The sequence below is a fragment of the Hemitrygon akajei genome, chromosome 13 (assembly GCF_048418815.1).
Source record: "Hemitrygon akajei chromosome 13, sHemAka1.3, whole genome shotgun sequence".
Lineage (NCBI taxonomy): Eukaryota > Metazoa > Chordata > Chondrichthyes > Myliobatiformes > Dasyatidae > Hemitrygon > Hemitrygon akajei.
Genome location: NC_133136.1, coordinates 23,168,684 through 23,240,772, shown reverse-complemented (window position 1 = coordinate 23,240,772; position 72,089 = coordinate 23,168,684). Strand labels below are relative to the sequence as shown.

At 41.4% G+C, this 72,089-nt stretch overlaps 2 protein-coding genes across 2 annotated transcripts; one reads left to right on the top strand and one right to left on the bottom strand.

Moving 5' to 3' along the window:
• Positions 1 to 43,760: 43,760 nt before the first annotated feature.
• dctn3 (dynactin 3 (p22)) lies at positions 43,761 to 62,022 on the bottom strand. The gene is made up of 7 exons (XM_073064245.1): positions 61,886 to 62,022; positions 54,315 to 54,399; positions 51,568 to 51,654; positions 48,183 to 48,266; positions 46,794 to 46,852; positions 46,053 to 46,112; positions 43,761 to 44,294 (listed from the first exon to the last, which is right to left on the bottom strand). Exons 1-7 carry the CDS (start codon positions 61,967 to 61,969, stop codon positions 44,205 to 44,207), a joined length of 549 nt encoding a protein of 182 aa, XP_072920346.1. The 5' UTR covers positions 61,970 to 62,022; the 3' UTR covers positions 43,761 to 44,204.
• Positions 62,023 to 67,424: 5,402 nt separating this feature from the next.
• LOC140737470 (ribonuclease P protein subunit p25-like protein) lies at positions 67,425 to 68,085 on the top strand. The gene has a single exon (XM_073063926.1). It carries the CDS (start codon positions 67,447 to 67,449, stop codon positions 67,999 to 68,001), a length of 555 nt encoding a protein of 184 aa, XP_072920027.1. The 5' UTR covers positions 67,425 to 67,446; the 3' UTR covers positions 68,002 to 68,085.
• Positions 68,086 to 72,089: the final 4,004 nt, after the last annotated feature.

Genomic DNA, 72,089 nt, shown 5'->3' with positions numbered 1-72,089 from the left:
ACTGTAAACATCAGGAATTGTTTATTGTAAACAAACTGTGCAAATGCAGATATAAATAATGAGCATGAAATAATGATATAATGGAGTCCTTAAATGACTGTAGTTATTCCCCTTTGCTCATGAGCCTAAGGGGTAGTAACTATTCTTGAAACTGGTGGTGTGAGTCCTGAGTCACCTGTACCTTCTACCTGATGGCAGCAATGAGAAAAGAGCATGGCCTGGGTGGTGAGGATCTTAGATGATGGATGGTGCTTTTCATGGCAACATTTCCTGTAGATGTGCTGAATGGTTGGGAGGGTTTTACCCATGTTGTACTGGGACGAATCCACTACCTTTTGTAGGATTTTCCGCTCGAAGGCGTTGGTGTTCCCGTACCAGTCTGTAATGCAGCCAGTCAGCACACCTTCTGCTGCACATTTATAGAAATTTGCCAAGATTTTCGATGACAAGATTTTAGAGCTCTTATAGATAGCGGGGTCAAGGGATATGGGGAGAGGGCAGGAACGGGGTACTGATTGTGTATGATCAGCCATGATCACAGTGAATGGCGGTGCTGGCTAGAAGGGCTGAATGGCCTACTCCTGCACCTATTGTCTATTGTCTATTGTCTATTGACATGCTGAACTTCCGTAGACTCCTGAGGAAGTAGAAGCTCTGTCATGCTTTCTTCACAATAATATTTATATGATGGGTCCAGGACAGGTCCTCTGAGATAGTGACACCCAGAAATTTAAGTTACTGACCCTCTCCACCTCTGATCCTCTGGCTGGCTCATAGATCTCTGATTTCCTGCTCCTGAAGTCTACAATCAGTCCTTGGTCTTCGTGGCATTGAATGAGAGGTTGTTGTTATTACACCACTCAGCTGAGTTTTCAATCTCCCCCTGTCTGGGAGCAGCGGTACACTTTGCCGTCTCATCTGGGGTCTTTGTTGGTTGCAGTGGATGACCATGACTGCTTTTTTGCCTTGGCAAGCCCTTCACTAATTTCATTCAATATTGACAGACCACATTAATTACTAATATTTATTTAGAGACACAGTATGGAATAGGTCCTTCCGCCCCTTCAAGCTACACGGCCCAGCAACCCCGGATTTAACTGTAGCCTGATCATGGGACAAGTTACAATGACCAATTAACCTAGTAATCATCCAGTACATCTTTGGACTGTGGGAGGAAACCAGAGCGCTCGGGAAAACCCACACATTCCACAGCGAAGACATACGAACTTCTTATAGAGGACACCAGCAGTGAACTCTGAACTCCTATGCCCCGAGCTGTAATAGCATCGCTCTAACCACTACCTACCGTGGCACTAACGTAGCTACGTTCCATACAGAGGATGTTTCCTATCATGTGGGAATCTAGGACCAGAGAGCACAGCCTCAGAATAGAAGGACATCCCTTTATAACAGAGATAAGGAGGAATTTCTTGAGTCAGATCCTGGTGAATCTGTGGAATTCATTGCCACAGATGGCTGTGGAGGCCAAGTCACTGGGTATACTTAAAGCAAATGTTGATAAGTTCCTGATTAATCAGGGTGTCAAAGGTTATGGGGAGAAGGCAGGAGAATGGGGTTGAGAGGAATAATAGATCAATCATGATGGAATAGCAGGCAGACTCGATACGCTGAATGGCCTAATTCTGCTCCTATGTCTATATCTAGGTCTGATATCTTACAGTTCAATTTGAAATCTCTGATATTTTTTGGTCTCATTTCTCTGGAAATGCATCCCATTGCTTCCAATAGTGCCTGTTTTGATAGCTTTCACTGACTGTTGAAAATATAACTTCATATTATTTTAAGCCCTAACTTTTTATGCAAGTTTCTTATAAATCATTATTATTTATTTTTTGTTCATTCAGTCTTGGGATTTATTTTCACCACTGTCAGGACTTAAAACTAATCACATCAAAATCTTAGTTGCATTGAATTCCAGCTTCCTTGGCTTCATAACTTCAAATTCAGATAACCAGAATAATCAACATTGCTTATCTTCACACAAGCAACAGTATCCATCTTATGATAAGGGAATAAGAATTGTAAGGAATCCTTAGGGCAGGAGTTGAACCCTTGTAAAACAACAATAAAACCTTGTTAGATTTGTACCTGTGTTCCTCTGTTAATAAAACTTGTACTAGCCAATAAACCAATGGTTTTATTGATTTATAAGGAGAAGCACTGTCGACATTTCGGGCCGAGACCCTTCGTCAGGACTAACTGAAAGGAAAGATAGTAAGAGATTTGAAAGTAGTGGGGGGGAGGGGAAAATGCAAAATGATAGGAGAAGACTGGAGGGGGTGTCAGAAATCTCCTCCCTCCCCTTTCTTGATCTTTCTGTCTCCATCTCTGGAGACGGCTTATCTACTGATATCTACTATAAGCCTACTGACTCTCACAGCTACCTGGACTATTCCTCTTCCCACCCTGTCTCTTGCAAAAATGCTATCCCCTTCTCACAGTTCCTCTGTCTCCGCCGCATCTGCTCTCAGGATGAGGCTTTTCATTCCAGGATGAAGGAGATGTCTTCCTTTTTTAAACAAAGGGGCTCCCCTTCTTCCACCATCAACTCTGCTCTCAAACACATCTCTCCCATTTCCCGCACATCTGCCCTCACCCCATCCGCCCGCCACCCCACTCGGGATAGGGTTCCCCTTGTCCTCACCTACCACCACACTAGCCTCCAGATCCAACGTATAATTCTCCGTAACTTCCGCCACCTCCAACGGGATCCCACTACCCAGCACATCTTTCCCTCCCCCCCCTTTCTGCTTTCCGCAGGGATCGCTCCCTACGTGACTCCCTTGTCCAATCGTCCCCCCCATCCCTTCCCACCGATCTCCCTCCTGGCACTTATCCTTGTAAATGGAACAAGTGCTACACCTGCCCTTACACTTCCTCCCTCACCACCATTCAGGGTCCCAGACAGTCCTTCCAGGTGAGGCGACACTTCACCTGTGAGTCGGCTGGTGTGGTATACTGTGTCCGGTGCTCCCGGTGTGGCCTTTTATATATTGGTGAGACCTGACGCAGACTAGGAGACCGTTTCGCTGAACACCTACGCTCGGTCCGCCAGAAAAAGCAGGATCTCCCAGTGGCCACACATTTTAATTCCACGTCCCATTCCCATTCTGATATGTCTATCCATGGCCTCCTCTACTGTCAAGACGAAGCCACATTCAGTTTGGAGGAACAACACCTTATATACTGGCTGGGTAGCCTCCAACCTGCTGGTATGAACATTGACTTCTCTAATTTCCGTTAATGCCCCTCCTCCCCTTCTTACCCCATCCCTGACATATTTAGTTGTTTTTTTTCTCTCTCTCTCTGCCCATCACTCTGCCTGTTCTCCATCTCCCTCTGGTGCTTCCCCCCCCCCTCCCCCTTTCTTTCTCCCGAGGCCTCCCGTCCCATGATCCTTTCCCTTCTCCAGCTCTGTATCACTTTCGCCAATCACCTTTCCAGCCCTTAGCTTCATCCCACCCCCTCCGCTCTTCTCCTATCATTTCACATTTCCCCCTCCCCCCACTACTTTCAAATCTCTTAGTATCTCTCCTTTCAGTTAGTCCTGACGAAGGGTCTCGGCCCGAAACGTCGACAGTGCTTCTCCTTATAGATGCTGCCTGGCCTGCTGTGTTCCACCAGCATTTTGTGTGTGTTGTTTGAATTTCCAGCATCTTCAGATTTCCTCGTGTTTGCAGTTTTATTAATTTCATCACATTAATTTCTATGTAGTATAGGCATTACTCTTTCAGTATTAAGTATACACATAGCCATGCTGAAGTGCAACCAAGGCTTGTTGAATGGTTGCATCACTGTCTGGTATGGAGAGGCCACTGCACTGGATCAGAAAAGACTGCAGAGAGTTGCACTCTCGGCCAGCTCTGTCATGGGCACTAGCCTCCCCAGCATCTAAGACATCTTCAAAGGTTGATGCCTCAAAAAGGCGGCATCCATTATTAAGGACTGCCATCATTCAGGAGATCCCCTATTCTTTTTACTACTTTCAAAGAGAAGGTACAGGAGCGTGAAGACACACGATCAGCACTTTAGGAACGGTTTCTTCCCCTCTGCCATCAGATTTCTGAATGTACAATATATTAACCAATGAACACTACCTCACTATTTTTCCCTCTTTTGAGACAATACTAATTTATTTTTATATCTATACTTATTGTAATTTATAGTGTTTTAATATATATTGCAGTGTTCTGCTGCTACAAAACAACATATTTCATGAACAAAACCTCAAGTAATGATATTGTCAAGCTGGCCGATAACACGACAGTGGCGGGAATCATCACCACAATGACAGGATGGATTACAGAAAGGAGATAAAAGAGTTTAAGGCCTGGTACCAAGAAAATAACCACTTCCTCAATGTCAACAAGACAAAGGAGATTATTAGAAAAATAGGCAAAGAAATGGCAGATGGAATACAGTGTTGGGCAGTGTATGGTCATGCACTTTGGTAACATAATTTAAAGTATTGACTATTTTCTAAACGGAGAGAAAATACAAAAATCTGAGGTACAAAGGGACTTGGGAGAGCTCATGCACCATTCCCTAAAGGTTAATTTGCAGATTGAGCTGGTGGTGAGAAAGGCATATGCAATGCAGCATTCATTTTGGGAGAATTAGACTATAAAAGCAAGGATATAGTGTTGAGGCTTTATAAGGCACTGGTGAGGCCTCATGGAGTATTGTGAGCAGTTTTGGGCCCCTTTTCCAAGGAAATATATGCTCATATAGGAGAGGGTTCAAAGGAAGTTCATGAAAATGATCACGTACAAACAAGCTGGATGAACTCAGCAGGTCGGGCAGCATCCGTTGAAATGAGCAGTCAACGTTTCAGGCCAAGACCCTTCGTCAGGACTTTCATGAAAATGATTCTGGATTCTGGAATTGAAAGGCTTGTCATATGAGGAGCACTTGATAGCTCTGGGCCTGTACTCACTGGAATACAGAACAATGAGGGGGATCTCATTGAAACCTACCAAATGTTGAAAGTTCTTGATAGGATATATTTGGAATGGATATTTCCTTTGCTGGGGGAGTCAAAGACCAGAGGACACAGCCTCAGAATAGAGGTATGTCCATTTTTCTAAATGGAGATGAGGAGGAATTTCTTTTGCCAGAAAGTGGTGAATCTGTGGAATTTGTTGCCATTGGTTGATAGATTCTTGATTAATCAGGGCATGAAGGGATATGGGGAGAAGGTGGGAGTTAGGGGCTGAGAGGGGATAGATCAGCCATGATGAAATGGCAGAGCAGCCTCGATGGGCCAAGTGGCCTAATTCTGCTCCTATATCTTATGGTCTCATGGTCTTATGACTTCAGGAGAACAACACCTCTACTTTCTGAGGAGGCTAGGGCATCCTAACAAACTGTATCACTGTGTGGTGCGGAAATTGCACTGCGGTGCAAAGGAAGGCTCTACAACAGGAAGTCAAAACCGCCAGATGCATTAGCACCATACGCACCACCAAGGACATTTGGCACAGAAAGGTACCGGAAAAGTGCCAGTAACATCATGAAGGATCCCAGCCATTGTTAGTCCCACTCCCATCAGGGAGTTTACATAGACTCGAAAACAGTTACTAATAGAATCAAAAACTGTTACTTTCCCATGTAGTAAAGCTGATCAACACCTCCACCCACTAACTCACCCCTCGATACCCCCCCAACACTACTTTATCATTTCCTGTCGGTCACCTTATGTACAGATAATCCTGTGCCTAATGTCAACACAACATTCAATCAATCTACAAATAGAAGTTTTCTCAAGTATTTATATTTATTTATTTTTCTTTTTTTATTATTATGTTCCTCATCTTACTGTTTTTATTTGTGCTGTATTGGATCCAGAGTAACAATTATTTTGTTCTCCTTTACACTTATGTACTGGAAATGACATTAAACAATCTTGAATCTTGGAATCTAGAATATTGCCATCTGCCGGTGATATTAAACTTGATTCGGATTCTGATTTTGAATGAGTTTTGTAAGGGATTAACTTCTCCAAGTAAAAATGCATTATTCTTCATTAATTCAGTTGTAGACTTCTTAGGCAACAACTATAAGTCTTGAACTATGAGTCCTGAAGAAGGGTTTCGGCCCAAAATGTTGACTGTTTATTCATTTCTGTAGATACTGCTTGACCTGCTGAGTTCCTCCAGGGTTCTGTGTGTGTTACTTTGGAATTCCAGCATTTGCAGACATTTTGTAACTATAAGTCCTGAGAATTTCTCTTTTCTAATCCAGGACAATGACATGGATAAAAAATAATCTCTGCCCAACTTGATTTTTTTTTAACTGTTGCCACATACCACTCAATGCCATTATTTAACTTCTATGGTTTCCACATATGTCTTTTGACCTTTTTAATTTATGGGGTATGTCAATCACTTTCAACTCTTTTTTACCTTTTTTGGTAAATAAAACTTAACTATATTTAAACACTGTCTCCATTAATTCATTTGTGTTCAAGTTATTTGAACTAGGTATTGTTTATTTAATCTTCTCACAGTACTTTTTGTTACTTAAAAACTGCCTATATTAGTATTAGGAGTATATTATGCTAATACTAACATTGGTATATTAGCATTAAGAGAAATCTGGTAATTTAACATGAAAACAACCCCCTATTCTTGAGCCAAAGCGGATGTGAAAAGGTAACTATTTATGAATTTGACTAAACTTTTGTCTTTGTATGTCAATTGCTTCTCTCCCTCTTTGTTTACGCATTTATATTTGAAAACCCTTTTTGTCATGTGAGATGGTCCCAGCATTCATATATATTTAATCTTTTTTTCCTTCTCCTATTACATTCTTCACCTGTTTCTGCTTGTCTGTGTACTTTACCCAATCCCCCTGCTGGCTGGATTCTTTGTAAATTTTGAAAGCCTTCTGCTTATCACTGCCATTACCTGTAAAAGACTGGGGAAGTCCAAAGGGATTGCTTTTTGTTGAACATTCCTCCCCCTTTTATTAAAGAAGATAATAGGAATAATGGAATCATCTTAAATTTCCCTTGATTTTGTTTTAAGAAACATAAATTCTCATGCATACATAAAGGTGTTCAAATAAAGGTTCCTGCCAGCTGGTCATTCCAGTACAATAATTTAAATGCAACAGATTAGTATGGCTCCATTGCAAACAGCTGAATGGGGGGAGGCTGTTGAAATATTTTGCTGGGGCGGTTGAGAGCCAATCTAGAGTTGTCTGAGCACAGGAAATCACACCAAAAACTGGAAATAAAAGATCCTATCCCTCGTTCAATAGATCACCATCTCTCGATCATTTTTTTTTTGTTTTTGTGAATGAAATAGCTTGAATTTGATTCAAAACACTTCTTTTTAAGGTCATCTACAGGAATCTATGTACTTTCAAGACCAACCTGCAAGCCATTTCTCTCACCAAGCATCAGCACTCATTAGAAATGCATCATGGGAAATTTTAGGAATCTGTTCTAGTGAATGAACAGAAAATAAGGGACTGTGAACCAATAGTTCCCCATAAAGCATTGTGTTTGAAGTCTACTGGGACTGCTGGATCACATAGTCGGTATTCCAAATATGATCTTATCAATAATTGATATAAGATTAGACTAATTTTCTTCATTCGTTGTCAAATGTTTAGTTCAAGACTTACAATTATTCAGTCTATTTTTTCAATACAATTCACTAAAGCATCCGTATGTGGCAAAAGGGGGATTTAAAATATAATATAAAGGGGGATGTTAATATAATTTTGCATTCAAGGCCACAGTTTTTGTCTATTTTGAGTGGAACGTGTCAGTGTAAAAATGGACGCAAACTCAATCAGAAGAGAAAAAAGTAAATATTTATTATAAACAGAATATTTTCTGTAGATGCTGGAAATCCAAAATAACACATACAAATGGAGGAACACAGCAGGTCAGGATGCATCTTTAGAAAGAAATGAACAGTCAACGATTCAGGCCAAGAATCTTCATCAGGGCAGGAAAGGAAGGGGGAAGAAGCCAGAATAAGAAGGGGGGAGAGGAAGGAGTACAGGCTGGGGGATGATAGGTAAAGCCAGGTGAGTGGGTGGGAGGTGTGGGGGACAGATGAAGTGAGAAACTGGGAGGTGATAAGATGGAAACGGTAAAGGCTGAAGACAAAGGAATCTGATTGGAGAGGAGAATGTACCATGTGGAGAAAAGGAAGAAAGACGGGCTCCAGAGGGAGGTGATAGGTAGGTGAGGAGGAGAGGTAAGAGGAGAGCCAGAATGGGGAATGGGAAAAGAGAGAAGGGGAAGGGGTAGAAATTACCAGAAGTTAGAGAAATTGATGTTCATACTGTCAGGTTGAAGGCTATCCAGATGGAGTATGATGTGATGTTCCTTCAACCAAACTATTTACTGTACAAGGCCACCATACAGCTCTAGCACATCAAATTGGTGAACAATACACTGATATAAATTCTCTTCTTGCTGACTGAGTATTAACATTTCTCTGGATGAATGACAAAGAGAAAAATCTGGCATGGGGAATCATTTAATACTTCGGCAAGGAAACCAGAATTCTATCCTGTTCTACTGTGTTTACATCAAAAACAGCATTTTTGGTGCAAGGTTGATCATTTCATATGCAAAATTTGGCATTAAGTCTGACTTAAGTTGTTTAGTTTCAATCCAGAGAGAGATCTCGACTTGATGGAAACTTCTGTAATTTATTTCAAATTTTGTTTCAGAAAAAAAATCACTAAAACGGACTTAAAATATCCAACGAATAGTTAACCCATGTAAGAAAGATATTAACTGAATGGTATTTTAATCCTCCATAGACCAATTCTTTTTTATTGCCTATATATATTATACTTCTAATATCTAACCATGTCGTCCTGGTTCTTGTATTATCTACCCACAAATAAAACAGAAAAACTAGAGAGAATCTGAAGATGCTGGAAATCCAGGCAACACACACAAAATGCCGGAGGAACTCAGCAGGCCAGGCAGCATCTATGGAAAAGTGTACAGTTGATGTTTCAGGCTGAGACCCTTCAGCAAGACTGGAGCAAAAAAAGATGAGTAGATTTAAAAGGTAGGGGAAGGGAGAGAGAGAAACACAAAGTGATAATTGAAGCTGGGAGGGGGAGGGATGAAGTAAAGAGCTGGGGAGTGGATTGGTGAAAGAGATATAGGGCGGCAGAAGGTGGAATCCAATCAGAGAGGACAGAAGGTCATGGAAGAAAGAAAAGTGGGAGGAACACCAGAGGGAGGTGATGAGCAGGCAAGGAGATAAGGTGAGAGATGGAAAAGGGGATGGGGAATAGTGAAGGAGAGGGGTGTCATTAGCGGAAGTTCGAGAAGTCACTGTTCATGCCATCAGTTTGGAGGTACCCAGACAGAATACAAGGTGTTGTTCCTCCAACCTGAGTGTGATCTCATCCTGGCAGTACTGGAGGCTATTGATTGAATGGGAATAGGAAGTGGAAATAAAATGGGTGGCCACTCAGAGCTCTTGCTTTTTCTGGCAGACAGAGCGTAGATGCTCAACAAAGCAGTCTCCCAATCTATATCAGGTCCCACTGATACACAGGGGACCACACTGTGAGCAACGGACACAGTATATGAACCCAACAGACTCACAGGTGAAGTCTCACCTCAACTGGAAGGAATATTTGGGGCCTTGAATAGTAGTGAGGGAGGAGATACAGGAGTTAAGTGTAGCACTTGTTCCGCTTGCAAGGATAAATGCCAGGAAGAAGATCAGTGGGGAGGGACAAATAGACAAGGGGATCATATGGGGAGTGAGTCCTGTGGAAAGCAGAAAGTGGTGGGGGGGAGGGTGTAAGATGTGCTTGGTGGTGGGATCCTGTTGGAGATGGTAGAAGTTATGGAGAATTATCCACTGGACATGGAGGCTGGGTGGGTGGTAGGTGAGGACAAGAGGAACCCTATCCCTGGTAGGGAATTTCCCTACAATTATATTTTTATAATTATAGAATTTTATTTTGTCTTTATGTATTGATCTAATGTGATAATATGTTGCTCTTTTGGAGGAATCAGATAAACAAAATTATTCCAAGGGTGAATACAAAACTGGGATATAATTGTTAATCCTAAGAATGTTGAATCAGGCAGAACACATGTAAAGTGTTGCAAGTGAATTAATGACAACTCAGTCTATAAATGCTTTGAGTTTTCTGAATGAGTACAAGAGAGAAACACAAGGAGAATGCTGGAACAGTATAATATCAGGCTGACATAATGACATGGTAGTTAGTCTGTTTCCAGCTTGGGTTTGATCCTAATCTGTAGCATTGTTTATATGGAGTTATAGAGTCACAGCCCCCCTCGCACAGAAACAGATCCTTCAGTCCATCTAGTCCATGCCAAACTGTTGTTCTGCCTAGTCCCATCATTCCATACCTGGACCATTATGCCCCTCCCATTCAATAACATCAAAAATTCTCTTAAATATGAAATTGAACACACATCCACCATCAGCTCTTGCACGGCCCTCAGGTTCCCATTAAATATTTCAACTTTCACCCCTAACTATAAGATATAGGAGCAGAATTAGGCCATTGGGCCCATCGAATCTGTTCTGCCATTTCATCATGGCTGATCCAATGTTCCTCTGAGCCTCAGTCTCCCGCCTTCTCCCTGCATCCCTTCATGCCCTGACCAGTAAAGTATCTGTCAACCTTTGCCCTAATTATACAAAAATGCTTGGCCTCCAGAGCTGCCTGTGGCAAAGAATTCCACAGATTCACCACTTTCTGCTGGAAGAAATTCCTCCTCATCTTTGTTCTTAAAGGACACCCGTCTATCTGAGGCTTGTGTCCTTTGGTCTTAGACCTTCCTACCAGAGGAAACATCCTCTCCACATTCACTCTATCAAGGTCTTTCACCATTCAATAGGTTTCAAAGAGGTCAGCCCTCATCCTTCTGAATTCCAGTGAACCCTCTGCAGTTTCAGCACATCCTTTCTAAGTTAAGGGGCCCCAAACTGCTCAAAATACTCCAATTGTGGCCTCGCCAGTGCTTTATAAAGTTTCAACATTACATCCTTGCTTTTTTTTATTCTAGTCCTCTTGACACGAATGCTAAGATTGCATTTGCCTTCCTCACTACAGACATAACCTGCAAATTAACTTTTAGGGAATCCTGCACAGGGACCCCAAGTCCCCTTTCACTTCAGTTTTTTTGTATTTTCTCTCCATTTAGGAAATAGTCAACACTTTCACTTCTTCTACCAAAGTGCATGACCATACAATTCCTGACACTTTATTCTATCTGCCATTTCATTGCCCATTCTGCTAATCTGTCTAAGTCCTCTGAAGCCTCTCCTCTTCCTCAAAACTACCTGTGCCTCCCCCTATCTTCATATCATCTGCAAACTTTGCAAAAAAGCATCAATTCCATCATCCAAAACACTGACATAATACAAAAAGAACCAATCCCAACACAGACCCCTGTAGACACCACTAGCCACCGGCAGCCAGTCAGAAAAGGCTCCCTTTATTCCCAGACTTCACTTCCTGACAATCAGCCACTGCTTTCTCCATGCTCGAATCTTTCCTGTAATACCATGGGTTCATAGCTTGTTAAGCAGCCTCATGTGTGGCACTTTGTCAAAGGCCTTCTAAAAATCTAAGTACTCAATATTAGCTGATACATCTTTGTCTATCCTGCTTGTTAATTCTTCAGAGAATTCCAACAGATTTGTCAGGCAAGATTTTCCCTTGAAGAAACCATGCTGACTACGGCCAATATTATCATGTGCCCCCCAGTGACCTGAGACCTTATCCTTAGTACTCAACTCCAATATCTTCCCAACCACTGAGATCAGACTAACTGGCGCATAGTTTCCTTTCTTCTGCCTCTCTCCCTTCTTGAAGAGTGGAGTGACATTTACAATTTTCCAGTCTTTCCGAACTATTCCAGATTATGGTGATTCTTGAAAGAGCATTCCTAATGAATCCACAATCACTTCACCACCTCTTTCAGAACCCTGGGATGTGCACCATCTGGCCCAGGTGACTTATCCACCTTCAGACCTTTTTGTTTCCCAAGAACCTTCTCTCTAGCTATGGTAGCTTCACACACTTCATGCCCCCTGAAGCAAGATACTGATTTAATTTGTCTGCTATTTTATTATCCCCTATTACTACCTCTCCAGCATCATTTTCCAGCTGTCCGATATCCACTCTCATTTCTCTTTTACACTTTTTTTATCTGAAGAAACTTCTGGTATCCTCTTTAATATTATTGACTAACTTATTTCCATATTTCAACATTACCTTCTTAAATACTTTTTTAGTTGCCTTCTGTTGATTTTTAAAAGCTTCCCCATTCTCTAACTTCCCACCAAGTTTTGCTCTATTATGTGCCCTCTCTGTGGCTTTTATGTTGGTATTGACTTCTCTTCTTAGCCATGGTAGTGTTATCTTTCTTTTAGAATACTTCTTCCTCTTTGGGATGCATATATCCTGTGCCTTCCAAATTGCTTCCAGAAATTCCAGCCATTGCTGATCTGCCATCATTCCTGCCAGTGTTCTTTTCCAATCAATTCTGGCCAGCTTCTCTCTCTCAAGCCTCTGTAATTCCTTGTTCTCCACTGTAACACTGATACATCTTACTTTAGTTTCTCCTCAAATTTCAGTGTGAATTTGATCATATTATGATCACTTGCCTCAAAGGGTTCTTTTACGTTAAACTCTCTAATCAATTCTGGTTCATTACACAACACACAATCCAGAATAGCTGATCCACTTATGGGCTAAAAAGACATCTGGTAGGCACTGCAGAAATTCCCCCTCCTGTAATCCAGTATCATCCAGTATCCCATTCTATGTGCAGATTGAATTCCTCCATGACTATTTTAACATTGCCCTTTTGGCATGCATTGCCTAGGTCCTGTTGTAATTTGTAGGCCACATCCTTACTACTGTTTGGAGGACTGTATACAACTCCCATCAGGGTCTTTTAACCCTTGCAGTTCCTTAGCTCTATCCAGAATGATTCAACACCTTCCAACCCCATGTCAGCTCTTTCTAATGATTTCATTTCATTTTTTACCAAGAGAACAACACAGCCCCCTCTGCCTTCCTGACTATCTTTTCGATACAATGTGTATCATTGGACATTAAGTTCCCAGCTATAATCTTTCAGTCATGATTCAGTGATGCCTACATCATACCTTCCAATCTGCAACTGTGGTGCAAGTTCATCTATCTTATTCAGTATATTGCATGTATTCAGATACAACACCTTCAGTCCTGCATTCACCCTTTTCAATTTTGTCCATCTTTTACATTGCAGCTCATCCTGTTGACTACAATTTTGCCCTATCATCAGCCTCTCCGGACGACACATTGCCCCTGTTTGTAAACCAGCTATCTCCTCTTCAGCACTGATATCCGTCTTTCCTACGATACTTCTTAAATTGAAATATACACAGCTCAGGACACCATGCTCAACCTTTTGATTCCTAACTTTCTCTGAGATCTGACCAACATCTGCCTCCACAAACTCTCCAAGAGCTGTTCTGGCACGCTGGTTCCCATCGCCCTGCAACTCTAGTTTAAACCCCACTGTGCAGCATTAATAAACCTTCCTGCTAGGATATTAGTCCCCCTCCCTTTCAGGTGCAAACAGTTCCTTCTGTACAGGTCTCACCTTCACTGGAAGAGAGCCCAATGATCAAAAAATCTATGCCCTTCCTCCTAAAACCAAATCCTCAGCCATGTATTAAACTGTATAATCTTCTTAGTTTTGGCCTCACAAGCACGTGACACGGGTAGCAATCCTGAGGTCATAACCTTGGAGGTCCTGCCCTTTAAACTTAACACCTAACTCCCTGAACTCCCTATGCAGAACCTCGTCACTTGTCCTACCCCTGTCATTGGTACCTACATGGACCGCAATTTCTGGATGTTCACTCTCCCACTTAAAAATACTGAGGACTCGATCCAAGATATCCTGGATCCTGGTCCCTGGCACCTGGGAGTTAACATCCCACCTGGGAATCTTATTCTTGCCCACAAACCTGTCCATTGCCCTGACTAGTTCCTCTCTAGCTCTTGTCTCCTCTAAGAAAAAGCCAGCTTGCATTTATCCCGTTTCTACCCCTCATAATTTTGAATACCTCTGAGCGAAGCTCAGGTAGCTGAGCGAAGGGCGCTGAGTAGGCTACGGTCAATTATGGAAAACCCTGAACATCCTCTACATAGCACCATCCAGAGACAGAGAAGCAGTTTCAGCGACAGGTTACTGTCAATGCAATGCTCCTCAGACAGGATGAAGAGGTCAATACTCCCCAATGCCATTAGGCTTTACAATTCAACTGCCAGGACTTAAGAACTTTTTTTTAAAGCTATTATTAATGCTTTTGAGTTAGTGATTTAGATGCATATCATATTATTACTGAGTCAAGTATTGTATGTAATGAGTTTTTGCTACAACAAGTGTATGGGACATTGGAAAAATGTTGAATTTCCCAATGGGGATGAATAAAGTATCTATCTATCTATCTATCTATCTATCTATCTAAATCTCCCCTCATTCTCCTATGCTCCAGGGAGTTTGAACATTCTCCTTGTGACCTTTGAGGCTTTCCCCAAGTATCTTGCTTTCCTCCCACGCCTCAAGGATGTACCAAGGGATTAATTGGCTCAGCAAAGCAACACAGAACACCAACAAAACAGAACACAATCATTGTGCATTTAATACATCAGTAGTACTTGAGTAATCTTGTAAATATATTGTTTGATCAAGCATTTTTTGTTTAAATAATTCATTACGGTTAAATAGACGAAGTAAGTGAATGGCATTCGTCATCACGCCACTGTGTCACAAGTGCATGCCTCACTTAAAGTAAAAGCGAATTTGGACTCGTATTCCCAGCTCCGTGTCTCCTTTCTAGTCATTTTATTGTTTTGGCACTACAAAATATAAGAACATCCAGCCACCCACAACACACCCACATAGACAGCTCTGTAACCCCAGGACAGGCCTCAACAGCTTGAATAGCCTCCTCCTACAGTATATTGTAAGAAAATATGAAAATATAAGAATTTTTTGCTCTTATATATTGACAAAACACAAAATTTATCAGGTATAATATTAAGACACTGAGGTTTCTTTCAATAATATATTTGTTTCATGTTTCAGAATTATTGCTTGGGATTTTGCAAGTAGCTGCTGATACTCCCAAGGGTATGTCATGAACTTTCTGACGCTATTGGGAAAGATTAGAACTGGTGAATCTGAATGCAGAGAAAACACTAGTATGATCTTGTGTCCTTGGCCATTGTTTATAGTGTTCTTAAGCCTGGAAACAGGCAATTTGTCCCTCCACATCCATTCTAACAGCTATGTATCTATACCAATTAATCTCATCTTCCAGACTTGGCCTACAGCTTCTAAATTTGAGCAAGTTAAATGTTTCTCAAAACTTATTAAATGTTGTCAGTGACTATGTTTCCAACATTCTAGTGATGTTAGACATCCTAACACAGGTATTCTCTGTTATGTCTAGGCACAGCAACCTCAATCACAGAATATTTTATGACATGAATTTCTGTCCTAACATTGGCGTGGTGTGGAAGGAATATATATATAAACAGTCTTACCAATGCTGGGTTGGAGATGGCATATCCTGCAGTAGTCAAGGAACTTTGCAGCTTCGTCACCCAGTGTTGTTATAAGCTCAGGCAACATTAGGTGTTATGTTGAAGTTGTATAAGATGTTGGTGAGGCCAAATTTGGAGAATTGTATGCAGTTATGGTCACCTACCTACAGGAAAGATATCGTCAAGATTGGAAGTGTATAGAGAAAATTTACAAGGATTCTGCCAGGATTTGAGGATCTGAGTAACAGGGAAAGGTTCAATAAGTTAGGACGTTATTGGAGCATGGGAGAATGAGCGGAGATTTGATGGAGATATGCAAACACATGCCAACAGAAATGAAGGATACAGGTTTGATTGCAACATTTAAGAGAAATTTGGATAGGCACATGGGTATGGAGGGCTATAGTCCAGGTGCAGGTGAATAACAGATCAGCATGGACTAGATGAACCAAAGGACCTGTTTCTGTGCGCAGCTCTCTGTAACTATGATTTCTCAAGACAATCAGTGAGAAACCATTGTTTAACAAGTTAAACAAGTGTAGGAATCACACACATCTTTGAAGCAGCCCACACTTATGAGAGATGATCCCTATATACAACCTGACTGCAGACTTCCTACTCCAACAATACTCTACAGCAGCCTCAGAACTAGTAAGAATAAGGTCAGTGAAAAAATAGAAAGCTGGATGGAGAACTATTTTATAAACACAATAAAATCTGCAGATGCTGGAATTCCAAAGCAACACACACAAAATGCTAGAAGAATTCAGCAAGTCAGGCAGCATCTGTGGAAGTGAATAAACAGTCAATGTTTTGGGCCAAGACCCTTCTTCAGGACTGGAAAGGAAGAGAGAAGATCCAGAATAAAAAGGTGGGGGAGGGAGAAGTAGGATAGCTTGAAGGGGATATGTGAAGCCAGGTGGGTGGGAAAGGTCAAAGGCTGCAGAAGAAGGAATCTGATAGGAGAGGAGAGTGGATCATTGGAGAAACGGAAGGAGAAGAGGACCCAGGTGGAGGTGATAGACATGAGAGAAGAGGTAAGAGGCCAGAGAGGGGAATAGAAGAGGCTGGGGCATGGGGGAAGAAACCTTTTTTTTACCATCAGGTTAGAGGACACCCAGACAACAAAATATAAGGTGTTGCTCATCCACTCTCATCTTGGCACAAGATGAGGGCGCATGACTAATAATAATTAGCATAACTATTTAGTGCTAATTATTACTGTGATCAAGGCTGATTGGAGAGACTTAGATACAGGGTTCTGATTAAAATATGCACATTTTTTGGATGGTAATCTGATTGAGGACCTTGCGAAGAAAAGTCTGGATTTAATGGAGTGACTGTGATGAGTTGGCTTCCCACAAAGATCAAAGATGCCGTAATTTAGCCTGAGAAGTGACTGAATATTGTAAATGAAGGGGCTCCTTTCAAATTTAATCACTCATCGATTGTCGCTACCACATAGGCAAATACATGCAGTTAATTTTGAGTCATCCTTCGAATGAGCTATGCCATTTCTTGGGAGCATGTAGAATTAATTATATAATGGAGAGTTAAAGCCATTGAAAAGCCAGACCAGGTAAGGGAGGCAGATTCTTTCCCTGAAGGACAAAAGTGAACTGGGAAGATTTATCAACGATCTGGTAGTTTCATTGCAATCATTACAGATACCTTTTCTTTTATTCTTTCAGACTTATTTAATTATTTGCTTGGGAATGAAGATTGGGTCTACACCTCGGACTTCAGCTACAATACAGAGTCTTGCCATCTTCAGAAGTTTTCTGATGACTCTGCCATAGTTGGATGCATCAGCAAGGGAGATGAGGCTGAGTACAGGGCTACGGTGGGAAACTTTGTCACATGGTGCGAGCAGACTCATCTGCAGCTTAATGTGAAAAAGACTAAGGAGCTGGTGGTGGACCTGAGGAGGGCTAAGGCACTGGTGACCCCTGTTTCCATCCAAGGGGTCAGTGTGGACATGGTGGAAGATTACAAATACCTGGGGATACGAATGGACAATAAACTGAACTGGTCAAAGAATACTGAGGCTGTCTACAAGAAGGGTCAGAGCCGTCTCTATTTCCTGAGGAGACTGAGGTCCTTTAACATCTGCCGGATGATGCTGAGGATGCTCTACGAGGCTCTGGTGGCCAGTGCTATCATGTTTGCTGTTGTGTGCTGGGGCAGCAGGCTGAGGGTAGCAGACACCAACAGAATCAACAAACTTATTCATAAGGCCAGTGATGTTGTGGGGGTGGAACTGGACTCTCTGACGGTGGTGTCTGAAAAGAGGATGCTGTCCAAGTTGCATGCCATCTTGAACAATGTCTCCCATCCACTCCATAATGTACTGGTTAGGCACAGGGGTACATTCAGCCAGAGACTCATTCCACCGAGATGTAACACTGAGTGCGTCATAGGAAGTCATTCCTACCTGTGGCCATCAAACTTTACAACTCCTCCCTCGGAGTGTCAGACACCCTGTGCCAATAGGCTGGTCCTGGATTTATTTCCACTTGACATAATTTAATTATTATTTAATTATTTATGGTTTTATATTGCTATATTTCTTCACTATTCTTGGTTGGTGTGGCTGTAATGAAACCCAATGTCCCTCGGGATCAATACAGTATGTCTGTCTGTCTGTCCCAGAGTTATCCATCATAGGCCCCTAGACACCAGTGAAATTACTTTCTTGAATGCGAGACCCTGTAGATGCTGGAAATCTTCAGTGACACACACAAAGTGCTGGAGGGACTCAGGAAGACAGGCAGCATCTATGGAGGGGAAAAAACATATTGTGTCACTTGGGGGGGGGGGGGGGGGCATGGTCGACATCTCACCCCAGCATTCCTGGCACCCATTGCTATTTACTGTTTTTGTTTTAAGATGCGGTTGTGCAATTATAGTGGGATGTACAATTATTCACTGGTGTGTTTGTGTGTTACCCTGACTGTAACTGTGGTGTGTGATAATCACTTCCCCCGTCTGTATGAATCTGAGCAGTTTTTTCCCCGGGTCATCACGCCTAGTCTGTGTTTGTGCTTATCGCAATAAAAACAGTTGCTGAGTAAAAGAAGCTTTTCTCATCTGTCATCATGAACAATATTACAGGTTAGCTTTATTTGTCACCTGTGCAGCAAAGCACAATGAAATGCATCATTTGCATCAATGACCTACAGAGTTGGAGGAGGTACTGTGTGCAGCCCGCAAATGTCGCCACATTTCCGTGCCTATATAGCACGCCCACAACTTACTAACCCTAACCCAGAAGACTTTGGAATGTGGGAAGACAAGAAGGAAACCCACACAATCATTGGGAGAAAGTACAAACTCCTTACAGACAGCTTTCTTACAGGGACATGCCCTAAAATGTCGATTGTTTATTCCCTCCCAAAGTTACTTGTTCCTTCCTCATCCTTGTTAACTTGCATGTTTTCAGTTAATGTTTCAGATTTCCGACATTCCCAGAGTCTGATGTACCATGCATGTTTCCGGATTACAACACCACAATACAAAACGTGGAATGGTAATAAAAATCCATTAACCTTTATTCTTTAAAATGTCAGTTGGTTTACAAGGCAACCTTGTAACACGACTGCAGTCTCTCCTCTGACTCTCGGGTTACAGGCATTCAAAAATACTGTGAATGGATGGTGATGTACTGGTTGCCTTATGTGGAAAAGCATTCTGCATTCAGTAGCAAAAATGTTCCTCTGTTACAGCCACCACCTCCAACAACGTCCTTCACCAACCCCCCACCACCTTCTCCTAAAGACCGGCTTGGCTTCATTCCTCTGAGCAGGAACTGCAGCCACAGCACTGATCTTTCAGGGACTAAAAGTGGTTCCCCTTTGACCTGGCAGGCACCGATTTCATACAGGCTGTCAGCATGATTGATTGATTTGAGGTTAGATCAAAGCCGGCAGATTCCAGAAAGCTTGTCGATAGCGAAGCATGAAAAAAATATATACTTGATGACAAGGTCCATAATCGCTGGAAACTACTGATTACACACTTAAAGGAAAGAGAAGTGGAAATTTGTTTTATTTAATTTATTATCTTACATTGATAATAGCCCTTTACCTCATTTAGTCCACATACCTCTAACTAGCCTAAGCAGTATACCTAGGGCTTTATTAGATACAGATTAAGTGGCATTGATTCAGTTCCTCATTAAAGGTGGTGCCTCAGGGCCACAGGCTGCATGGCCTTGTGGTCTTCACTAATCCACTGAGGCATTAAGTAGTTTGCTGTACTCAATCGATAAATATGGCAGTTTCAGTCGAGCTTATTCAATAGGAAGATCCCATCAAATGAAGAAAGACTATCTGACAGATCTAGTTTAAATCTATACACAAAGCTAATTTTCCTCAATGCGCCTCATGTTAGGATCCTGGGCGAAGACAGCGCAGTTGCATAATAGTTAGCACGGCACTGTACAGCGCCAGCGACCCCGGGTTCAATTTCACCACTACCTGTAAGGAGTTTGCACGCTCTCCCAGTGACTGTGAGGATATTCCCCAGGTGTTCCAGTTTGCTTCCACATTCCAAATACGTACAGTGAGGGTTAGTGAGTTGTGGGCATTTCTATATTGGCACCAGAAGCATGGGCATGCTATGTTGACACCGGAAACGTGGCAACATTTACAGGCTGCTCAGCATAATTCTCATTGATTTGATTTGACACAAATGACACATTTACGGTAACTATGTTTAGATGTACAGTACTGTGCAAAAGTCTTGGACACATATAGCTACTGTGCCTAAGACATTTGGACAGAGGTGTCGCAATTTTATTTATTGCACTGTACCGCTGGTACAAATTGAACAAATTTCATGACATATGTGAGTGATGATAAACCTGATTCTGATATGCATCTCTATTGTGGTCTGAGAGCGGGAAGGGGGGCAGGGAGAGGGGAATTATGGTTGGGAAAAGGGGAAGAGAGCGGAAAACAACAGAGAGACATGTTTTACACCAGAGTGTAACGCTTTACAGCACCTGCGATCCAGGTTCAATTCCCACTGTCTCTCCCCTGGATCATGTGACATTTTCTACAAGTGCTCCAGTTTCCTCCCACATTCCAAAGACATACAGGTTAGGGTTAATGAGTTGTGGCTGTGCTATGTTGGGGCTGGAAGCCTGAGGACACTTGTGGCTGCCCTCATCACGTCTTCAAACTGCATTGGTCATTGACACAAACAACACATTTCACTGTATAAAATGTGTTTGAAACATACAGGTACTAAAAGCGTATGTTACAAAAAAACATTCCTAAAGCTGTATATTTCGACGTTTCAACATACATGTGACAAATAGAACTAACGTTTAATATTTAATCTTGTATTTACACTGGCACGGGTGGAGTTCTGAGAATATAAGAAATAGGAGCAGGAGTAGGTCATCCGGCCCATCTAGCCTGCTCTGCCATTCAATAAAACCTCGGCTGATCTGGCCATAGACCTGCCTCCACCTACCTGCCTTTTCCCATAACTGTTAATTCCCCTACTATGCAAAAATATATCCAACCTTGTCTTAAATATATTTACCAAGGTAGCCTCCAATGCTTCATTGAGCAGAGAATTCCACAGATTCACCACTCTCTGGGAAAAGCGGTTCCTCCTCATCTCCATCCTGAATCCACTCCCCTGAATCTTGAGTCTATGTCCCCTAGTTCTAGTCTCACCTACGAGTGGAAACAATTTTCCTGCCTCTATCTTATCTATCCCTTTCATAATTTTATATGTTTCTGTAAGATCTCCTCTCATTCTTCTGAATTCCAGCGAGTACAGTCCCAGGCAACTCTATCTCTCAAATCTTTCATGTGTAAGGACACTTGGAATGATCTGTAATCTCTACTGTCTCCAGTTCAATATTGAGATGCATAGCAGGTATCCCTGCTAGGTTGTCCATGTTACAGGAGATGTCTAACCAGCAAATTCAAGAATTGTCTTTATCTGCTATTTCCATTCATATGTATTAGCGATTTGCTGTGGTGTGTTGGTTGGGACACAACATGCTACAACAAAGCATTTATCAATAATAAAGAATAAAGAATTGTATAAAAAAAGATAAAGGTTAAAGTACAGATATGGAATAAAATGTGCATAAATACATACAGCAGTTACCAAATTTATATTGGGGCTCATTCAAAAACTTTGATCTCTAGTGCATTTGTATTTGTGTGTATCGTCTTTCCTTCAGTTTTATTGTCCAAATCCTTCCTGCAGTAAGAGAAGCTGGAATTCCAAACAAGATCCTTGCTGCCTTCTCATAAACACGCAACTCGGCACTATCTGAAACTCAGCGACAGTGGAGCAAATGGAACAAAATTTGTTTCATGAAATCTATGTGCTGCCCTTGGGGCATGAGACTCAAAGCAAATATCATACCAGAGATTATCTGGTAGCAAATAAAAGTGGGCTGGGATGAATATTTCCCCATTGACTCTCTACTAACAACACTAAATCTTGTCTGAAACTCAAGAAAAACAAACGGAATAACCAACTGCATATTAATAAAACAACTCCAAAAATACATGATGTGGGAACTGAAATGCTAGTCTGTTCTATATTACATTGAAACTTCCATACGATTCACATTTTCATATAAATCCCTTGTGAAACAACATTCCTTTTTCAACTTTTAGTACCTGTTTCTTTTCTCTGTTGTACTGACTGAGATGCAGGAATTTCTATTAATGCACTTAGGAAGACCCCTAGTGGTCAATATTGTCCATTCATAGACAATGCTTTCAGTAAGTTTAGTATTCTCACTCATCTATATTAAAGGCTAAATTCAAAGCACTGTTAATGATTGTAGGGCACTTTGATACAGAATTTATATTATCTGCACACCAGAGACACAAGAGATTTCACAGATGCTGGAAATCTTGAGCAACACCCACAAAATGAAGAAGGAACTTTGCAGGGTAGGCAGCATTTATGGAGGGAAACTAGCAGTCGATGTATTGAGCTGAGACCCTGCATCCGGCAGCTCTGAGAAGGGTCTCATCCTAAAAAAGGTTGACTGTTTATTTCCCTCGCTAGTTGTTGCCTGACCTGCTGAATCTATCCAGCAATTTACATGCGTTTAATTAGCTGCAATATCAGGATCCAGTAACATTAACATAGAACACTCCAGCACAGTACAGGCTCTCTGGCTCACGAATCTACTCTAAGGTCAATCTAACCCTTCCCTCCTACATAGCCCTACATTTTTCTATCATCCATGTGCCTATCTAAGAGTTTCTTAAATGATCCTAATGTCTCTGGCTCTGTGTGTAGAGCCTCCGTTAGTCTTGATAGACCATGGATTTGCGCCTTGGAAAGTTTCCAGAAGACCGGCAGTTGGCCAGGCTGCTAGTCTCCCCACGCCACCAACGTTGTCCAAGGGAAGAACATTAGGACCCATACAGCTTGGCACTGGTGTCATCGCAGAGCAATGTGTGGACACGCACGCAGCCTCAGCCAAGGTTCGAACTAGCAACCTTCAGATCACTAGACGAACACCTTAACCACTTGGCCACACGACAACACCTCCACCCCGGCAGCGCATTCAACACACTCACCACTCTCTGTGTAAAAATTAATCACAATACTTCCTCCAACCACTTTAAAATTATGCCCCCTTGTCTTAGCCATTTCCTCCCTGGGAATAAGTCTCTGGCTATCTATTTGATCTATGCCTATCATCAGAATTAGAATCAGATTTTATATCACTGGCATATGTGGTTATGTGCCAGCAGTTTGTTGCAATACATACTAATAAAAACTGTAAATTACAGTAAGAACTATATATACTAAAAAGTTAAGTAAGTATCGCAAAAAGAGAAGAAAAGGTTCTGAAAGTTGTGGACTTCAGAAAGAGTAAGATGAGGGAAGATGCATTATGTAACTCACAATTTTTTTTACTATATATTGCAATGTACTGCTGCCACGAAACAACAACTTTCATGATTGTGTGAGTGATATTAAACCTGATTGTGATTCTGATAGGGAGTGGTGTGTGTTCCCTCGTCTTACCCTTCCTGATGTCCACAATTCTTTGGTGTTACTGACGTTGAGTGCAGGGTTGTTGCTACGACAGCACTCAACCAGCTGATCTATCTTGCTCCTGTATGCCTTCTCCTTGCACAGGAGTTGGGCCAACAGTTGTGCTGTCAGCAAATTTATAGATGGTGTTTGAACAAATGACATTAGTTTTATCATTGAAATGGGATGAATATTTGCAGGATATTATATGGAATGATAATATTTGTAAATATTTATTTTTACAAAGGGAAAAATTGAAGATTTAGGAAATGTTAAGGCCTGGGCTGATAAGTAACAAGTAACCTCTGTGTCACAAGAGTGTAAGCATTGGCCATTTTCCAAAAAGGAGAGTTTAACCTCCGACCAGTCACATTCAATCCCATTACATGATCATATACTCCACCATCAAAATCACGTTGGATACCATATTCCAGAAAGTCAAATGAATCGTTACTTAAATTGGACTTCAGAGTTCAATTCGGGCACCCTCTTTGCAAAAGTTTGTATGTTCTTTTCGTGTGCGCATGGGTTTCCTCACACAATTCAAAGACCGACTGGTTAGTAGGCTAATTATAAATTGTCCTATGGTTAGCTTAGGGTTAAATCGGTGGAATGCTGTGCAGTGCAGTAAATAAATAAATAAATAAACAAACAAACAAAATATTGTTTTAAATTATCTACCAGGCAGAATCCAGGATAGAGATGGAATACTCTTTACTTGCTCTTTACAATTCCAACAATACTGGAGAAGCTGGACAAAGTGGTCCACTTGATTGGAATCCCATTACTCACTCTGGATATTCATTCACCCCATCATCAGTGCACAGTGGCTGCAGTGCACTCCACCTACAAACGCACAGCAGTTACTTGCCTAGGCTAATCTGACAGCAACTTCCAACTCTGTCAACTCTGTCAGCAGCGAGGAAATACATATCAGATGCATAGCAATACCACCACCTGCAGGTTTCCTTCCAGGTTGCATGGCAATCTGACTTGGAAATATATTTCTGACCTTCATAGTCGCTGCATCTAAGTTCAGAACCTCAATCTCAGTAGCACTAAAGGAATACTTTTTGTAGGTGGTCTTATGGTCTCGTATCTCAGTGCCTCAGTAAAGCAAACAGCATAATCTAAGACCCCAGCAAATCCACCAAGAGAACATTTTCTCTTCTCCCCTCTCCTGTCAGGTAGAAGATACAAAAAGCAGGCTCAAGGAAAATTTGTATCCCACTGTTATCAGACTCTTGAATCGACTGTTAGTATCATAATCTACCTCATTATGATCTTGCATTTTATCGTTTAGCTGCACTGTATTTATTGGGTAGTTTTTTCACTGTATTCTCAATATGTTATTGTTTTACGTTATTATAGCTGAACGCACAGTGTAATAGACCATTGATACAGGAGCAGAATTAGGCTACTTGGCCCATAGAGTCTGCTCCACCATTTCCTCATAGCTGATCCATTTTCCCTCTCAGCCCCAATCTCCTGTCTTCTCCCTGTATCCCTTCATGCCTTTAAGAATCAAGAATCTATTAATCTCTGCTTTAAATATATATTAAGACTTGGCCTCCACAGCTGACTGTGGTAATGAATTCCACAGATTCACCACTCCCTGGCTAAAGAAATTCCTCTTCATCTTCATTCGAAAAGGATGCCCCCTATTCTGAGATTGTGGTCCTAGATTTTTCCAGCATAGGAAACATCCTCTCCACATCCATTCCAGCAAGGCCTTTCACCATTCGATAGGTTTCAATTAGATCACCCCTCTTTCTTCTGAATTCTAGTGAATACAGGCCTAGAGCCATCAAACACTCTTCATATGACAAGTTGGTCAATCCTGGAATCATTTTCATGAATCTCCTTTGAACCCTCTTCAGTGTCAGCACTACCTTTCTATGATAAAGAGCACAAAACTACCAACAATACCCCAAGTGAGGCCTTACCTGTGCTTCATAAAGTCTCAACATTATGTCTTGGCTTTTATATTCTAGTCCTCCAAAATGAATGCCAACATTACATTTGCTTTCCTCACCACAGACTCAACCTGCAAATTAACTTTTAGGGAATCCTGCGCAAGGACTACCAAATCCCTTTGTACCTCAGATTTTTGAATATTCTTCCCATTTAGAAAATAGCCTACCCTTATATTTCTTCTAACAAAGTGCATGACAATACACTTCCTGACTGTATTCCATCTGCCGTTTCTTTGCCCATTCTCCTAATCTGTTTAAGTCCTTCTGTAGTCTCTCTACTACCATAAAAGCACCTGCCCCTCCACCTATCATTCACAAACTTTGCAACAAAACCATAAATTCTGCCATCCAATTCTGCCATTGACATGTAACATAAAAAGAACAGGTCCCAACGCAGATTCCAGTGGAAAATCACTAGTCACCGGAAGTGAACCAGAAAAGGCTCCCTTTATACGCAAGGCAAGTTTCACTGTATCTTGGTACATGTGGCAATAATAAACCAAAATTAATAATAGTACACATGATTTAATTAAAAACAACTTTCATGTTGAAACTAAAATTCAAATAAATTATTATTCTTTCTTTGCATTTCTCACTAAAATGCAATCTTCTTTGACACATAGGATCATCACACTGTAGGTCCCTGAGGATCTTGAGGTGCAAGTCTCTGAAAGTGACAACACAGGTAGATAAGGTGATAAAGAGGTGTCTGGTTTACTTGTCTTCACTGTTTGTGGTACTGAGTATAACACTTGAGAAGTCATGTTGCAGATGTATTAAAGATTGGTTGGGCCACATATGGAGAATTGCTTGCAATTTTCATCACTGCATTATAGGAAGGATGTGGAAGCTTTGGAGAGGATGCAGAAGCAGGACTTGCCTGGATTAGAGAGTATTAGCTACAAGGACAAGTTCAACAAACTTGGTTTGTTTTCTCTGGAGCAATAGAGGTTGAGGAGGCCTGATAGAATTTATAAATTATCAGAAGCATACAAAGTCTAAGATTAATTAAGATGAGCTTTATTTATCACATGTATGTCAAAACATACAATGTCGTTTGTGTCAAATCAAATCAGTGTGGATTATGCAAAGCTGCCCACAAGTATTGCCATGGTTCCTACAGCAACATAGCTTGCCCACAAGTTAGTAACCATAACCATACGTTTTTTTGAGATGTTGGAGGACACCGGAGCATTTGGAGGAAACCCATGCGGTCGCTGAGAGAACTTACAAACTCCTTACAGACAGTGGTGGGAATCAAACTCCTATCTTACAGATGGCACTGGAAAGCATTGCACTACTCACTTCCCAGGGTGTAAGTGTCAATTCAAGATGGCATTGCTCCAAGGAGAGACTGGGAATGTTTAAAGACAAAGTCAAAGTCAAGTTTATTGTCACATGCACATGTGCAATTGAAAACTACTTGCAGCAGCTTCACATAAATCATATAAGCAGCATTCACAAGAAAAAACATAAATTAAACATAATTCAAACAAAAATCAAAATCCATTTTGGTGCTAAGTGGTCAAAGGCTTCAGCAAGTGTTTTTTTACACAGTGAGTGGTAGGTCTTGGAATCTGCTGCCAGGGAAGGTTTGGAAGCAGATACAATTATCAACATCGAGGAAGCATTTAAATATTGCTAATTAAATTCAGTGTCCACTTTATTAGGTTACCTGTACACCTTCTCATTAATGCAAATATTTAATCACCCAATCAAGTGGCAGCAATTTAATGTATAAAAGCATGCAGACATGGCCAAGAGGTTCAGTTGTTGTTCAGACCAAACATCAGAATGGGGAAGAAATGTGATCTAAGTGACTTTGACCATGGAATAATTGTTGGTGCAGATGGGGTGATCTGAGTAATTCAGAAGCTGTTAATCTCCCGGGATTTTCACACACAACAGTCTCTAGAGTTTACAGAGAATGGTGTAATAAAACCAAAAAAAATCCCATGAGTGGCAGTTCTATGAGTGAAAACGCTTTGTTAGTGTCAGAGAAAGAATGGCCAGACGGATTCAAGCTGATCGGAAGGCAACAGTAACTCAGATAATCATGTGTTACAACAGTGGTGTGCAGAAGAGTGCCTCTGAACACACAGCACATTGATCCTTGAAGTGGATGGGCTACAGCAATGAAAGACCACACCAGGATCCACACCTGTACCTAATAAAGAGGTCACAAAGTGTATAACTGCTTCCACCAGTTTCATTGGCAGCATGTTCCAAGCAAATGGCACATGGACAGGCAAGGTCTGGGGTGACACAGACTATGAGCAGGCAAATGATTTTGGTTTGGATCAATATTATGTGCAGCACAGACATTGTAGGCCAAAGGGCTTTTCCTGTGCTGTACTGTTGTATCTCAGTACTATTATCAGACTATCAACAACTGGAGCCTTAAATTTATGAACTTAAAAATCAAGCTTATTCAGGCGACGTGATCTCTCAGGATATATTTGCCTGTTTCATTTCCTGCAAAACCAACTTCAGAAGGATTGCTTGGAATAGGAAATCCCATATATTGTTGCTTTATACCAGTTGAAAATAATCCTTTCGAAAAAAATTAAAGGAATATGTTGGTGTAGTCCTAAAACCAAAAATATTCACAGCCTGTTCAATGTCAGGGTCAGTGTGCATGTGTCAGAGAAAAATTGGTATTATGCATATTTATAAGTAATCCAGAAACTCTGTTCTACAAACTAATACTACCAGCTTACGGGGAGAAAATGAGGCTGAAAATGGGGAGGAAGAGATAGAGGTAGGAAGGAAATTCCAGAACTTAAGACCTACACAGCTGCTTGTCAATAGTATGAAACTACTCTGTTCTGACAAATTCAAAAATGTAAGCTAATTGAAAACAGAACATATAAAATCCAGAAAAATGAGTCATAAAAATGTTCCAAGTCCATAAAGAAATACTCCACATGGTTAACTTTCTTTTTTGTCCATGGACAGAAGATGTTGAGCTTTTTGTCATTGGCTTTGGCAAGTACTGAGTATATGAGATCTTCATATGCAGCCCAACCCTGGAAATTTTTCAAAGCACTTTTCAGATTGCACGGACAGATTAACTCTGAATAGAGGGGAGGACTGGAATCAGAATCAGGTTTAACATTACTGGCATATGTCATGAAATGTGTTAACTATATGGCAGGAGTACAATGAAATACATGATAAATACATATAGAGAAATAAAACTGAATTAAATATGTCCATTAAACATTTAAGTTAATATAAGTAGTAAAAAAAAACAGAAGTAAAAAAAAGTAGTGAGGTAGTGCTCATGGGTTCAATGCCCATTTAGAAATCGAATGGCGGAGGGGAAGAAGCTGTTCCTGAATCACTGAGTCTGCACCTTTAGGCTTCTAAGCCTGCTTCCAAAGGTAGCAATGAGAAGAGGACATGTCCTGGGTGGTGAGGGTGCTTCATGATGGACACCGCCTTCCTATGGCACCACTTCTTGAACACATCTTGGAAGTAACAGAGGCTGGTACTCATGATGGAGTTAACTAATCTTACATGTTTCTGAAACTTACTTCAGTCTTGTGCAGTAGCATCACCGCGCCCACCCCATTACCAGCTGGTGATGCAACGAATCAGGATGCTCTCCATGGTACATTTGTAGAAGCTTTTGAGTGTATTAGTTGACAGACCAAATTTCCTCAAACTCCCAATGAAATATTGCTGCTGTCTTGCCTTCTTTATAGCAGCAGCAATACATTGTGCCCAGGTCACACCCTCAGAGATAGTAACACCCAGGAACTTGAAATTGCTTACTTTCTCCACTTCTGATTCCTCTATGAGGTTTGGTTTGTGTTCCTCATCTTACCCTTTTTGAAGTCCACAATCAGCTCTTTTCATCTTTGGTGCTGATGTTGCAATTCATCTGCTGAGCTTTATCCCTAAATCTCACACAGAATCAGGTGACATGGTAGCATAGTGGCTATTGCAAGAGTAGCCATCGGGTTCAATTCCCACTGCTGTCCGGCAGGAGTTTCTACATTGTTCCTGTGATCGAGTGTGTTTCTTCCCACATTCCCAAAAGGTACAGGTTAGTAAATTGTGGGCAAGCTATATTGGCACTGGAAGAATGGCGACACTTGTAGTCTCCCCCAGTACAAACCCTGGACTGTGTTGGCCATTGACACAAACAATGTATTTCCTTGTATATTTCAGTGTACACGTGACAAATAATCTTAGAATTAAACCCCTTAATGAAGTAGCAAAAGAGAATTGAACCTAGGATACAGCACTGTTCAACACCAGGAGCAATATCTAATAATGCTGCTATTATTGGACGTTGACCAATAGTAACAGTAGTAGTGAGGATGGGGATGGCATTAAACAGGAAATTAGAAATGTGTGCAATAAAGGACAGTAGTTATAATGGATGACTTCAATCTACATATCGATTGGGTGAACCAAATTGGTAAGGGTGCTGAGGAAGAGGATTTCTTGGAATGTATGTGGGATGGTTTTCTGAACCAACATGTCGGGGAACCAACTAGAGAGCAGGCCATTCTAGATTGGGTATTGAGCAATGAGGAAGGGTTAGTTAGCAATCTTGTCATGCGAGGCCCCTTGGGTAAGAGTGACCATAATATGGTGGAATTCTTCATTAAGATGGAGAGTGACATAGTTAATTCAGAAACAAAGGTTCTGAACTTAAAGAAGGGTAACTTTGAAGGTATGAGACGTGAATTAACTAAGATAGACTGGCAAATGATACTTAAAGGATTGACAGTGGATATGCAATGGCAAGCATTTAAAGATCACATGGATGAACTACAACAATTGTTCATCCCAGTTTGGCAAAAGAATAAACCAGGGAACGTAATGCACCCATGGCTGACAAGGGAAATTAGGGATAGTATCAACTCCAAAGAAGAAACATATAAATTAGCAAAAAAGCGGCACACCTGAGGACTGGGAGAAATTCAGACACCAGCAGAGGAGGACAAAGGGCTTAATTAGGAAAGGGAAAAAAGATTATGAGAGAAAGCTGGCAGGGAACATAAAAACTGACTGTAAAAGCTTTTATAGATACCTGAAAAGAAAAAGATTGGTGAAGACAAATGTAGGTCCTTTACAGTCAGAAACAGGTGAATTGATCATAGGGAACAAAGACATGGCAGACCAATTGAATAACTACTTTGGTTCTGTCTTCACTAAGGAGGACATAAATAATCTTCCGGAAATAGTAAGGGACCGAGGGTCTAGTGAGATGGAGGAACTGAGGGAAATACATGTTAGTAGGGAAGTGGTGTTAGGTAAATTGAAGGGATTAAAGGCAGATAAATCCCCAGGACCAGATGGTCTGCATCCCAGAGTGCTTAAGGAAGTAGCCCAAGAAATAGTGGATGCATTAGTGATAATTTTTCAAAACTCCTTAGGTTCTGGATTAGTTCCTGAGGATTGGAGGGTGGCTAGTGTAACCCCACTTTTTAAAAAAGGAGGGAGAGAGAAACCGGGGAATTATAGACCGGTTAGTCTGACATTGGTGGTGGGGAAAATGCTAGAGTCGGTTATCAAAGATGTGATAACAGCACATTTGGAAAGAGGTGAAATCATCAGACAAAGTCAGCATGGATTTGTGAAAGGAAAATCATGTCTGACGAATCTTATAGAATTTTTTGAAGATGTAACTAGTAGAGTGGATAGGGGAGAGCCAGTGGATGTGATATATTTAGATTTTCAAAAGGCTTTTGACAAGGTCCCACACAGGAGATTAGTGTGCAGACTTAAAGCACATGGTATTGGGGGTATGGTATTGATGTGGATAGAGAATTGGTTGGCAGACAGGAAGCAAAGAGTGGGAGTAAATGGGACCTTTTCAGAATGGCAGGCAGTGACTAGTGGGGTACCGCAAGGCTCAGTGCTGGGACCCCAGTTGTTTACAATATATATTAATGATTTAGACGAGGGAATTAAATGCAGCATCTCCAAGTTTGCGGGATGACACGAAGCTGGGCAGCGGTGTTAGCTGTGAGGAGGATGCTAAGAGGATGCAGGGTGACTTGGATAGGTTAGGTGAGTGGGCAAATTCATGGCAGATGCAATTTAATGTGGATAAATGTGAGGTTATCCACTTTGGTTGCAAGAACAGGAAAACAGATTATTATCTGAACGGTGGCCAATTAGGAAAAGGGGAGATGCAATGAGAGCTGGGTGTCATTGTACACCAGTCATTGAAGGTGGACATGCAGGTACAGCAGGCGGTGAAAAAGGCAAATGGTATGTTGGCATTCATAGCAAAAGAATTTGAGTACTGCAGTTGTACAAGGCCTTTTTGAGACCGCACCTAGAATATTGTGTGCAGTTTTGGTCCCCTAATCTGAGGAAAGACATTCTTGCCATAGAGGGAGTACAGAGAAGGCTCACCAGATTGATTCCTGGGATGGCAGGACTTCCATATGAAGAAAGACTGGATCGACTAGGCTTATACTCATTGGAATTTAGAAGATTGAGGGGGGATCTTATTGAAACGTATAAAATTCTAAAGGGATTGGACAGGCTAGATTGTTTCCGATGTTGGGGAAGTCCAGAATGAGGGGTCACAGTTTAAGGATAAAGGGGAAGCCTTTTAGGACCGAGATGAGGAAAAACTTCTTCACAGAGAGAGTGGTGAATCTGTGGAATTCTCTGCCACAGGAAACAGTTGAGGCTGGTTCATTGGCTATATTTAAGAGGAAGTTAGATATGGCCCTTGTGGCTAAAGGGATCAGGGGTATGGAGAGAAAGCAGGTACAGGGTTCTGAGTTGGATGATCAGCCATGATCATACTGAATGGCGGTGCAGGCTCGAAGGGCCGAATGGCCTACTCCTGCACCTATTTTCTATTGTTTCTAATAGAACCAATTCTTTCCATTTCATGTACACCTGTAAGTTCTGGAGGATTTTCTTATTAAACCTGCATAAAAATCGGCACTATCTGGTTTCAGTGGAACACCTTGATGTTGAAGACTCTCCTTAAGTGTTCTGGTCTCGAGTGGGAGAAGTCTGTAAAACGTTTCTGAACTATTTCTGAGCTATTGTTGGCGCGGCATTGTGTGAATGGACAGTGTTTGGCGCAGCAGAACAGGCTTGGACAAGCACAGGCACAGGCTCTAAGTAAATTTCCATTAAGTTTATTTTTCTTTTCACACATAGCTACTGTGCTGAGAATGAGTCTAGAGTTGGTGTTATGTTCTTTGTATGTGGTAACTTTCAGAGACACCAAGTGCACAGAGCTGTTTCTTCTTAGAGATCGTGTTAAGGAACTGGAGCTGTAATTCAATGGCCTTTGGCTCACATTGGAGAACGAGGAGGTAGGTACCTGGTTGCAGGAGGTAGGTACCTGGTTGCAGGAGGTAGGTACCTGGTCTTGAGGCAAATTAAGGTCCTGATAAGGTATTCCCTCAGATCCTGTCAGAGGCTGGTGCAGAAACCGCAGGGGCCCTAACAAAGATTTTTAAACATCCTAAGCACGGCTGAGGTGCTGGCAGATTGAAGCTTATCTAATGTTGTTCCATTGTTTAAGAAAGGCTGTAAGAATAAGCCAGGAAGTTATAGGCTGCTGAACTGGACATCAATAATAGGAAAGTTATTAGAAGGTATTATAAGGGACCAGATATTTAAGTATTTGGACAGACAAAGACTGATTAAGGATGGTTAACATGGTTTGGTGTGGTAAGGCATGGTCAACTAATCTTATAGAGTTTGAGGAAGTTAACAGGAAAGTTGATGAAGTCAAGGCAGTGGATGTTGTGTACATGGACTTTAACAAGGCCTTCAACAGGGTCCTGCATGGGAAGTTGGTCAAGAAGATTCACTCACTCGGTATTCAAGATCAGGTAGTAAATTAGATTAGACATTGCCTTTGTGAAGAAGCTGGAGAGTGGTAGTAGATGGTTGCTTCTCTGACTGAAGGCCTAAAACTAGTGGTGTGCTGCAAGGGTTGGAGCTAGGTCCAATGATGTTTGATACCTACTTCAACAATCTGGATGATAGTGTGGTAAACTGGATCAGCAAGTTTGCAAGTGACACCAAAATTGGGGGTGTAGTGAACAGTAATGAAGGCTATCAAAACACAGCAGGATCTAGACCAATGGGCAGGAATATGGCAGACGGGACCATTGTTTCATATTGCACTGTACTGCAGCCAGAAAACAACAATTTTTAAGTCATATGTCAGTGGTAATAAACACGATTCTGATTCTGAATTCTTAACATGGAAAATTGCAATAATTGATCTTACAACTAATAAATGTCCTGTATATCTGTCATTTAATATGTCCTTAGGATTTCCATACTACTTGATATTTGATTTCACTATCATTTTTGACTTATTAAAACTAAGATGTTTAATTTCCGATGATGAATACTTACCACTGTAGTGTAACTCTCTGCAGATTATCTGGAATAATCTTTCAAGAAATATTTTTACTCAAAAGGCAAAACCAGTTTGTGTTTGATCTCTCCATCAGACGCTGCTAGGAAGTGTGACTCCATCCTGGATGAGGTCAAGAAGCAGATGGAGCTGATTCAAAGATTACATGAAAGAAACAGAAAGAACAATGCTTCTGAAACTATTTCCTTCTGAAATGCTTGACGTTCTTTGAAAAATGTTGTGAGAGGTTACTTATTCAGCTTTTACATTTGACCTTTTAACACATAGGGGCAGCCAACACAGAATCGCATTCAACTTCCAGAAGTTCAGATACCTAAAGATTTCCATCAGATTGCAGTACTGGCAGTATGAGATTTCTTTAGATACTATTCATCTATGTAAAATTATTTCCTAATAAAATATACTTCAAAAGTTCTGTTTAAGTCTTGCACAAACTTTTCCCTTGAACAACTAAGCTTCAGGGTTTAGCTTTAAACAATTATATGAATATTGTCTACATACTATATGATTATCTTTACATTTCTTTCTTCAGCTCATGAAAATATTAACTCTGGGATGAGTTGTAGTTCCTCAGAAATTGAAATTATCCGGTGATTCACCAAAATCATAATGTTACTTATCAGTCTGGAATGTGAATAACAGCAGCTCCTGACTCACTAGACAAAACTAACTTCTCACTTCACTTGATGCCCACATACATATAAAGTGCATTTATCCAACATTAACTGATGTGAAATTTTATGATTCAAATCCATTGGGAATTTCCAATCCCATCATGATCTGAACTGCAGTTGCTAATTAATAAATAAAATATATAACTGTAATGTCATCTTTCTTTATCCTTCTTGATATCCTTGCACAATTTACCATAGTACCCTTTTCTAAAAAGTTTCCTGTGTTCCACCTCTGCATGAGTCATACCTTGTCTAGTTGCATTTGTTTAGGTTCACAGAGTTATACAACATAGAAACAGACCCTTCAGCCCACTCATCCATGCTAACCAAGATGCCTGTCTATGCCAACCCTATTTTTCACTCCAAACACAGCTTGGAGAGGCAAGATACCATCTCTAGGACACCTCCTCCTACTCTTCCCTGAACCAGGACCATCAGGCCACTGTCTTCCATACCACCCCAGACACCAGTCTCAAAGACAGCTCTACTCCACTGTTATAAGACTACTAAATAGTTCCCTAGTACAATAAATTTGACTCCTGACTTCATATCTGCCTAGATATGATCACACACCATATTGTTTACCTGCACTGCATTGTTTTATCTTGTTCTACCTCAATTCACTGTGGAATGATTTGATCTGTATGGACAGTATGCAAGACAAACTTTCCATTGTATCTTGGTACATATAACAACAATTAACTAGTTCAAATTCCAAATCCAATTCTGGAGATCTTCCCTCTACAGCCTCCAACCCGATTGTTCCCCAAGCCTGTAATGACCGTTTCTTCCTTCCACCTGAGATTCCCAAACTAGACTTTGCAGGTAGGCCCATTGTGTCTGCCTACTCCTGCCCTACTAACATCATCTCTTTGTATCTCAACTCCATCTTGTATCCCCTTGTCCAGTCCCTTTCCAACAACATCCATGACACCTCAAATGCTCATCTCCACTTCAACAACATTCAGTTCACTGGCCCCCATCACCTCATTGTCACCATGGACATCCAGTTTCTGTACACATCCATCCCACATCAGGAAGGCCTCAGGGTTCTCCATTTCTTTCTGGAGCACATACCCAATCAGCTATCCTCTTCCACCTGGCAGAATGACTTCTCTTCTGTCTCCTTCCCCTTTTTCCATATAAAATGTGCAGCCATGAGCACTTACAGGCTATGCCTGCCTGCTATGCCTGCCTTTACATTCACTATATGGTGAAGCTGTGTTCCAAATCTACCGCTGCATTGCTCCCCAAATCTTGCTTCACTGTATCCATAACTGCATTGATGCCACTCCCTGCACCGGAGTGGAATTTATCAACTCTATGAACCTAGCAACCAACCTCCATCCCAGATTCTTGATCTCTCTGTTATCATCCCAGGAAGCAGATCTTCTACCGACATCCACTATCAACCCTCTGACAAGCACAGCAACTTTGACTACACTTCCTCCAACCCTGTCACTTGTAAAGATGTCATTTCTCCTTTTTATACTTCCTCCATCTTGCTGCATTTGTTTAAATGTATCTTGAGATGAGGTCTTCCACTCCAGGACATCTGAGATGTCATCCATTTTTCAGAAAATGGGGCCGCCCCTCACTCTTAATAATGTAGCCCTGACCTTCATAGAACATAGTACAGCACATTACTGGCCCTTTGGCCCACAATGTTGTGCCAACCCTCAAACCCGGCCTCACAAATAACCCCCCACCTTAAATTCCTCCATATACCTGTCTAGTAGTCTCTTAAACTTCACTAGTGAATCTGCCTTCACCACTGACTCAGGCAGTGCACTCCACACACCAACCACTCTCTGAATGAAAAACCTTCCTCTAATATCCCCCTTGAACTTCCCTCCCCTTACCTTAAAGCCAAGTCCTCTTGTACTGAGCAGTGGTGTCCTGGGGAAGAGGCACTGGCTGTCCACTCTATCTATTCCTCTTAATATCTTGTACACCTCTATCAGGTCTCCTCTCATCCTCCTTCTCTCCAAAGAGTAAAGCCCTAGCTCCCTTAATCTCTGATCATAATTCATACTCTAAACCAGCCAGCATCCTGGTAAATCTCCTCTGTACCCTTTCCAATGCTTCATCTCCTCTATTTCTTGTACTTCTGCTCTCAAGCCATCCCCACCACCTCCAACTACAATAGGGATAGCGTTTCCCTGGTCCTCACATATTAACCCATCAGCCTATGTATCCAGCATACCATTCTTCACAACTTCTGCCAGCTACAACATGATCCAACCACCAACCCACATTTTCCCCTTCCCACACCTTCATGTCTTCATGTTTCCTTAATCCACTCATCCCTCCTCTCTCCCCTGTAACCTCAGGAGGAGTTACACTGTTCCTGCAACTCCTTCCTCACTATCATCTAGGGACAAATACAGCCCCTCCAGGTAAGCCAGTCTTTCACATGCTTATTTCCTGGTGTTACTTATTGTATCCAGTGCTCCCATTGTTGCCTCTCTACACTGGTGAGACTAGAAGCAGGACTGGTGACCACTTTGTTGAGCATGTGTACTCTGTCCACCATGAACATCTGAAGTTCCCAATTGCACGCTATTTCAATTTACAGCTCCCACCCCCACTATAATGCCCTTGTCCTCCTCTGCTGCCAAGTTGAGCTCAACACAAATCAGAGATATTTTTCCTGGGTCACCTATGACCTGGCAGCATTTATATGAAATTGTCCAGCTCTTGGTAACTACACCCTCTCTGTCACTGTTTCCCTCTCCTGATCAGCTGACCCCCATCACTATGTCTCCTCCCCTCCTTGGCCCTCATCATCTGCCACCAGTTTGGCTCCAAGTCTATCCATTCTCTACTTATAAGTGAAGCCCACCAATTCAGTAACATTCCTTTCTACACCCTAACTTAATCATGTACTTCCTGAAAGCGTGGCGAGCAGAACTGTGTACAATACTCCAGGTTCTGCCTGACCAACAATTCGTGCATTGTATCACAACGTTCCAACTCCCATATTCAGTATGTCAGCTAACAAAGGTAAGCAGACAATATGCCTTGCTCACTGTTCTGTCAACTTGTGTCATTTCTTTCAGGGAGGCGCCAAGATCTTGTTATTCCCCAGAACCCTGCATTTCACATTATACTATGCCCTGACCTGACCCAACTTCCAAAATGCATTTGACTGAGTTAAATTCCATCAGACATTTTTTTTGTCTATTTCCCCAATTGAGCTAGAAATCATTGTAACCTTAGACACCCTTCTTTACTGTTCAATAAAAGTGCCAGGTTCTGTGCACCTGCAAGTTTAGCATTCATGCCACTGACATTCTCTTATAAACCATCATTATTATTTGCTTGAGTAACAATAAAGAATACAGTTCCAGCTCTCCACTGGTTACAGGTCTATCATTTGAAAGCAACCTTTTGCTTCCTACCACTGCCAGTTTTAGAGGACTCTTCAGTTTACCTTTCTCTGAGCTGATCCTCCTTCCCTTTCCTCTTTGGTGCATCGTCCCCTCCCACTAGATTCTCATCTTCAGTCCTTTATTTCCTCCACATATTATTTCCCAGTCTCTTACTTCATCCACTCTCCAACTTTTCCACACTTGATTTCACCTATCACCTGCTGGCATGTGCTCCTTCTACACCCCGCCCCACCCACATTCTTATTCTGGCTTCTGCCCCCTTTCTTTCTGGTTCTGATGAAGTTCTCAGCCTGAAACATTCACTGTTTATTCCTCTCCATAGATGCTTGCTAACCTTCTGAGTTCCTCCAGCACTTGAGTGTGTTGTTCGTCAATATCCTAGATGGAAGTTAAGGCTGCAAGATCTGTACGTGAACAAATCTAAGCAGAGAAATTTAGGATTTCTGGTCATGATGTGATTAATGATCTTGACATAAAATTAATTCTGCACTCAGAAACAGTAGAGTTTTATTCATAATTTCCCAATGGTATAAATGTATTGAATTGAATCGACTTTATTTCTTATGAGGAGTAAAAATGTTTATGTTATGTCTGTCTAAATGTGCAATGTACAATCATAGTAATTTATAATAAATAGAACAGTCAATGGTGCATAGAAAAACATCCAAATCACTGTGAGTTAATCAGTCTGATGGCCTGGTGGAAGGAGCCTGTTGGTGCTAGCTTTTATGCTGCAGTACCATTTCCTGGATGGTAGCAGCTGGAATAGATTGTAGTTGGGGTGACTTGGGTCCCCAATGATCCTTTGAGTCCTTTTTTCACACCTGTCTTTGTAAATGTCCTGAATCATGGGAAGTTCTCAACTACAGATGCGCTGGGCTGTCCGCACCACTCTCTGCAGAATGCTGTGATTAAGGGAGGCAGTGATGCAGCCAGTAAGGATGCCCTCAATTGTGCCCCTGTGGAAAGTTCTTAGGATTTGGGGGCTCATATCAAACTTCCTCAACCGTCTGAGGTGAAAAAGGTGCTGTTTGCGTTTTTCATCACACAGCTGGTGTGTCATACTATTAGCTTACACTATCATTAATTTAATGCACTTAAAGTATACCCTTGAGTGGTGGGGTGGAGATACTTCTCTACCAAAGGAAGTGTAAAGCACTTCTTCCCCTTGCTAGCCTACAAGTCACCCGGGCAAGGTATAACACCTGCTTAGTCCCTCTGATCAGGGTCACGTGAGCAGGTGGTGGATGGTCATATGCGAAGCTGGTGCAAATCACATGTCTTGGTTATAAGACCACTGTCATCAGGCAGTGGACAATCTCTGGAGAGTGTTTATAATGGCTGAGATTAGCTGTCTTGTAAAGACACTGCCCAGAAGATGGCAATAGCAAACCACTTCTGTGGAAAGATTTGCCAAGAACAATCATGGTCATGAAACCATTATCACATATGCCATACGACATGGCACATATAAATTATAATTATTCATTATCATTATTATGTGCAAAAACATAGTGATTTGGGCAGTGACTGTTAAACTGTAGTCACGCAATGAGGAAAAACCTAGTTGCAGAGCTAGATTAGGATTTCTACGGACACTAAGCAATCTTGTGCACCACTTGACTAGTCTCTTTTAAAACTGCAGTTTGTCCTCGCCTACCACCCCACCAGCCTCCAGGTCCAACGTATAATTCTCCGTAACTTCCGCCACCTCCAATGGGATCCCACTACCAAGCACATTTTTCTCTCCCCCCCCCCCCCCTTTCTGCTTTCCGCAGGGATCGCTCCCTACACAACTCCCTTGTCCACTCATCACCCCCATCCCTTCCCACTGATCTCCCTCCTGGCACTTATCCTTGTAAGCGGAACAAGTGCTACACCTGCCCTTACACTTCCTCCCTCACAACCATTCAGGGCCCCAGACAGTCCTTCCAGGTGAGGCCACACTTCACCTGTAAGTCGGCTGGTGTGGTATACTGCGTCCGGTGCTCCCAGTGTGGCCTTTTATATATTGGTGAGACCCGACACAGACTGGGAGACCGTTTCGCTGAACGCCTACGCTCGGTCTGCCAGAGAAAGCAGGATCTCCCAGTGGCCACACATTTTAATTCCACGTCCCATTCCCATTCTGATATGTCTATCCATGGCCTCCTCTACTGTCAAGATGAAACCACGCTCAGGTTGGAGGAACAACACCTTATATACTGGCTGGGTAACCTCCAACCTGATGGCATGAACATTGACTTCTCGAACTTCCATTAATGCCCCTCCTCCCCTTCTTACCCCATCCCTGACAATATTTAGTTGCTTTTTTTCTCTTTCTCTGCCTGTTCTCCATCTCCCTCTGGTGCTCCTCCCTTCCTCTTTCTTTCTCTCGAGGCCTCCCATCCCATGATCCTTTCCCTTCTCCAGTTCTGTATCCTTTTTGCCGATCACCTTTCCAGCTCTTAGCTTCATCCCACCCCTTCCGGTCTTCTCCTATCATTTTGCATTTCCCACTCCCCCCACTACTTTCAAATCTTAGTATCTTTCCTTTCAGTTAGTCCTGACGAAGGGTCTCGGCCCAAAACGTCGACAGTGCTTCTCCCTATAGATGCTGCCTGGCCAGCTGTGTTCCACCAGCATTTTGTGTGTGTTGTTTGAGATCTTTATCATTGTTTCCATTCTGAGAGAATTTTCATTAGAGTTATTCATATGAGCATTTCTTCATGGGTTACATTCTTAGAGAAGTACAGCACAGAAACAGGCCATTCAGCCCATCTAATCCATGACAAAACCATTTAAACTGCCTACTTCCATCAACCTGCACCAGGACCATAGCCCTCCATACCCCTACCATCCATGACAAGAGTCATAACATTCTTAGACTACAGGAATAATAATAAAGTTGTTGCCTCTGCCTTACCTCCAACATTTCTTTAAATATTTTAATGATACACTATAGTAGTTGTGTATTTATGATGATCTTTAGCTGGGGGTCGTTAAGCTTGTCTGTCAATAAGTCTGTGTGTCAATCTTGGCAGAGACCATTTTTCTGAGAGGGAAATCTTAGGTGAGGAACTTTGCTATATCACTATTTTGTCCTGATGATACTTATGGAAGCTACAGGTCTGGGCAGTAGGCTGCCTATGGCTTGCCACCTTTTTGCAGTTATGTTAGTCATTTTCAGGACTGTTCCAGCTCATGGTCGAATGCCCGCAGTAAACCTACTAACGCTGAGTCCCAGTAGTTTGCTTCCAAGGTGCTTCATTCAATTAATCTTTTCATAGGTAACTTACATTTACTGGTTCTCCTTACTGTCCACCTCAAATATTGTGACTATCAGTGAGTCTGCTGGGGAAGTCGATGGCACAGTGTCAGTGAGTCAGACTCATAAAAAGCTGGAGGCCAAAATCAGCCTATCCAGGGGTTGGAGGACAATCTATGTGTGGGTGGGAGGTAAGGGGCTTGCTTTTGCTATTATTGCTGATTTACTGCTGTTCCATTGTTGCTTGCGTGTTCTGCAAATACGGTGGGCACGCTATAATGGCGCAGGAATATGTGGCGACATTTACAGGTTACCCCCAGCACATCCTTTGTGTTGGTTGTTAATGCAACTTACACATTTGATGTACATGATAAGTATATTAATCTGAATATTCAGTGGACCAAGTCTAAAAGTTTAAATATTGTCACGATTGCAACAAATCTGTAAAAGCTCTTCAACATTTTATTTTTGTATGTCTTGCTTTGGATTTCCAGCATCTGCAGATTTCTTGTGTTTGCTATTTTACAATATTCTTAGACAATGACACAATCTGTAGGCTTTCATCCACTGCACTCATAGATACTGTTTTACAGTAGCATTCTCTAGTAGGCTGTAAAAATTAGTGGTAACTTCAGGGTAGTCAAAGAGATATGCACCCCTGTATAAGAATCCAAGACATAATCTACAAAAAGTCACAATATTTGCTACAGTATAAATCGCAGAAACTGTCCTTAAAGAACACATTTGCACTCAGTTACACTCAGCCATTCCCTTGCCTTCATAAATGCAGTCGACCCCAGCAATTCAAATTTTGAAATCCCTATGTTCTGGTCAATCACACATATCAACCCACACTTTGGTTACCAGTCAAGTTACCATGAAAACCTCCTGATTAATACTGGTAAATTATGAGTGTATGAGTGCTACCCGAGAAGATGTACAGCCTTATTTATAAGTTCCTTCTCATTGCTCTGCCTGGTTAAGATCTGGACCTCTATTGTGGCTCTTGTATCCAGTATGGCCGATTGCGTGATCATAACTGGAGGCCTTTCAATGTTACAAAATTGAGCTTCAGCAGAAAAGCAGGAAAAGTGGAATAACTAAGAGATATACTCAGTGAAAAACTGGATAGATTTTAACAATCTAAACCACAAGGCCATAACTGCTTTGTAGAGGAAAAAATTAGGGCCCAATCATGTCCCTTTGTAAAGAAATTGGGCAACCTGCTGCAAAAAATTATGCCTTCAAAACCACAGGGGAACCTTAAAGACGCCAGTTTTACAAGAATTACTTGTGCTTTGTGGCAACTGAGCAGGCAAGTACTGCAGATACTGGGACTACTGCAGCTAAACACTGCTTCAGTAAAGCAGCCAAGACCCCACCTACCTTGGACGTTCCCGTCTCCCCTCCCTCACTGGGTTGAAAGGTTGAAAGCACGTACCACCAGGCTCAAGAACAGCTTCTACCCCACTGTTATAAAGTTAGCTCATACAATAAGGTGGTTTCTTGATTTCGCAATTCACCTCATTATGATCTTCTACCTTATTTCTTACCTGCACTGCACTCTCTGTACAGCTGTTACTTTAATTCTGCATTCTGGTAATATTTTACCTTGTCTTACCTCATGCACTATGTAACAATTTGCTCTGTATGAGCAGTATGCAAGACAAGCTTTGTACTCTCAGTGCGTGACAATAATAAACCAATGGAAATTAATTTAAAGTATTGGAATTCCAAAAAATGGCATTGCATAGTCCAAAATAGCAGAGTGCAGTTATGAGAATGATCATATGATGGTTCCATGGACACAAGCCAGTAACACTGTGGGACTCCCGTGGCAAAATACACTTGGAAAGAGTGTCCATGGAATGAATACTCTGGAGAACTGGGAATCAATCAAGCAATGATGAAGCATCAAGCATTTTTCCAAGAAATGACAACATTTACAAAGAATTGCAATAACAAAAAAGCCACGCAGCTGAACTTTCAAATCAGGTCTTGACGGGTTTAGGGGTTTTGATAATTCTATATTACAACTACAGTTTTGCTTTGCTTTCTCATTACACCACTAAGAAATGCTGAAAATGATTTCCTCATTGAAAAATCAGATTTGTTCAATGATTGACAAAGATTATCTCGGAATCACAAGGCTGACATGTAATTTTTTGCTTTTCTATCACCTTGAGTGGCTGGTAAAACCAGGGGCTTTGCCAGCTTGTCCATCCACTTGAAAGTGAGATAAACAGATAGACCTTGTATGGGTTGACCTGAAATGCCCTAAAAGCATCTTCTCATTGTAAAACTAACGCTGTGTTTACATTTGGTGAAAAGCAGAATTTTATCATTCAGGACATAATTGTTAGACATTCATTCACATGTGAATTATGGTAGAAGTGCAGCTTAATGTATAATTACCACAATGATGCAAAACACAGGCAAGGATTAAGTTTATGTTAGTTTGTGCATATATATATACAATTCCCTAGATAATTAATTCAAGAGTAAACTGAAGAATTCCTAAATCACACACAGGTTTACAAAACAAAAATTGCACTCTAGACTTAAATATTACAAAAGGAAAGCAACAGTCATCAGTTCTTTTATCAATTTTAAATAAAGAAACATTTTATCATTAGTTTTAAATATTGTAATGTAAACTTGCAGATGTGACCACTAAGGTATTCATCTGTCATTCTAATTACTATCACATTTAATGCCAATTATATTACTGCAAAAGATTTCAAAATGCTTTAAAGGGAACACATTGTAAAACAGTCTATGTTTTAAATTACTCATTACATATACAAGGTTATGTGAATATTAAGAATTGTTTGCTCTTCTTCCACATTTCTTTTTCATCCAAACTACATAATGTCAATCAGTGGGTGGCTTTATTTGTTTTGCAGCTTCAAGCTTGGTTAGCATGTCTTCCCACTGAACAAACTGTTTTGAAAGGAGCAGAATCTGAGCAACACAGTTAAGATAAATTGACAGGTATTTGCGTCATCCTCAAAAGGAGATTATTGGATTATAATGTTCAGGTGGTAACTCAAAGATGAAATCCCCTACAAAAGCAACATATGATAAATGCAGAGCATTTGAAATATTAAAAAAGAGAAAGTGGAAATACTGAGCAGCTTAGGCCCCATCCATAAAGAGAATTAATCTGTCAAGCTCATACTTATTAATCTATCACAAGCAGAAAACATTAAAACAAGTTTTAAAGTACAGAAAGTGGAAGAAAGATTATAAAAGGAATAATTGTGAAAGGATGCAAGGCAAAGAAAATCAATGACAAAAGGAATTAAACTACATTCATTAAATCACAATTAAAGAAAGATTCCTTGGTTATTCTCCATGTGCCTCACCACAACAAAACAGTCACCTGCAGCTGTTCCTCGCATTATGGCCGTTCGAGCCAACAGAAATTCCCTCTTCAAGAATTCACAAATCCTTACACAAAAATTTGAGATGTGGAATAAAATGAACCCTTACAGAATTTGTGGGAAAAGAAGTAGTATATAAACACGAGGTATTTCATATCAAGTTGCATTTCTTAATGCACTGCAGATGACATGGCTTCACATTACAGAAAAGCACGTTACTGATGGTTTCTAGTCGTTCAACTACATCCACTGCTCCCCCACCCCCACTCAGTGACATGCACACCTTGATTTCAAAGCTTATCTTTAAAATGTATCTTTAATGAAATGACATTAGATCAAAAGATATGATGGATAACGCTAAGGAAGCACCTTTCATTTTGCCTTTGTTGCTGAACTATCAGAGATACATGATCATTTCACTCCAGAAAGAACGAGAATTTCCCAATTTGCTTTAAAACATAAAACATACCAGGTTCACCAAGCTATAAATACATCCCTGATTGTACTTGCTTTGTAAATTAATCCCGAAGTCAATTATTTTTTTATCTGTCTGACAGATAAATGCCCAATCATCTTCCTGACCATCTTCCATCCATCCTTCTCTCTATTCTCTGGTACTTCTCACCCATCTCTGCACATTCACACCCCACCCCCCTCCACTGCACTGTATTTTTCTCTACTGAGCCTCAACAATTGCCATTCAGAGCCAAAGGCACAAGTATCCGAATTTGGGATCCTTCAGCCTAGATTCTTTGTAGCTAGTTATCTTAAGGAACACTTTGCCCATACAGTCACAAGGCAAAATTGGAAGTTCTTTTTTCCCCATTTCTGCTCATCATTTCCCATTAGATGTACCTATATAAATCCAAACTTTCCTTTGATAAACCAGCTGGAAATACAGATGAAACTCAGTTTCATTTAGAAATTCATTGCTCAAATTGCATAGGGGTTAAAACACTGAAAGTTCAAATGGCAGATGCAGGATGTAATGTTTAGTCATGGGGAAAGGTATTGTGGAATGAACTTAAGGAAAAAGTGCTTACTAAAAATGGTACAACAACATGCTGAATCTTCTACCAACTAATGTTAATTCAAAATGGAAAAAAACAGAATCAGCCTCAACTAAAATTTAAGGGTCTAACTGACAACTCGAGTTCAAGACTATGCAATTTCCCTCCACCACCCACAGTCTACACGAGGCAACTTGAAAAGAAGCAGCCAAGTCTACTTCAAGCTGTACACTGCAGTGCTAATAGTATTGTACTAAATTCTCCACAAGCAACATAATCTGAGGAACTGTATAAAAGAATTATGAATGTTATCAATTAAAGGATACCATTTTGTTATATTCATCTAGCATCTTGGTTACATCTTCTGTGATTGCATTACATTGATCCTGCATAAAACAGAAGTCAGAAATGTAAAACAATGGATTTAAGAACATCTAAACTGATTATAGCTCAATACAGATCCAGTTTGGAGGGTTGCGTGCCTCAATGAGTTATGTTGGTTGGGGTCAGGGCTTTATGCTTTAGCTCTTGGTAGGGTCACCCTTGCCAAAAAGGTCAAAGGGTACAGAGGACAGATTAAGAGTGGTCCACCACTCCAAGTAGGGGGGGGTCCAGCTCAGGGCTAACAACCCTGACTGGTAAAACAAAACTGTTACGGAAACAGCAATGAAGAATTCTTCTACAGCTGAATGCGACGGTATTCCTGAGTCTCCACCAAGGACCTGCATGACCGACAGTAGAGAAAACCAAGAGGAAACTACTAACATGATAAAGGAAACCCTGAACACCGTCAGAGATAGCGGACCTTCACTACTGCCCAAACCCCAGTGGCGTACAGGCATCACTGCACTAACTTGCATGCTAATATAGATAACAAAAAAGGCAGATTTTGCACTTATAATTTGTTTGTACTTGTATCATTCCTTTAAAAATGTACAAATAACACTTCAAATAAAGTAAATAAATTGGATTAGTGAGCTTACTGCACTACAATTTTTAGACTTGATTGTGAACTAGAATTTAATCTATGAAAAAAAACTCAGAGAAATGTGGTGAAAATAAAATACCTGCTCCTGAATTTGAACCTGGGTCAGCGCTTGCACCCTTGAAGAATAATTAGGAACAGCTGAAGAGATAAGCAACAAGTTAGTTTTTTTTTATTTGTGTATTCAATACGGAGCAATATTACATTCTGCAATATTCCTATATACAAAATAAAGGGACCCATCAGAAGGAAAAAGTTAAAACATGTTTCAAAGTAGAGAGAGAGCAGAGCAAAAAGGGGGAAAAGCCTGAAAAGGCAGGGAAAGGAAAGATGGCAGAGAGAAACAGGACTCAGCGAAAATGGTGTCAGTAAGGAAAGGGGTAAGACTTTCTTCACTTCAGGTTTCCTTCGTGTTCTTTGTGTTTTTGAGAGCAAACTTGTGCACAAGAGGAAGTAAAAAGACCCTCTGCTTACTGCAGACCAGGATAATCTGTGCCAGTGTATACTCAAGCCAAACAAGTGAGGTATCTGTATGGAGAATTTTCCAGAGAAGTCGTCCTAAAGCATAGTGATGATGATAATAATAATAATAAATGTCTTCCTTTACAAAAAGGGGATACCAGAGACAGACGAGATAACATAAGGATGCAAAACATACCCAACAACTAAGGCTCTGTTGTCTTTCGCTCATTCGTAATGTACAATGTCGTGTGACGTGGGTGATAATGGTCTTCCCATGACTGTGATTGTTCTTGGCAAATTTTTCTACAGAAGTGGCTTGTCATTGCCTTCTTCTGGGCAGTGTCTCTACAAGACGGCTGACCCCAGCCAATGTCAATATTCTTCAGAGATTGTCTGCCTGACATCAGTGGTCGCATAAACAGAACTTGTGATACACACCAGCTGCTCATGACCATTCATCACTTGCAACCATGGCGACCTGCAGGCTAGCAAAGGGAACAAGCACCTTGCACCTCCTTTTGCAGAGACATATCTTCACCCTGCCACCTACTGTCATTACTAACTGTTTGCTTGAAGTTTTGATTGATTTTGGCTCCTCCATTATGAATGGCAATTGACTTTGCAAGTAAGGAATTCAAACATATACAATTTACAATAATGAATATTTGTAACTGAGTAGCCAATTCTGTTCAAAACTTACATGCTGGAAATCTGAGCAACACACGAAGGGTCCGAAACATCAGCTGTACTCTTTTCCACAGGTGCTGCCTGGCCTGCTGAGTTCCTCCAGCATTTTGTGTGTGTTGCTCGAATTTCCTGCATCTGCAGATTTTCTCTTGTCTGTATAAAAATAGCAGTTTACTGTTCAACTTCAGAATAGTGTGGGTAACAGAAGCCATGCTGTTCTCTTTGTGCACAAGTAAAATTTTTAAAAAAGAATGCTTTGAGTTGAAAGAGACCATGTGTTCTGGGCACAGTTACTTTGACAAAGATACTTGCTCACATTTACCTTTAATATGTTCGCTCTCAAGATAAGGCTGATGTTTCTTCACCAATTCTAGAAGACGCACTTGGGAATGGATAAACTGTTCCTCTGCAATGGAAGAGAAGAAAAAGAGATCAAAACAAATAAGGCCATGTATTCCACAAGCTAACACAGAATAAGATGTCACAAAACGTCAGCACAACTGTCACCTTGCTCAAGTCCAGATTTAATTGTCATTCAACCATATGTGAATTTCCATGAACACAGCCAAATGGAAGAGCATTACTCCAGGACCAAGGTACCCAGAGGAACACAGAACCAACAGTCATACACAGCACAAGGCACATATAGCACATACAAGATGGCAGTAAATACAAAAAAATACACAGGCCAAGTCCCTGACTGACATGTCCTGTAAATTGATGGTACATGAATGTTTTTGGCAAGAACAAGCTGTTTTCAGCTGTGTGCAGACGAACGTACGCACGTATTTCAGCTTGGCTGCCACCAAGTGAACATGAGGACATCACCGACAGGAGGGGCCAGCCCCCAACCCAGCATGGATGCCGTGCTACATCACCTCGGGTGTCCCCTCTCCTGGACTGCCGTAACAGGCAAGCCCATGGCTGGAGGCCTATTCCTCACTACAACTGAAGCCACTCAGCTCCCCCGCCATCGGTCTCGCCAATAAACAAGGGAAATGGATCTGTAGCATTTTACATTACCAATGTTCAACAGGGTTTTTTGATCAATAGAGAAATGTCCAAAGCAATCACTCGCCGTTAGAGTGCACTCCGACTCCCATGCCTTTCTGGAGTGGGCAATAATATGTTCCTCCACCAAGAAGCAGCTCACTGATGGAGCAGGCCTGCAGTACATGAATGTTTTTAATGTCCAGCATTGTTTTGAGGTTGTAAAAAAGACAATCTGTGCACTGCAACAATCCTATGCAATATTTACCACTGGACTGTATTAAAATGTAATTTGCAATTTGACTGAGTTTTGATTTAAAAGGTAGGTGAGATTCTGAAGTTTACAATATATTATTCCCATCTTGCAGTATGTATCAAGAAGGTACCAGTGAAATGAATACTTGCCAGTTCAGTTTCCAACTACAGTTGCATTACTTATCAGTTCTCCAATCCATTCGATGTTACAGATTCTACTTACATCGAACAATGGAATTAAGCGGATAATGGAACTACACAAGGTTCCTCTCAGACTAGTTAATCTCCCAGATTTCATAAAAAGCAAATATTCTGCTCAATGTGCAGTTAATCCCAGCTTCATCACTGTTGCCTGATTGTATCCCAGATAACTAGGATATCGAGCTTCTCACTATTTGTCATACAACGTAGACTAGCTGTGATGTTTGGCACCGGAAATTGTGACATTTGCAGGTTGCCCTCAACACATCCTTAGATTGTCTTGGTTATTAACCCAAATGATACAATAACTGTACGTTTCGATGTATGCGTGATAAGTAAGTGAATCTAAATACGAACATCATTGCACGATCCTGACACCTTTACCCTATTTCTTTAAAATATTTTACAGATTTCAGATTTAAAATTCTCAGACCTAAAATGAACAGCTCATCTATACCAAAAGCTTTCTGTACTCGAAAATTCTACCAGCTTTTGTATTTTTGTAGAATCATTCCTGGTATTTTAACACTGATACCCAGGAAGAAAATAAATACGGTACACTCTATCAACATACAATACGAAAGTCAGCAGTGGCATGATGATTCGTAATTTCATTCCAGCACGTCCTACTCTAGTCCTCCACTAGCCTTTAAGACTCTTTCAATAATCCTTTAAGGTTATTTTCCTTAAGATTAATTACTGTGCCTTTAAGATTATATTTTGTTTCTAAGGCATGGTGTTGCAGCTGCTAGAGCTGCTGCTTCACAACGACAGAGATGGTTTCAATCACAATTGTGGGTGCCATCTGTTTGAAGATTCAATGTTCTCCTCGTGAGTTTGTGGGCTTATTTCAGGTGTTTCTGCTTCCCCACACATCCCAAAGACACAGGAGCTGGTTGGTTAATGGACTACTATTACCTGGACCTAGTATGTTGGATAGTGATAAAATCAGAGAGGGGAGTGGTGTAATCTGACAGTGAAGAAAATAGAGCGGTTGATGGCTGACATGGAGTTGGTGAGTCAAAGAGCCTGTTTCCATGCTGTATCCACTGATTCTATCACATTGAAATTATTTATTTATTAGGTTTTCTAAATCTGTTTTTACCTTCTACGCTTTGAGTTCAACCTTTAGGAAATTATTTTTTTAATCTAACAGCATGCTTCCAAATACATTGACTACATTATCCTTGTGCCATCAGTAAATTTAAATGCCATTTTCAATAGGATGGGTAACTAAGTGGTTAAGTTACTGGCATCCAATAGACTTTTCAATGCACTCTGACTTGGCCTAACAAGGCATTATATCTGTTGAATAGAGCGTCTTGCAAAAAAGGTCCGCATCCTTCAAATGAATAAATATCACAGTCATTTTCAAATACAGTGAATAGCTAACCTCCCCCACAAATAAAACAACACTTGTACAAGAACATGACTATCTGCCTTCTGTGACTGATCTCTTTTCTCCACTCTTCAAACCAGGACAAACTTACCATCAACACTGGGGAACAATCTCAAAACGGGGCTCTGTCAAATTCCAACTGAACATCCAGAGGTATTGAGCAGTCCATTACTTCATGATACTTTCAAAAAGTTCAATCAAGTTGGTCTGGTTTGACCTAGCTTTTACAACTCTATGCAGGGTCTTTCCAATAAATGTGAAATTGTTACAGTTTTCAGTCCCAACATCTTTAGCCATAGACTCTGGCAATTTCATGAAGACATTGCAGAAGTTCACTATCTTTAAGATAGATACTTAATATTTTTGAAACCCTTGTTAAAACTACCTTGCCTTTGCAACATGCATTCCTTTGGGAGAATTAATCCCCAGGCCCAGATGATCTTCATTGGCTTTAATTCTCCAAAATTGCCCAGGGTAAGGGACTGGCTCTACTTTATTGGAAAAGGGCAAAATAACTCATAGGTTCTTCTGTGAATAAAGGGGAATTGGCACTATTCACATTGTACAATCTATGTACATAGATTGCCAGAAGATATTTGAAAGAGAATCACTTCAAATAAGCTCTTTATGTGGTAGGAGATAGATTGACTGGCCAACAAAACAGATAGAACATCACAAATAGGTTTTATTCCAGTTATAAAAATGTTCAATGCATTGAAAACATGACAATTGCACATACCGGGCACGATTGTAAATTTCAACTGTGCAGTCACTAAGAGTATTCATAGAAAATATAATTATGATTTATTGCTTATAGTATTTCTACTGAGATAATTAATGATCCTAAGTAATTGACCCTTACCTGCTAGAATGAACTCCAGCTTCATGGCATCTGGAACATCGATTCTCTCTACATACTGAGGGTCCAAGTACTTTATTAGATCATCAACTGCAAAAATTGAATATCACACAAAATTAATTAAAACTTACAGAAAAAGGAAGAAACCTTATAAAGACACCAACACTGGCTCTACACAATGCTAATGCAAAAACAAACTGTCTATTAACCAATCAACCAGGTTGGTAGGACATGAGCACTGTTGATGGAAGGCATGCCAAAATTCTAAAGAAGTTTCACTCTCCCCGTACCTGTAATCATGTCCTCCATCTGTCTCCCTATGCCTAAAATCATAAACAGGGGCCAATAATGTCCTAGTTAGTCTCTGCCCTTTTATTTATGGGCACAACATAAACTTCTTTTAATCCATGAAACATCCCTTTACAAGAAGCATTAATTACATGAGGAAAAAAATTCATCCTTTCCCCACTTTGTTTTGCATACATTTGTGTTCAGTTCGCAGGAGTGACGGAGGTTCCACTTCAATTTCCTTTCTGCTTTCACTTAGACCTTACTGTAGTGCTTTCCTGTATTGCTACAACAAGGCCTAACACAAGCTCTAAGAAAAACACCTTACACTGCAGCCTGCAGGACTCAATATCCAATTCTCCAACTTTAGGTAAACCACTATCTGAAAAAGGATCCAGTGCTTTTCCAGAATATCTGATGAGTAACCTCTTCTCGGACTTCCAGCAGGGTTCAGGTTTTTGTTTTTAACTGATGTTTTGATGACAAACTCTGCCATTTTCATCAGGGATGATGCCTGGGCATGTCGACTCTGGTGGTATTTATACTCCCATCATCCGTCCCTGCTGATTGGTTAGTCCTCTTCCAATCAGGTTTCCACAGTCCCACCTTGTTTATAATCAAATTTCACTTCTTACTTAGAGCGAGACCTTAATCTATGTTAGATTTCTTTTCCTCTAGCTTTGTTTCAATGATTTCCTTCACCAGGTAGTTCCAAAAGCTATTGGTGTGGCATATAAGTTTTATGCCTAGAAGTCAATCCTATGACTATTGCAAATGCAATGAATGTTCTGCTATCCGGGTAACCCAAACGGATACACCTTCTGTGCTCCTTGGTGCGGGTTTCCACCACTACCGTACCGCACCCATGGCTTTTGTATCTGCACCCGGCTGGAAGCCCGAGAAGAGTTTAAACCATTATCTGTTTCCAAACTGCATATATATGCCCGTCACTATTTTGACACGGTTTTTAGTTTCCTCTATTCATATAGTCTGTCTAGCTGAATACAATACATAACCAATGAATGGTATGCTGGTAATTCATTAACCCAAGAGATTCTGCAGTTGCTGAAAATCCACAAAATATTGAAGGAACTTAGCAGGTCAGGCAGAATCTATGGAGGGGAGTAAACAGTCGACATTTTGGGCCGAGACGCTTCATCAAGACTCAACAAACAGTTGACATTTTGGGTCAAGACCCTTCATCAGGATGACATTCTCCTGCCGAGTTTCTCCAGCATTTTGTGTGTGCTGGCAACTGCACTCATTTGGAATTGCCCTATCAGAAATATTCCCTTTGCGATACCCATCCATCCCCCACCACCCTTTTCACTGAAAACCAACACATAATTCTCTCTATTCCAATTCTGACAAAAGGCCTCAAATCTGAAAAGTTAACTGTTTCTCTTTTCACATGCTGCCTGACTTGCTGTGCATTTCCAGAATATTCTATTTCAGATTTCCAACTTCTGCAGTTGATACGATTTTCTGTGAATTCAAGGTAAGCATGCTGAAAGCCTTTCAGTTAGTTTTCAAAATAGCACCATACCCAGAGCTCTAGCAGTTAAACAGTGAATCTTGATTTCTTCAACATGTCAGTAGAAACCTGGTTAATATTGATACACCTTCTTATTTAATGCAAACTGTTAACGTTTTGGATATTATTTTACTTAATCTATTGTTCTTGGTCATGCAAAGCTCTAACTTTAAACAGAACTCCATTATCTCATCCACCAAAGCCATTACAGCTGTTCACTCTCATTCAGTCACAACACACCTCCAGCCACATGCAAACACCTGATGTAACAACTCTCATTCCTTCACCTGATGTAATAATTCTCATTCCTTCAATTACAAAAACTTTTAAGTGATTCCTCTCAATAGTTATTCTATTGTGTTAACTCTAGAAATCAAACTTCTGATTTCTGAAATACGTCTTTCTCTTATCAAACGCATGAAGTTACATTAACAGAAAATCAAAATATATTGCAGGGACTGCCATTAAATTTATTCCTTGGTCCTCAGAACTTATTTTCTTGGTCCCTTTTATTTACACTGTCTTCGGGCTTTTTAAACCTAAGTACTAAACCTAAGTCTTAGCTATACATATGTGCCCAAGGCTTTTGCTCAGTAGTGTATACGTGGTGATATTTGATTGCTACTTCCAGATTTACCTTCTATTTTCAATTTAATAATTTATACTTTCCAACTGCATAACTATTGCTTTTAATTTTACTTTATAATAGATTAACAAATTTCCTAAATCTGGGAATTCAAAGTGAAAAGAATTAAAATCAAGAGCAACACACACGAATTGCTGGAAAAATTCAGATCAGGCAGCATCTATGGAGGGGAACAAACAGTCGACGCTTCAGGCTGAGACACCTGGAATCCAGTTATAGGGAAAAGATAAATAAAGGTTTCAAAATGAGTTCAATCTTTCACTAAGCACGATTTATACTTACTTTTCTTATACAAAGATTTTATCCTCTCTCTTTTGCTGGCAATATTACCCAAAGACGTCTGGAGTTTTACAACAGCATCAGTGAACTAGAAAACAAAGGAAGTCACTGGTTAAATGAGTACTGTGTACACTTTAGGTTGAGATCTTTTTAGTGCAATGTTAAAGATGGGTGCTTTTTCTATGTTGAATCAAAATCTGGCAATGATCTTTGACCACAACTGATTCCCATACTCAAATGATTCTCTCACGCAAAATGCAATTGTTGTGTACACATAACATCCCTACATCTACGTTTTACAGAAAATAATTGAAAAATGAAATATTTCAAACAGAGCAGGGAACTTATTTCACACTAGATTCTCAGAAAAATTCTGTAATTTAAATGGAGTAACACACACAAAAGCTTCAGCATCTGCTGTATCTCTTATGTTTATAATTTAAATGGAATCCCTTTTTAAAACAAAGTTGCTCTGGTCTTCTTCCCCACCCCCATATTAAAAAAAGGTCTCATCCTTCATTTATTTTAATCAAAACTTTTACCTGCTTCAATCTGAGGCTCGCACCTGCTTTAAGAAGAGCACTAACTTCCCAGAACCTAAGAAAAACAAGGTCATGTGCCTTAATGATTGCTGTCTAATAGCTCCAATATTGACTATCATGAAGTGATTCAAGAGACTGGTAATGGCAACAATAACTCCAGATCCCCAGACAACTTGACCCACTGCAATTCACCTACTTTCAAAAGAGGTAAATGGTAGATGCCATTGCCCTGGTCCTACATTCATCCCTGCAGCATCTGGGCAGTAAAGGCACCTACATTAGATTGTTGTTTATTGACTACAGCTCTACCAACTATAATTCCAAGCAACACGTACAAACAAGCTGGATGAACTCAGCAGGTCGGGCAGCATCCGTTGAAATGAGTAGTCAACGTTTCGGGTCTAGACTCTTCGTCAGGACTGAAAGGTCTGAAGGGTCTCAGCCCGAAATATTGACTGCTCATTTCAACGGATGCTGCCCGACCTGCTGAGTTCCTCCAGCTTGTTTGTATGTGTTGATTTGACCACAGCATCTGCAGTGTACTTTGTGTTTATAACTCCAAGCAAACTCATCTTCAAATTCCTAAACCTGGGACTCAACATCTCCCTTTGTAACAGAATGTTTGACTTCTTGACCTACAGACCACAATCATTAAAGATAGGCAACTTCACCACGATTATTCTTAATACCATGCCCCATGAGGGTCCTAATAACCTCCTTCCTATACCCTCATGACTCTGGGCCAGTCCCTACTCTAACTCCATCTGCGAGTTTGCTAATGACACCATTGTTGTGGGCCATATCAAAGGTGGTGATAGATCAGCATATAGGTGGGAGACTGAAAACTTTGGCTGAGTGGTGTAATAACAACAACCTTTCACTCAATATCAATAAGACTAAGCAACTGATTGTAGACTTCAGGAAAGAAAGCCAGAGGTCCATGAATCAATAATCATTGGAGGATCAGAGGTAGAGAGGATCAGTACCTTTAAATTCCTGGGTGTCACTATCTCAGAGGACCTGCCTTGGACCCATCATATAAATATTACTGTGAAGAAAGCACAACAGCGCCTCTACTTCCTCAGGAGTCTGCAGAGATTCGGCATGTCATCAAAAACCTTGACAAACTTCTAGAGATGTGTGGTGGAAAGTGTGCTGACTGGCTGCATCACGGATTGGTATGGGAACACCAAATGCCTTTAAGCAGACACTCCTACGAAAGGTAGAGTGGATCCGGCCCAGTACAACACGGATAAAGCCCTCCCAACCATTGAGCACATCTACATGATCCGCTGTTGTAGGAAACCAGCATTCATTATCCAAGATCCTTAACAGTCAGGCCATGCTATTTTCTCACTGCTGCCATCAGGTAGAAGGTACAAGTGCCCCAGGACTCGCACTGCCAGGTTCAAGAACAGTTACTACCACTCAACCAACAAACTCTTGAACAAAAGGGGTAAACAGCACTCATTTAAGGACTCTAATCTTGTTATTTCATGTTTGTTATTCATTGCTACTTATTTAAACTGGCATTTGCACAGCTTGTTGTCCACAGTTACTATTCTATAGATTTGCCAAGTATGCCTGCAGAAAAAGAATCTCAGGGTTGTATGTGGTGACATGTATGCATTCTAATAATACATTTCTTTTAACTTTCATTTTATCTCAAATAATAGTGAATCTGACTACAGGAAGAAGATAGAGATCGTGGTGACATGGCACCATGACACAATCTTTCCAGCACCATCAATAGAAGAGCTGGCCACTGACTTGAGGAAATGGGGTTATTGTGCTGAAGTTGAGAGTTTCAAGTGCCATGTAGATGCTATGGCCAAGAAAGCTCACCAGTGCATCTACTTCCTCAAGCAGTACAGACATATTGCATGTCCCTGTTCACCCTCTCCAATTTTTAAGGATACACCTCAGAAAGCATCCTATCCAGATCTGCTGCAGTTTGTTCAGGCAATTGCTCTGTTTGTGTCTGCAAGAAACTGCAGAGTCATGACACAGTCCTGCACATCATAGAAACCAGCCTTCCCACCATGGACTCAGTTGACACTTCTCACTGCCTGGGTAAAGGAGCCGACTTATTCAAAGACCCCGGCCACTCGACACATACTCTCTTCTCTTCCCCTCACATCTGGCAGAAGATACAAAAGGTTGAAAGCATGTATTACCAGTGTTAAGGACAGCTTCCATCCAACCATTATAAGAGTCTAGAACAGTCCACCAGTAAGCTCAGATACACTCGACTTCATAATCTACCTCGTTATGACCTTCTACCTGCACTGCATTTTCTCTGTAACTGTCACACTTTATTCTGCACTCTGTTATGTTTTTTTTTAACCTTGTACCTTCTCAATGCACTGCTGTAATTAATTGATCTGTATGGATGGCTTACTGTGCCTTGATATATGTGACTGTAACGCCCTGGGAAAGGTCTCACTGCTAACAATATGGTCTTTCTGTAGAAGCAGTGTTTGGGTTATGGCTGGAGATCGTGAGTGCCATCCAGTAGGGGAGCAGGTTTTTTTATGTGCCTGGCGCTGGTGTGGGTTGGGATCTTTGGTTCGGTGGGAGATGGAGAGAGAAGATGCAGGAGAGAACCGGTAATAGGATTCCACCCGACGGGGGAACGTGATTCAATGGAGCAATGTGACGTCTTTGGAAGAGTTGAGCTCCAACCTGCGCACATTTGACTGTTTACCCATAAGTATAAATATGGGCAATGCCACAGTTAAGATTTCTATTGCTATACTGTGAGGTAATTTATAATATCGGCTTTCTGTAAAAAAATATGCCAAGCTGGAAAGTGTGTTTAAGCTTCGGCTAAGATAAGGACACATGTTGGCCAACTTAGGAATGCGAGCCAGTCAATCAGGATTGTGGGATGGGAGAGAAGGTTCGAGAGAACGGTGGGGAAGAGTTTTCTGAAGGACAGTAGTCTGGTTTGGGGTCTATTAAAGGATAGATGCCACAGAATGCCATTGGAAGGAGAATCCCCATTGCAAGAAGTGCTTTGTGCAGATGAATTGCTCCAAAGAGGAAGGGCCAATACGCTTGAGAGAGAGTCAGTTTGTTTGAGATGGACTTCGAGGGAAGTTCGGAATGTGGCGGGTGCTTTCGCGCAGACAGTGGGTCCAGCACGCGAGTAGAGATACACCTCCGAATACTCCAGTATCAGCTCCCGACAACACGATACACCTCTGAACACTCCACTATCAGCTCCCGACGACACGATACACCTCTGAACACTCCACTATCAGCTCCCGACGACACGATACACCTCTGAACACTCCACTATCAGCTCCCGACGACACGATACACCTCTGAACACTCCACTATCAGCTCCCGACGACACGATACACCTCTGAACACTCCACTATCAGCTCCCGACGACACGATACACCTCTGAACACTCCACTATCAGCTCCCGACGACACGATACACCTCTGAACACTCCACTATCAGCTCCCGACGACACGATACACCTCTGAACACTCCACTATCAGCTCCCGACGACACGATACACCTCTGAACACTCCACTACCAGCTCCCGATGACATGATACACCTCTGAACACTCCACTACCAACTCCCAACAATACAATACACCTCCGAATACTTCACTATCAGTTCCCGACGACACGTTACACCTCTGAATACACCACTATCAGCACCCGACGACACGATACACCTCTAAATATTCCACCATCAGCTCCCGACGACACGATACACCTCTGAACACTCCACTATCAGCTCCCGACGACACGATACACCTCTGAACACTCCACTATCAGCTCCCGACGACACGATACACCTCTGAACACTCCACTATCAGCTCCCGACGACACGATACACCTCTGAACACTCCACTATCAGCTCCCGACGACACGATACACCTCTGAACACTCCACTATCAGCTCCCGACGACACGATACACCTCTGAACACTCCACTACCAGCTCCCGATGACATGATACACCTCTGAACACTCCACTACCAACTCCCAACAACACAATACACCTCCGAATACTTCACTATCAGTTCCCGACGACACGTTACACCTCTGAATACACCACTATCAGCACCCGACGACACGTTACACCTCTAAATATTCCACCATCAGCTCCCGGCGACAAGATACGCCTCTGAACACTCCACTATCAGCCCCCGACGACATGTGCACATTGAACTGGTTTGGGCCCTTTTAGTATCTTCTCTTTTCTTTTTCCTATTAACCATTTGATAAAGCTGAAATTGGAAAATCTACTTCCTTTATTATTTTATGCCATGTATGATCTGTTATTTCCTGGTGACCGATAATTGTGTATGGGCAGTACTTACACAGCATTTGCTTTAATCGGAACATCATGACGTTCCTGTTTGGTTGAACACCAAATCATATCGACCCTCTAAAAGTATCGTTTACAAAAGATGGCCTTCTCGCCACTGAGTCATATAGCTTTAGCAGAGTTAGCTAACGAGCCAAGTCTGTATACGAGCCCCAGTGAAAGGGTTATATAGGTAGTGGAAAAATAATGAGGTAGTGTTCATGGGTTCAATGTCCATTTAGAAATTGGATGACAGAGGGGAAGAAGCTGTTCCTGAATCGCTGAATGTGTGCCTTCAGGCTTCTGTACCTTCTTCCTGACAGTAACAATGAGAAGAGGACAGGTCCTGGTTGATCGGAGTCCTAATGATGGACGTCACCTTTCTGAGGCACTGCTCCTTAAAGATGTTTTGGATACTAACAGAAGATTATGGAGCTGACTAACTCTACAACTCTCTGCAGCTTCTGTGCAGTAGCCCCCCTATTCAAGATGATGATGCAGCCAGTTAGAATGCTTTCCACGATACATCCGTAGAAGTTCTTGAGTATTTAGGTGATAAGACAAATCTCCTCAAACTTCTAATGAAATATAGTTGCTGTCTTGCCTTCTTTATAGCTGCATCGGTATGTTGGGACCAGGTTAGGTCCTCAGAGATACTGACACCCAGGAACTTGAATTTATGAAAGAGTATCGCACATTAATTAATAATGCAGAAATCCATACATGTTAGTTTTTTAAATTATTTATGTGGGCATATTGTTGAGAAGAAGATAATCTATAATTCATCTGACAAAGCTGCAACACTTTGGTTCCACCACTAGAGACTGCAAAAGATCCACAACCAAGTTAAATGCAGGTAGCTTTGGTAGTTCCAGTACTGAGAAATGTTTGTAACCCAAACTTCCATCTGCAAGTTGGAAATTGAACCAAAACACTGTGGGAGTTGTAATCACAGAAACAGTAGGGGCAAGAAAGCAAGCACTCGTGGGAAGAGTGGCCACCAGCAAGCTTCAGTGAGGGTCTGTGAAGTGCTCCCAGCTCTGATCAACTCAACTCAGCTCTTCAAAGTTGCAACTTGAGGTTGTGAGTAGACAAGTCACACGGAAATGCTCTGTTCCAGTCCATCATGCGCACTAGCTTCCCCAGCATCGAGGACACCTTCAAAAAGTGAGGCCTCAAAAAAGCACCATCCATCATTATAGACTTCCATTGTCCAGGACATGACCTCTTCTCACTGCGATCATCAAGGAGGCCTGCAGCTACACACTCAGTGTTTCAGGAACAGCTTCTTCCCCTCTGCCATCAGATTCCTAAATGGACAATGAACCCACTACTTAAATTAACTTAATTGAGTATACACATTTCTTACTATAACTTATAGTCTTTTATTAATATCCTGTATTATAATGTACTGCTGCTGCAAAACAACAGATTACATGACATATGCCAGTGATATTAAACCTGATTCAGATGCCCGCAGGCTGCAACAGCCAGTAAATTCATCATGCCAGTCTCCCAAATGCTTATTCATATGCACCAGGCTTCCATAAATGGGATATTTATAACCTGGACCTTGTTACATCACTTTCCCACAATTCTCTTTAATTCCAGTTCTCCAGGAGGCAAACAGAAACCAGTAAAATGATTTATCCCTTAAAAAATAGCTAACTGTCTAATAATCCTGACATAGTATTTTTATAATGCTCAGACAATAAAACATCAAATATTAAGATCACAGCTCATCTAAGCAATTTAAATTTGTTTAAATTTCTGTTCTAATAAGATGAATAACTTCAAAATAGTCAACACAGCATCACATTTACGTAATACAATTCAACTTCCAAAATAAAATTTCCAGTGGGCAATCAGGTGCATACTCCACACTCAGAAAAGTTAGAACATAGAAGGAAGTCGGTCCACTGTGCTTAAGCTAGTCAATAAAAGTGCAGACAAACTCAACCCACATTCCAACATCAGGTTTGTAGCCTGTTCTGTTAATGCACTGCCTAACAAAATTCCTCCCCGCCACTCCCTCCCCCCCCACTCTCAACAACTGAAGCAAAACCCTTACAGACCTTTAAAAGAGGGATTTCCAATCTAAAACATTTTAATCCTTCTTTTCACTTGTCTGCGGACCAACCCTCTCTCCTTAGATCTCCCCTCTGGCCACGGAGAGCTATGTCTTGCTACAACCGGACAGGGTACTGACGAGGGCGTACTGTACATCATCTTGGTCCCCTTACTCAAGAAAGGACATAGTGATACTACAGAAATCCCAAATGATATACATCAGGCTAGCTCCTAATTTTCAGGTATGGCTAGAGGGATTTATGTCTTTAGTAATTCAGTAGGAGAATGCTATACATAGGATCCTGATGGAACATGAGAGCATAGTTGTTGAGATGTTTTCGCTAGTCTCGAACTGAGAGATAGGTTTCAAGAGGCCAGCCGCTTGACATCCACTGATTAGCCTTTTGAGAGAATAGGGAGCTTCTGAAATTCTCTGCCCCCAGGGAGTTATAGAGACTAGATCTTTAAAGTGGAGTTAGCCGAGTTTTTTGACAGACCAGGTAACTGTGGGCCCTGGGCAAGTAGCACGGAGAGGAGGCCGAAACAGACCAGCCACCATCACAACAGGTTAGAGAGAAATTTTGTTTCGAATTTCTCGAGTCGCGTTCCTCCCCCCTCACTTTCCTCTACCTGGCCTGTTTGCACCGGCCTCTCTCCGTAAAGCTGAGCCTCCAACTTCTCCAGGCGATTCTGCAACCTCTTCAACTCCGCCATCTTCGCCGTCGCTCAACCCCGCCCGCCTGTCGCACAGGAAGTGGCGTAAGAGAGGGGCATCGACTGGATATCCGGTGGCAGTGAAGACCGCACTGTACCGCACTCGCGGTCTCTGGAAGAATTGGTGGTGTTATTCATCCGCAGGTCAGTGGTACCTAGATCACAAATACCGGTACGCAGGTTCGGGGGTATCCAAGGTCAACGTTACGTGGGTCCTTGTTACCTGTTACCCTGGGTAGCGGTGCGCTGGGTCAGGCTTAGCCGAAGTCATTGGTAGTCAGGTCAGCGTTTTACGTGTACCTGTCAGATGGGCTGACGGAGCGAGGAATGCTCGGTACCTGACATTTCACATAATTGGGGGAAACAATCGTTGAAATAAAGAGGGGGTGGTATTAGTCAGGGAGGGAGTTGAAGGAAAATTCAAGCGTTCCCAACCTTTAATGGTCGGGGCACATGGCATAAAAAAAGGTTGGGCGCCCCTGCCCTAGAGGGTGGGAGGTGAGATGGAGCATGTTAAGAAACACAACGAGGTATATGGATTATGTTTTGGTGCACTCAGCTGCAACATCGCTTTCCCTCATCAACCTTTCCTGTTGGTACTGTTGTTTAGGAAGGGTTCTGGTACATTGAAAGTAGTTCAGAGAAGGTTACGTAAACGCACAACTACAATGAGTGAGTTTTTGTCTGAGGAAAGGGTGCTCAGTGTATGTTAAATCAAGAAATGGGACGTGTTTCGAACAAGAAGCCTACGGGTCATGATAGGATAGATGTGGACAGAGTGTTTCCTTTCGTGGAGAAGAAATAGGACTAGGAACTGTCACCTATTTAATACAACTGAAGAGATTCCCCCGACCCCACCCGACTTCATGTTGCCTCACAGTTCCATATCCCCAGATTCAATCCTGATTTTTGATTCAGCATGGAATTTGCATCATGCCTCTGAACTTTTCAACTCCTGTAGTTGTGTGAATTTCTTCATGATCCTCCTCTATCCATACACATCCTGAGAATGTGAAGGTTAGTAGGTTAATTGGCCGGTGTAAATTGTGCTTTCGACGAGAGGATTTGTACTCAAATCTCGGGGTGTTGATGGGAACGTGGGAAAAAATAAAATGGGTTAGTGCAGAAGTTCCAAGTAAATTTATTTTCAAAGTACATATATGTCACCATATACAATCCAGAGATTCATTTTCTTGTGGGCATTTTCAATAAATGCATATAGAATAATTACCACAATAGAATCAGTGAAAGACTGCACCAACTTGGGTGTTCAACCAGACAGCAAACTAACAAACTGTGCAAATACAAACATTAATAATAATAATAATAATAAATACATAAGCAATAAATCTTGAACATGAGATTAACTTGAAAGTGAGTGTAGGAATATTTCAGTAATGAGGCAAGTGAAGTTATCCCCTTTGGTTCAAGAGCCTGATGGTTGAGGTGTAATAGCTGTTCCTGAACCTGGTGTTGCAAGTCCTGAGGCGCCTGTACCATCTTCCTGGTGGAGGCAGCAAGAAGAAAGCATGACTTGGGTGGTGGGTGTCCCTGATGATGGATGCTACTTTCTTGTGACAATGCTCCATATAAATGTGGTCGATGGTGAGAAAGGTTTTACCCTTGATGGACTGGACTGTATCTATTACTTATTGTAGGACTTAACGTTCAAGAGCATTGGTGTTTCCATACTAGACTGTGACGCAGCCAGTCAATATCCTCTCCAAAACAAATCTACAGAACTTTGTCAAAGTTTTAGATGTCATGCTGAATCTCCGCAAACCCCAGAGAAAGTAGAGGTACAACCATGCTTTCATTGTAATTGCACTTACATGCTGGGCCCAGAATAGGTTCTCCAAAATGTTAACCAAGGAATTTAAAGTTGCTGACCCTCTCCACCTTTGATCCTTCGATGAGGACTGATCATGAACCTCTTGGAAATGGATACTTGATGGTTAGTGTGGATCTGGTGGGCCATGAGGCCTGCAGCTTTGTGACTCTACTTCAAAAGGCATTGGATGCAGTCACTATTGAATCATACGAGTGGACCATCAATAACTTGGTACCTCAGCAACCCTGTCAGCAAAATTCGCTGTGCTCCATCCCACTCCACCCTATCTGCAACGTTAAAACTAACTTGCTTTCTCTCTTCTGTTCTGGTGAAGGGTTTCAACATGAGATATTTAATTCTCCACAGATGCTGCCTACTTGCTGAGTTTTTCCAGGATTTCCCTGTCTTGTTTTACATTTCCGCAGTTTGCAGTTCTTTCATAACCGTTCACTTTTCCAAATGGTCTGGGGCAGGTGATTCCGGAAAACTATTGGGTGGAAGTGAAAGTGAATGGTGACATGTTGCCAAATCAGAATGGTGCATAACTTTGAGGGAGACCTACAAGTGGAAATGGTTTATTATTGTCTAAGAGTCAGGTTTATTTCATGATATTTGATGTAGGTCATTACATTTACTGTTTTGTGGGAGAAGTGCAGTGCAATACATCAAAAATAGCTATAAAATACAATAATAAATGCATAAAAAATAAATAAGTAGTGCAAGAAGAGAGTAGAATCACTATTAGAGATAGTGATTCTATAATAAGATAATATAAGAGGTAGTATTCATGTGTCCAAGGACCGTTCAGAAATCCGATAGCCCGGAATAAGTGAAATGCTTCTCTTGCACATGGTTCATAGAAAATAGATAATTGCACAGTGCATTGAGGTTGTACAAGGTAAATCCTACAGGTCCTGATGAAGGGACTCAGCTTGAAACATCATCTGTTTAATCCCCTCCATAGATGCTGCTTGACCTGCTGAGTTCCTCCAATACTTTGTGTCTTTTGCTCTGTATTTCCAAATGTGCTGAATCTCTTTGTGTGTGTGACAATTACAGAGAAAGTGCAGTGCAGGTAGATGGCCAGATGCAAAATCATAATGAGCGAACACGAGGAAATCTGCAGATGCTGGAAATTCAAGCAACACACACAAAATGCTGGTGGAACACAACAGGCCAGGCAGCATCTATAAGGAGAAGCACTGTCGACGTTTCGGGCCGAGACCCTTCGTCAGGACTCATAATGACTATCATAATGTTCTAATCCTTGTTGATAAAGGTGTTCTCATCTTCATCGTGATTAGTAAGGTCATCAAAGGTTACAGGAAGAAGGCAGGAAAATGGGATTGAGAAGGGTAATAAACCAGTCAGGGCCAAATGAGCTAATTCCGCTCATATGACTTACGGACCGTCGTGCCTGTGCACATTAATCTCATTTGTCCACATTAAGAATGTATCCTTTTTTACCTTGCCTTTTTGTGTGTCTGTTTAAATACCTCTTAATCATAGTAATTGCATCTGATTACTTCACCACCTTTGCAATAAAATACTTACAAAATATCCTCTTGAAATGTCCAGCCTCTCACCTTAAGGCTTGTGTCCCACATTCTGTCAGAGGAAAAAGATTTGACTGTCTACCCTAACTATCTATATATTATTTATTTATTAATCTTTTCATTAATTTAAAGAAAACTGTGCTGCCCAGCAACCCATCTATTTAACCCTGGCATAATCACAGGACAATTATGATATTAAGCCCCTCATAATCTTATCATCCCATCCTATTCCTGACTTTTTCCTGTCTTGGCAATCTGTGTCTCACAGTTCTGCCAATTTTGATGAAAAGATGTTGATTTCAAACATTAATTCAGTTTCCCTCTCCAATGATGCACCCTAACCTGATTTCTGTTTGTTAAGCTCAGAGTACATTAAATTTAAGATTAGGAGAAGTGGCAGAATTTCAAAGAGCAGGAGTTCTGTATTAGAGTCCATATTTAGGCTACATATTGATATGTCCCTAAAACAAAGTTGAATACTTTGCTTCAGTATTCACTACGAAAAAGGATGTTGGCGATTGTGGGGATGACTTACAGCGGACTGAAGTGCATGAGCATTAAGATATTAAGAAAGAGGATGTGCTGGAGCTTTTGGAAAGCATCAAGTTGGATAAGTCACCAAGACATAGTTTTAATGGTAAGGGTCTTGGCAGTGTGGAGGATCAGAGGGATCTTGGGGGTCTGAGTCCATAGGACACTCAAAGCTGCTGCGCGGGTTGACTCTGTGGTTAAGACAGCGTACGGTGTATTGGCCTTCATCAATTGTAGAATAGAAGCTGAGAGGTAATGTTGCAGCTATATAGGATCCTGGTCAGACCCCACTTGGAATATGTGCTCAGTTCTGGTCGCCTCACTACAGAAAGGATGTGGAAGCAATAGAAAGGGTGCAGAGGAGATTTACAAGGATGTTGCCTGGATTGGAGAGCATGCCTTATGAGAATGGGTTGAGTGAACTCGGCCTTTTCTCCTTGGAGCGACGGAGGTTGAGAGGTGACCTAATAGAGGTGTATAAGATGATAGGCATTGATTGTGTGGATAGTCAGAGGGTTTTTCCCAGGGTTGAAATGGCTAGCATGAGAGGGCACAGTTTTAAGGTGCTTGATAGTAGGTACAGAGGAGATGGCAGGGATAAGTTTTTTACACAGGGAGTGGTGAGTACGTGGAACGGGCTGCCGGCGACGGTGGTAGAGGCGTATACAGTAGGGTCTGTTAATTGACTCCTGGATGGAGCTTAGAAAAATAGAGGGCTCTAGTAATAGGTAACTCTAGTAATTTCTAAGGTAGGGACATGTTTAGCACAACTTTATGGGCCGAAGGGCCTGTATTGTGCTGTAGGTTTTCTATGTTTCTAGAATTTGAATTATTAGGCAATTTTCTTTTCAACTATGCCTGGAGAATGGACAGTAAGTGACTGTTTAAACTTTGATACACTGTGTGTGCCATTGTCCTCCAATCACTGCATTTTAATAAAGAAATCACCCTGTGCTTGTGAGGAGTTTCTGTCTTCTTCCCCCTTACTCTCCAGTGCTGCTGAAGGGTTTTGGCCCAAAATGTCGACAATTTATTCTTCTCCATAGATGCAGCTGAGTTCCTCAAGCACTTTGAGTGTGTTGAAATAGAGAAGCAGTGTATTTTGTTTTTTGTTTATTTGTCTTCAACTGCATAGTGGTATTTAATAAATATATTATAAATCCTAGCATTGGCCTTTGCCTGCATGATTACAATTGTTAGCTCCTAGATTGAGTTACAGTCTGGCAAAGATACAATCAGTTTTGGTTCTGATGCCTCCATGAATTAATAACTTGTGGAATGGCTCCTTGTGTGAGCTACTGGAGTAGCTCCCAACCTGTGGTCCACAGATCCCTTAGTTAATGGATTGGGGATCTTTATTCTAGGGGGTTCTCATGTCTGTGCTAAGGTTGAATCTAGGAAAGGACAAAATATAGCAAACACTTTAAATAATTTTCAAATAACTTTGAAAGATATAAACTGCATTCTACAGATTTCCACTTCTATGCAAACGACTAATTTCATGTAGAATTACAAGTTCTGATTTTCATCTGTTTGGAATTGCAGGACGTTTTTTTATAATGGAAAACTATCAGAAAACAAAAATCACAGAGCTGGCTTGTCCGCAGCCAATTGCCAGTCTTCCAAAAGACACTATTGAAATGAAGGTGAAGGAAAGCAGCAAGATAAGAAATCTAGTGGGTTACGCCATGGGCAAAATGGAATCAGACACTACCAAAGAGATCCTGTTCACCGGCACTGGGAAAGCTGTCAGTAAAGCAATCAGCTGTGTGGAAATCATGAAAAGAAGATTAAAAAACCTCCATCAAATTACCAAATTGTATTATAAACAGATTGAAGAACTCTGGGAGCCTATTGTTTCCGAGGCAGGGTTAGATAGTTTAACTGTAAAAAGAAACATCCCTGCTATTTGCATCCTGTTGTCAAAAGACGAACTGCCCTCAAATGAGCTTGGTTACCAACCTCCTGGATCATTTGACGCTTTCTGGATACGCTCTTTAAAAGAGGAGGCACTGGGGCAAAAGAAGAAACGAAGAGGCGGAGCAGGGATAGGCAGAGGGGGCAAACAGCATGGATCTGGAAGAGGGGAGAAGCCCAAGAAATCTAGGAGCTAAGGGTGGAAAATATAATAATCTACCATTTGAGGAATGTTATTTAATTATTATGCTTTATATAAAAAACTTTATATAAGAAACTTTCTCAAAGTTGTGTATTTTGTTTTGCAAATTCATTGTTATTTTACTGAAAACTTGAGATTCTCCTGGTTAATTGGATCATTCTTCAAGATCAAAAGAGGAAATTATGACACATTTGGATAGCAGTAGAAGGATCAGTCCGAGTCAGCATGGATTTATGAAGGGAAAATCATGCTTGACTAATCTGCAGTTTTTTGAGGATGTAACTATGAAAATGGACAAGGGAGTGCCAGTGGATGTAGTGTACCTGGACTTCCAGAAAGCTTTTGATAAAGTCCCACATAGGAGATTAGTGGGCAAAATTAGGGCACATTGTATTGGGGGCAGAGTACTGACATGGATTGAAAATTGGCTGGCTGACAGGAAACAAAGAGTAGTGATTAACGGGTCCCTTTCGGAATGGCAGGCTGTGACCAGTGGGGTACCGCAAGGTTCGGTGCTGGGACCGCAGCTGTTTACAATATATATTAATGATTTAGATGAAGGGATTAAAAGTAACATTAGCAAATTTGCTGATGACACAAAGCTGGGTGGCAGTGTAAAATGTCAGGAGGATGTTATGAGAATGCAGGGTGACTTGGACAGGTTGGGTGAGTGGGCAAATGTATGGTAGATGCAGTTTAATGTGGATAAATGTGAGGTTACCACTTTGGTGGCAAGAACAGGAAGGCAGATTACTATCTAAATGAGTCAAGTTAGGAAAAGGGGAAGTACAACGAGATCTAGGTGTTCTTGTACATCAGTCAATGAAAGCAAGCATGCAGGTATAGCAGGCAGAGAAGAAAGCTAATGGCATGCTGGCTTTTATAACGAGGAATTGAGTATAGGAGTAAAGAGGTCCTTCTGCAGCTGTACAGGGCCCTGGTGAGACCCCACCTGGAGTATTGTGTGCAGTTTTGGTCTCCAAATTTGGGGAAGGACATTCTTGCTATTGAGAGAGTGCAGCATAGGTTCACAAGGTTAATTCCCGGAATGGTGGGACTGTTATATGTTGAAAGATTGGAGCAACTGGGCTTGTATACACTGGAATTTAGAAGGATGAGAGGGGATCTGATTGAAACATATATGATTATTAAGGAATTGGACACACTGGAGGCAGAAAGCATGTTCCCACTGATGGGAGAGTCCAGAACTAGAGGCCACAGTTTAAGAATAAGGGGTAGGCCATTTAGAACAGAGATGCGGAAAAACTTTTTCACCCAGGGAGTGGTGGATATGTGGAATGCTCTGCCCCAGAAGTCTCTAGTTGCATTCAAGAGAGAGTTAGATAGAGCTCTTATAGACAGCGGGGTCAAGGGATATGGGGGGAGGGCAGGAACGGGGTACTGATTGTGTATGATCAGCCATGATCACAGTGAATGGTGGTGCTGGCTAGAAGGGCTGAATGGCCTACTCCTGCACCTACTGTCTATTGTCTATTATCAGTAAATTTGGGCTGGGAGTGACACTGAAGCAGTGGTTCCACAGACCCCTCAGATAGTGGCAGGGATCCATGGCATAAAAAGGGTTGGGAACATTTATAACATTTTTACAGTAGATCAGGTCAGGGGTGTCGCAGTAGCATAGTGGTTAGCGCAATGGTTAACAGTGTAGGGGACCTGAGTTTAATTCCCACTGCTGCCCGTAAGGCGTTTGAATGTTCTCTGCATGTGTTTCCTGCAGGTGCTCCAGATTTCTGCATCATCAATGAAGATGGGGGAGGTTCCGGAGGAGTGGAGGGTTGCAGATGTTGTTCCCTAATTCAAGAAAGGGACTAGAGATAGCCCAGAAATTATAGGCCAGTGAGTCTTACTTCAGTGGTTGGTAAGTTGATAGAGAAGATTCTGAGAGGCAGGATTTATGAACATTTGGAGAGGCGTAATTTGATTAGGAATAGTCAGCATGGCTTTGTCAAAGGCAGGATGTGCCTTACGAGCCTGATTGAATTTTTTGAGGATGTGACTAAACACATTGATGAAGGTAGAGCAGTAGATGTAGTGTATATGGATTTCAGCAAGGCATTTGATAAGGTACCCCATGCAAGGCTTATTGAGAAAGTAAGGAGGCATGGGATCCAAGGGGACATTGCTCTGTGGATCCAGAACTGGCTTGCCCACAGAAGGCAAAGAGTGGTTGTAGACGGGTCATATTCTGCATGGAGGTTGGTGACCAATGGTGTGCCTCAGGGATCTGTTCTGGGAACCCTACTCTTTGTGATTTTTATAAATGACCTGAATGAGAAAGTGGAGGGATGGGTTAGTAAATTTGCTGATGACATAAAGGTTGAGGGTGTTGTGGATAGTGTGGAGGGCTGTCAGAACTCACAATGGGACATTGATAGGATGCAAAACTGGGCTGAGAAGTGGCAGATGGAATTCAACCCAGCTAAGTGTGAGGTGGTTCATTTTGGTAGGTCAAATATGATGGCAGAATATAGCATTAACGGTAAGACTCTTGGCAGTGTGAAGGATCAGAGAGATCTTGGGGTTTGAGTCCATAGGACACTCAAAGCTGCTACGCAGGTTGACTCTGTGGTTAAGAAGGCAAACGGTGCATTGGCCTTCATCAATCATGGGATTGAGTTTAAGAGCCGAGAAGTAATGTTGCACCTATATAGGACCCTGGTCAGACCCCATTTGGAGTACTGTTCTCAATTCTGGTCGCCTCTCTACAGGAAGGACATGGAAACCATAGAAGGAGTGCAGAGGAGATTTACAGGGATGTTGCCTGAATTGGGGAGCATATCGTTTGAGAATAGGCTGAGTGAACTCGGCCTTTTCTCCTTGGAGCAACGGAAGGATGAGAGGTGACCTGATAGAGCTGTACAAGATATTGAGAGGCATTGATCATGTGGATAGTCAGAGGCTGAAATGGCTAACACGAGAGGGCATAGTTTTAAAGTTCTTGGAAGCAGGTACAGAGGAAATGTCAGGGGTAAGATTTTTATGCAGAGAGTGGTGAGTATGTGGAATGGGTTGCCAGCGGCGGCAGTGGAGGTGGAAACAAGAGGGTCTTTTAAAAGACTCCTGGATTGCTACATGGAGCTTTGAAAAATAGAGGGCTATGGGTAAAGCCTAGGTAGTTCTAAGGTAGGGACGTGTTTGGCACAGCTTTGTGGGCCGAAGGGCCTGTATTGTGCTGTACGTTTTCAATGTTTCTCCTGCAGTCCCGGTTGGTAGGGTAATTGGTTGTTATAAATTGTCCTGTGATTGGGCTAGATTTAAATCAGGGGATTGATGGGTGGATCGAAGGGCCTATTCTGCTCTATATCTCAATAAATAAATCTCATCTGATATCCAGATGCATGATACATCATATAGCAATTACAATTACAGCACTTCACTGATTCCCCTCCGGTTGCACTGTAAACCAGACCTGCTGAGACAGATTGTAGGATCTGTACTGATCACTGGGTAAGCTCACTTCAACTCATGGAATCAAATCTATAATATTATTAAGTTTTATGCCTTGGATGAGCTTAATGTAATTGCCAGCTGAGCCATTGGAGAATCTATTTCCAGCATCTCATTTTTAAGTCAAATGACCTTTTTTTCCCTAAATATTGTGGTGTTTTGTGATTTACTATGATTGCTGTCAATTGCAGTGCTGTTGTCACAGGTAATTAGTTGCACTATATTGCAACATCAGCTTTTTCAAATGTCACGTCAAATGCCATCATGCCAGCAAAATTACTCACCTTCATCCTGAAATGAGGCATATCTTTGTATTTTGCCAACCATTGACAAAATAATTTTCAGATGTCTGACCTTGAAGGTGCAATTGATTAGCATATCTTGGAGTAAACTATTATAGTTCTTTTGATTATGATTATTTGTGACATTTTATATTTCTATCATATTTGATATTTTCTAACCTGCATTAAGATACTGCAGTATGAATTGAGCTATAGTTTTCTCATCCCTTAAAAGAATATGAGATTAAAGGTTAACCTTGCAGGTAGAGTCGGTGGTGAGGAAGGCAAATGCAATGTTAGCATTTGTTTCAAGAGGTCTAGAATACAAGAGCAG

Bases quoted from the DNA above. Each gene is read 5' to 3' on its own strand.
- dctn3 (XM_073064245.1), bottom strand. From the start codon at position 61,969: ATGGCGGAGTTGAAGAGGTTGCAGAATCGCCTGGAGAAGTTGGAGGCT. The intron at 54,400-61,885 runs GTAGAGGAAAGT...TTTGTTTTCTAG, and splicing joins GGCCGGTGCAAACAGGCCAG to TTCACTGATGCTGTTGTAAA. The intron at 44,295-46,052 runs GTATCCTTTAAT...TGTGTTGCTCAG, and splicing joins TAGATGAATATAACAAAATG to ATTCTGCTCCTTTCAAAACA.
- LOC140737470 (XM_073063926.1), top strand. From the start codon at position 67,447: ATGGAAAACTATCAGAAAACAAAAATCACAGAGCTGGCTTGTCCGCAG.